Source organism: Lactuca sativa, chromosome 5 (assembly GCF_002870075.4).
Source record: "Lactuca sativa cultivar Salinas chromosome 5, Lsat_Salinas_v11, whole genome shotgun sequence".
Classification (NCBI taxonomy): domain Eukaryota; kingdom Viridiplantae; phylum Streptophyta; class Magnoliopsida; order Asterales; family Asteraceae; genus Lactuca; species Lactuca sativa.
The window spans coordinates 367,849,868-367,920,147 of record NC_056627.2 but is presented as its reverse complement, the minus strand read 5'-3'; the positions used below and the strand labels follow the sequence as shown (position 1 = coordinate 367,920,147).

Below are 70,280 nucleotides of genomic sequence, written 5' to 3'. Positions count from 1 at the left end.
AATGATAGGGATATGGCCATATTTATAAGCAAGCATGGAAAATCCTAATTTTGATGGATTAGGCCCATCCATAATTAGCCCATTTAGGGGATGCCCTAAATTTTAACCAATCACGGAGTGCCATGCAGACGCTTTTGAAACCTTCAACCTCATGAGCATCAACCAAACACATGGCGGAGCACCATGAGCCATAGCGGAGCATCATGAGCACCAATGGCCCAACATCAATCATGGTGGCATAACATAGTGTATTCCTTGAGCATCACCAACTTCTGAGCATACGTGACTCATCAGGGTTACCATAATGGCGCACCTTACACCAAGATGGTGCAACTTGCATGATGATGACCCATCTTGTACAAGGATGGCGCAACATCCTTTAGGCATGCCACAAGATCTTTTACTTTAGCATAGTATCTTCCACTTGACACAACGTCTATCACTTTGGCGCAACCTCTTCCATGAATGGCACAACATATATCATGAGTGGCATAACATGTATTTCGATGCCATACATGTTGCTCCATTCTACGCCCAAATGCTCCAAGTTGCTCCAAATGGCACAACTATGTATCAAGCTGTCCATTCCACTCCCAAGTGTTCCAAGTTGGTCAAGACTTCATACCCACAACAATCTCCCACTTGAAGGCTTGAACAACTTTATCTACTATTCACAATTTTGCATTCCTCAAAGTACTACATCTCTCTCCTGCCAAGCCTTTCTTTTCAAACTTCTGGAAGGACAGTTGAAGCCATGAAAAGCTTCAACTTCTTAATGGTAACCACCTTGGTAAAAATATCAGTTGGATTCTTCGTTCCAATTATTTTCTTCAAGTTTAATGTAACATCCAAAAAATTCAAGCCAAATTTAAACTTTTAAAAACATTTCAAAACTCATGATTATTACAAAACTTGTTTTCAAGATAGTATAACGTCAATGTATCCTAGAGACATAGTCATAAAATGTGAGAAGTTGTACGATCACGCCTTTGCCTTCCCGCGATCCTCTGAGGTACCTGAAACCAAAACAGAAACTGTAAGCCCGAAGATTAGTGAGTTCCCCCAATATACCGATACATAACAAACAATAAACATAATAACAGCATGTAATGGGTCCACGGCTCTACAGACTGTATTACCCCCTGGGCCCGTAGTGTGAGTCTAGCTTGCCTTCTAGGCCCACAACTCACATCTGGCTTGCCTCCGAGCCCACAGCATAAGTCTGGTTTGCTTTTGAGTCCATAGCTTATGACTAGCATTCCCCCTCTTCAGTCCTAAAATTGAAAAATAACTGATCTGCCCTCAGTACGAGTCTAGAATACCACTTGGTCCTCAGCTTGTATCTGATATGTTAATAAGTCCTCAGTATGAGTCTGGTATGCCTTCCCGGCCCTCAGCTCATATCTGGCATGCTAATGAGTCCTCAATATGAGTCTGGTATGCCTTCCCGGCCCACATCTCATATCTGGCATACTCCAGGGTTTGTTGGTCACTGCACGAGATAGTGCAACCTCAACCCTACCCACACAACATGTCTACATATACAACTAATTACACATACATATAATCAATCGGTAACACAGGTAGTCCTATAGATCTACCTAACTAGCATAGAAAACTAGCATGTATAATTATCTCATACTCAACACATCATTAACTATTGGGATATCAAATCCAATGGGCCGGCCGTGGTGCCTTAAACCCCTTAGTATAGTGAGGATAACTCACCTCGAAATGTCACTACTAGAAAAACAGCCTTTTACGACGTGCAAATAATGACACTCACTGATAGAAGACGCACATTTATGCGTGCCCTAAAAATTAATGCCAGACTTCTAAATTTTGAAGAATAGAGGACACGCATTTGTGCGTGCCCTAAAATTATTGTCCCACAAAAAAATTACAAACAAAGAGGGCGCTTTTTTTAAATGTGCATCCTCTGTGAATGTCGCTTTATAATTTTTCTCAAAATGCACGATCTCAAAAGGGGGAAATGAAATCCTCCTAAAATTCTAAAATTTTTAAATACACCACTTCATTCTCTTCTTCCTTTCTCTCTGCAAACCCTAATCACGATACCTCGCCTCCCCTTGTCGGACCTTAGGCTTACTTCTTCTATTGCTCAAATTTACAAGCCATATCTTATTAAGGTGAATTTTAACCTTAATAATGATAAAAGTCCAAAGCAGCCACACCCAAGTCCCAAAGTAGAGGTTCTACTTCTATCAACAACGGTGTTCTCCAACCCTCTCTTCTCATCACCACTCCCTCTGTCCCCACGCAGATCGAACCACGGCTAAAGTCCAATCCATTTTCCTTATCCATTTCAGGGTTCCTTGGCGCCATTAGTCGCAGCATCAGCTTAGATAACCATCTCCATCTCCATATACATCTGATTTCATCTGTTTCTTCGCTGAAAACCAAATTCACCATATTTTTTAGCCTAACAGGTGGTCAAACAGCTCTAGCACTATGTTTACTATTAGCCGCATTCTCTTCCAAGATTTCCTCAAACATCAATCGCCCTTTTGGTGACGAGGTATACAGTTTAGACAATAGATCGTTACAAGAACCATCTTCAAACTTTTCATGCTCTTAATTGAAAAGTTTTATGTTAGTTTCGCGTAGCAAGAAAAGCATCCAAAGAAATTAGGGCACAAGTGGTATTAGGAGATGGGGAAAAACATAGTTCGTCAAGAATCAAATTGGAAGTATTTGAACCACCCACGGTAGGGAATCCGATAAAATCTTTATGTTTAGCTTCTCAATTCTTAGTCAACATCTCTATTGTTGTGATCAGTGGATTGGAGGTACATGAATGTGGTGTGAGATAAAGTCAACGTCTCTATTGTTGTCATGTGACAACCATTACTACTGGCCAGTATTAGAAGGTATAATGTTTTTTTGTCAAATTTATCGTTTGATTAAGAAATCACGATTCCACGTAAAACTCTTATTAAACAAACACATAATCCTTTTTCTCTATATCTAACTAGTTACTTTATGAGATAAAAAATAGTAAACCAACTAAAGCTTGTTTTTAGCCTTTCAGATCGCATGCATGAGTTTAGAAAGTAGAAGATACTCGTGTACTCGTGCCCTGCTGTTGCTACTTCAGATGAGATCAATGTTTGGTCCTTTCTTAATATGATTGAATTACATATGAAATTGACAGATCAATCGAAAAGATTATTCCATCCAATAAGTTCTTAAAGGAATCAATTTGTACTTTTGATTTTCATAACAATTTTAGTCCCTGTCCTAGTCCCAAGTAAAATGACTTGATTGCCCTTCATATAGTCAGTCTGACTTTTACCTCTGAAGGGTCTCATTAGTGGTTTGGTCTAGGATTTCCATGTAATAGGTTCTTTTGGTCAATTTATCGCATTTTGGTAGTTTATGTGTTGTTTACGACTCGACAATGAGTTTACAGCCGTAAGCCTGTTTACGGCCGTAAACCCAAGGTCGGCCCAGGTCCAGTATATATAGAGGTGTGCTAGGTCTTTTGTCAATTGTTGATGCCTCAGAGTTCACGGCTGATGTAACCACAAGTTGTACCTGATGTTGTTCTTAATACAAAAGTGTGTGCAAGCTTGTTGATTCTATATTCTACTTGTTCTTTATTGCTAACCGATTGTATTTGTTGTTTGATCACTGGTAAGATCCGTTTCAGGACCTTACAATTGGTATCAGAGCAAAGCCAGCGTCAAAAACACTCTACAATGATTTTGGACTGTGTTCTTATCTGTTTGTGACTAAAATTGGTGTTTGCTGCAAAAGGGTTTCAAGTTTCGTTCGAAAAACTGCATTATTCTCAAGTTTCTGGGAGATTACGGCCTTAGCTTACGGCCGTAATCTTAGCTTACGGCTGCAAACTCTTCACTATTCTTGAACCGTGAACCTTGTTCTTGGGCCGTGAATATAGATTGTTCATCAACCGGAAACCTACAATCTTGGACCGTGAACCTTAATCGGAAACACCTTACGACCGTAAACTCCGGACCATGAACAGAGTTTACGGTCGCAAACTCCTCCCTGACCGTGAACTTAGTTTACGATCGTAAACCTAATTTGACTGTGTACTTGTGTTTGACCAGAAACTTAATTTATTTTAAAATAATTTAATTTATGTTTAAAATTAATTTAATATTAATGGATTCTCAAAGTCAAACACACCACCACGAGCTGGATTATGTTATGGGCATAACCACCCGAACGCCTAGACTCCTGGCTGCCGAAGGCTTCCCAGAATGGAAGTATAGGATTGAAAAGTACATCAAGATGAAGGACTTCAAAATATGGAGAAGCATAATAAAAGATCATGTCAGAATAACCACTACTGTTGCAGGGCAAGTGGTTGACAAGAAGATTGAAAACTACACAGATAAAGACTTCGAGAAGGTTGAAGAGCAAGAAAAGGATTTGGCTACCTTGACCAAGACTCTCTCTCCGGACATTGCTCGAGGTTTTAGGGAGTACACTTCTGATAAGGCTTTATGGGAAGCCCTAATCGAGGTTTATGAAGGGAATGAAGATATGAAGGAGAGTCGCCAAGATATGTTGCGACAACGATTTAATATGTTCAACTACGTTCCTGGAGAAACTCTTGAAGCACAACTGCATCGGTTCACATCTCTTAACAATGAAATGACTGTAGTCAGGATTTTTTACACCAAGTCTGAGATAAAAAAGAAGCTACTGAATGCTCTCCCAAAGTCTTGGGACATGAATGTAGTTGTTATAAAGAAGACTAGGGATCTTAGCCGACTCTCTCTTGCTGAAGTGATGGAGGTCATCAAGGCCTGTGATATTGATGACAAGCAGCAAGAGATCAACCATGTGAACTCATACTTAGTTGCGAACCTTGGAATCTCTTCTAACAATGCTCTTTCATCTCTCACTTTTTCTTCTGCAGGTCAATCATTTGCTACTCAGCAAGCGCAGGCTCAGTCCTTCCCCACTCCATCAGCTTCCTCTGCATCAGCCATGCCTCTCTCTCAGAACCAATCGTTCATGGCCGCTCAAGCTGCTTCCTCTTCTAATGCGGCTTCCTCTTCAAAAGGAAAGGAGGGTGATGAAAATCTCGCTCTTGCTACAGGGCTTGTCAACTGCTACAACGCACTCATAGCTGGAGATCTTCCACCCCAACTGTCATTTGCTGATCTCGATCAGATTCACTCTGAAGATGTTGAAGAGATGGATATCACATGGCAAATTGCCATGGCAGTTTTCAGGGCAAAAAAGTTTGCCAAGAAGACCGGAAAGAACAACTGGGGGATGAGTGCTGACAAGAAGGTTGGGTTCAACAAGGGAAAGCTACGGTGTTTCAATTACTACGAGCCAGGGCATTTTGCCCGTGATTGTCCACGGCCAGACAGAAGACTAAATAATGACAGGACAATGGTCGCAGTTGGAAATAGTCGCAGCAGTGCTCAGGTCAACAACGAGAAGGCCATGGTTGCACAATCATTTGACTGGGAGGATCAGATGCAGGCCCTGAACTTATCTACACCTGAAAATGCACACCTGGCACAGGTTAGTGATGATGCTCCGACAGAGATTGTTGCAGCTAAAGATTAAATGATGGAGCTACAGTTTGCGTTGATGGTATCTTCTTCTCATGAACCTAATAAAAACGAGGTAAGTCTACCCTCATGCTATCAAGCTTGTATTGATTATGTTAAAATTCTGCATGAGAAAATTGAGACGTTAGGTAGAGAAGTAGAGAACCTTAAAATTCTCCGTGAACTTAACGACTCACTCAAAAGGGAAGTAGAGGATCTTAGGTATGAAGGTTACCAACTGAGAAAAGGTAAAAAAAACCTCTTAAGGCCTAGTTAGAATCTGAAATAAAGGACTTTATGAGACTTCAGGAAGACTATAGTAATAAATGCGAAAATTATGACTATATAAAGAAACAGAACACTGAACTAGTGGCTGAAATTGAATCATTAAAGGGAAAATTTGAAACTGCTGATTTTGATTTTAGAAAATATGATGTATCAAGTGAGTTAGTTGCCAGTATGATAGACCACTGCATGCAATTTAAATGAAACCAGTTAAAGGGTCTAGGGTATAATCACGTGCCTCCTCCTTTCAATCATTCATATCAGTTTCAGCCCTTGTCCAAAGAAGAGATTGCCAATGAACCATTCACGGTTTATGGCAAGCCATCTGGTTTTGTTTCGGGAGGATTTATTAATGTTGAAAGTACTAACATTTCTATTTCTCCTGCAGATCGATCCTTGAATCATTCAAAGCACGAATTTGAAGGATCTGTTTCTGAAAATAAAACTGAGTCTGAACCTGAAGTTTTAGTTTTAAATAAAGACAATAATTTTTCTGATGTTTCAAGTGACAATGTTTTTTGTGATGTTTCTACTTCTTCTGATACTGTTTTGAATGGTTTTAAAGTGTCTGATACTGTTTTGAATAATGTGGTTGGCAATTCTAATGTTTGTGATGATAATATTGAAAAACCACCAGTTTCACAAGCTTCTTCATCTAATGTACCCTCACTTGTCTCACAGCCTAATTCTTGTTGTTCTTGTGAGAGAAGCAAGGGTGTTAGTATGGAAAACAAATCTGATCAATGTAGCACAAGTTATAACATTAACAAACAGATTCGTTTTAATATGGTATTGGTGGTCATATAGCTAGAAATTGTCAAAATCGTATGTTTGTATATTTTGAGTCTCCAAGAGGAGAGAACGAATTCAGAGGAAGGTCTTTAACTAGAAATTCCTCTAGAAATCGTTCTTGGAATGATGATTGGAAAAATGATCGGAGTAGAAAACGGGCTGTTTTTCAAAAACATAAAAAGGTCTTTCATAACAAAGTCCCAAGCAGTTTGCCAAAACCGAGCATGGCCAAGCCAAGGTCGGTTTCATCAAGAATCAACAGTGGGTCTTCAACTAATTCTAGTAGAAAACCCAAATGCTTCAAGCAAACTGATAAACATCCGATTTCAAAACTACCCAGGACTGTTAGAAAACCTAATTATCAATGGTTGCCCAAATTAGCTTCCAATTCATCATCGATGTTCTCTGAAAAGTTATTAGATGATAATAGATCTGAAAAGGCATCGGGACAATCCAGGAAAATAATGACCTGGGTTCCCAAGTTTAATTAAGCCTGCACATTTTGCAGGGACAGTTGCGGGGGAATGTCATCAGACCCTGGTCCGTCGACAGCGGCTGCTCCTAGCATATGACAGGAGATATCGCCCAGCTGCACGACATTCAATCCTTTAATTGGGGATACATCTCCTTTGCGGGTGGAGAAAGTGGCAAAATCACTCAAAGAGGAACTGTCACAAATGAGGTTTTGAGTTTCGAGAATGTCAACTTTGCTCCCGAATTGAAGCATAGTTTGTTGAGTGTGTCTCAGATTTGCGACAAAGGCTATTCTACACATTTTTACCAAAAAGGAATGTATGATTCTCAAGTCAGGCTTTGTCATCCCAGAAGAGTGGATTCTTGTGAAATCTAAAAGGGATGGGAATGCTTACATCATAGATATGAATAGCAATCTTCCAGAACAAGTTACGTGCCTCTTTTCAAAGATCTCCGAACAAAATGCAATGTTATGGCACCGAAGACTCAGTCATGCTAACGCCAAGAACTTGAATCGTCTTGCAAAGAATGAGATGGTCTGTGGTTTGCCTGTCAAGGACTTTATCACGTTTGAGAAGTGTGTGTCATGTGCCCAAGGTAAGCATTATAGAAAACCACACCTGCCAAAACAGGTCAACTCAATTAGTCAGGTGCTTCAATTGCTACATATGGATCTGTTCGGACTAGTAAACGTTCTCGGCATTAACAGATATTCCTATTGTTTGCTCGTGATTGATGATTTCTCACGTTTTACGTGGGTTTTCTTTCTATCCAATAAAGCTAGAGTTGCTGATCTGATTAAGAAATTCATTGTGTTAATTGAGAACCAAAGTAACAACAGGGTGAAGGCGCTTCGTACTGACAATGGAACAGAGTTTAAGAATTCTGTACTCAATCACTTCTGCACAGAAAAGGGTATTGTGCGTCAATACAGCTCCACTCACACACCCCAACAAAATGGTGTTGCTAAGAGGAGAAACGGAACTTTGAAAGACGTTGCAAGGACGATGCTGTGTGACTCCAAACTGCCAGTCTTCATTTGGGCTGAGGCGATAAACACTGCTTGCTACGTTCATAATAGCATGTTGATCAACAAAGATTAAATGAAGACTCCGTACGAGATTCTATATGGTCACAAGCCTTCAGTCAGTCATTTCCGTGTATTTGGCTGCCCTTGCACCCTTCTTTACTTAGAGTCCAACCCAAAGTTCAATGCCAAAGCCGATGATTGTTACTTCATAGGGTATGCTGCTCGCACCGCTTATAGGGTCTATAATAAGAAGACAAAGCAAGTTGTAGAATCTTATGACATGCGCTGGTTGGAAGAAAATGAGACGGATGCTCGAGTAGGTCCGGATTGGTTGTTTGATTACACATCTTTGCTCAAATCTTTAAATGTGTCTTCAGGTAGCTCATCTGGATGTATCTTCGGTTCAAAGAATGTTTCTGAAGACGAAGACAAAGAAGTTGTATACAAACCTCCAACGGTATCCTCTTCACAACCTGAGGGGGAGACTCCTGCTTCGCCTGAAGGGGAGTCCTTTGCTTCACCTGAGGGGGAGTCATCTATACATCCTGATAGTCTGAAATCTCCAGTTCAGAATGATACTCCTGATGCTGAAACAACACCACTCACTCCTATAGAAAGAGAGTTCATGTCCAAAGATACTTCTGCTGCTACTTCAACTTTTATGGAGCTACTCTTTCCTGAAGACTTTTCAAATGAGTTTTTGGCAGAGTCGTCTGGCGCGACTCAATTAACAAATGAGGGAGGTGTCAATATATAATTTCATTCATAACAATTTTTCAAACCAAGGCTCTGATACCAACTTGTAACAACGTAAATTTTCAAAACAATTTTTCATTTTAAACACATAATTTCATTCATAAAGAAATCCCAAAATCCAATGTTTCACATATTATCCGAATAAAACAAATTCCAAGATCTCAATACATAAAATCCCTCAGTGTGTACGACTCATGTCGGCGCCTTCCCGCGATCCTCGCTGGTACCTGAAACATATATCACATAACACGGTAAGCATAAATGCTTAGTGAGTTCCCCAAAATACCACATACAACACATACGCCACTCGAGGCTATATCTCGGTACGACCTTCCGGTCGATGTGTCTCAGCGGGACCCTCCAGTCCCGTAATTCATTGGACCCTCCGGTCCGGTCTATATCGTTGGACCCTCTAGTCTGGTCTATATTGTTGGACCCTTCGGTCCGGTCTATACAACACATAGCATACATATCACAATACAAAATCTCAAACATACACATACACATAAGACCCTCCGGTCTGCACATAGATACCACTCTAGGTAATGTATAGTGAGAAGACTCACATCGGGTAACTCGGATAATCTCGCTCTCGAAATACTGATCTAGCCTCCGCCTAACCACATAAATAAATCCCTCAAATAAACAACGGCTCTCAAAGGCTAGATTGAACCCTTCCTATAATCCCACAGAAGGGTAAAAGACCATTTTACCCCTCCCTGACTCAAAAGTCCACATGTTAACCAAAACCCTAAAAGTCAAGAAAGTCAACAGCAAGCAGTACGCAGGGCGTACTCCAGCTAACTAGAATCGTGGGACTCGGCCCCCTACACGGCGCGTACTGGGATTACGCCCAGTGTAAGTCCCAGTTTCATATTTCCTTCATTTTTAGTCTGAATCCATTAAGACCTAAGTTCATATTATAGATCTAAGCTCTGTAATGCCTCTTAAGCCATAAAGTTTAAACCTTTAAGCCTTTGCATGGTTGTAAAGGTCACCATTCACTTCAAACATATAACCTCTTTCCCCATTAAGCCCTAAACTCATGCATGACTTAATCTTAACGTCCAAGATTGGATTTTTATGAACCCACAACTCATATTACTCTGAAATATGGCAGATCTAAGCTTATGGAGACCATTTGTTCATAATGTCTCCACCTTTGGACCAAAAACTCTAAAAAATTGGTCCATGAAGCATAAATCAAAAATGATAAGGAAAACTTTGAGCTTTTTACCTCCAAGTGAAGCTCCACCCTTTGTAGAACTCAGATCCAAGCTTGTACTCCAACTTCTATCCTCCACAAGAACCTCCTCTTCTTCTTCACTATCACACAAAGGCACTTTCTAGCTCAAGAACACTCACACACAAGCTTTAGAACGATGATATTGCTCTCCTAGGGTTTCTCTCTGTGGGATGGTGGCTGGAGACAAGACCATATCATTCCTTTTATAGCCCTCAAGCCACAATTAGGGTTTTACATCTGGGCCAGCTGCGCCCAGCGTACCTAGGCGAGTCTGTCTCCAAAATAAGCACATGAGTACACGCAGCGTACTCTTCAGTACGCCCAGAGTACTCAATTGCCATACTTTTGCCTTTAGAGGCTAAAGTTGACAACTTGATAAAGAAGAAGGGTTTAAGAGATGCATCTGAATTTCGGACTGTTACAAATAAATAATTTCCTATTTAATTATAAGAGTTTAATGAATATTTATTAAAATCAATTTCTAATAAATAATCAATTATATCAAGTTGTTGTTAGTGTGACCCATTAGTATCATATGTTAATTAGCAATATCACTTTAATATGATTCTTGAGCATACTAGATCTTTCAAGTATGTCATCAACATATAATACTACAAAGGTTACTATACTCCCAATAGCTTTGACATACACACAGGACACATCTTCACTTCTAAAAAAACCAAACCCTTTGAACTTTTAATGAAAGCAAAGATTCCAGCTGCGAGACCGCTTGTTTTAATCCATAGATGGATTTATCAAGCTTACACACTCTATTAGGAAACTTTGAATCAACAAAACACTCTGGCGGACTTATGTAAACATCTTCAGTCAACTTCCCATTAAGGAAAGCGGTTTTGACATCCATCTGTCAAATTTCATAATCATGAAAGGCAGCTATGGCGAGCATTATCCTGATAGATTTAATCTTGGCCACTGATGAGAAGGTCTCATCATAGTCATTCCATGGGGTTTGAGTAAAGCCTTTCGCAACCAGTCGTGCCTCGAATATGTATCTTGATCCCTTTCAAGATATTATCCATATATGCATAAGGACATAAAACTTTTAACATTCATTTAATCTATCTCCATAGATTTTACATTCCAAAAATGTATCTTATCCTTCCTAAGTCTTTCATTTTAGAAACACAATCTGAGTCAATGTGAAAAGGTATGGCATGGTCAGAATGTAATTTCTCATGATTAAGTATTTCACATTCATACAAGATTAGGAATGTCACTTTGGTCACACTAGTTGTTAGTAAGCACATATGTTCTATTCATTTTGATATAAAAGCATACATTGTGGTTTTACATAAAAATTATGATTGAAACATTGAGATGTTTGCTTTATATCCAAAAGTGGATCTCAAGCTTGACACATTTTGTTAGGATAACATAGATTAAGAAAACCTCCAGACTAATCTATATAAATATGAAACAACCCAAAAATACCACCCAAAAATTTCGATTTTTATTATAACAAAAACCACGAGACTGAGTATCACATAATAAAACCATATGCTGCGTGTTTCAAAAACCGTAATAAAATACTGTGAGAAAAACTGCATCACAACTGTATCCAAACATATCAAGAAAACTAAATCAACTCCCAGGACAAAACTGAAGCTGTGGTGTGTGCGATGCCATCATCCCGAGCTCTTCCCTTTGCTTGCGGAAGTACCTGAAACCAAAACTGAAACTGTAAGCACGAAGCTTAGTGAGCTCCCCCAAACTACCACATACCATACAATACATATAAAGCACATACTGGGCCTTGCCCACTGCATCAGACCAAGGTCTGGAACTAGCTGCATCGGACCGCAGTCCGGAACTGACTGGGACCTTGTCCCCTGCATCGGACCGAAGTCCGGAACTGACTGCATCCGACCGAAGTCCGGAACTAGCTGCATCGGACCGAAGTCCGGAACTGACTGGGACCTTGTCCCCTGCATCGGACCGAAGTCCGGAACTGGCTGATCATGGCATAGCATAACACATATCAACTATTATAATCACATATACTGCATACTGCATCGGAACAGAGTCCGGAACACATAACACAAACATGCTTGAATCACAAAGACATCAAGCACTCTAACTACTGCATCGGACCAAAGTCCGGGACTACTGCTAACTAAACGGGCTGGCATTGTGGCCGTAGACCCGTTCCTACTGAAAGGAGACTCACCTCATGAACTGGCTGCTGTGTGAATGGCTCTGGAAGCTAACTGTTGCTGCTCCGGTATCTCCCCGGCTACAAGTGCATAAACACACTCAATCAAATGCTAAACACTGCACTGGGGTACAATAACTCTTTTACCCTTGGTCAAAGACAACTCTCTCGGTCAAAATCAACCCACAATTGACCTGACTCGCCGAGTTGGGCCGCCAACTCGCCAAGTCTCTAGTCTCACTTCTCAACCCTACTCGTGGCTACTCGTTGAGTATGGCATCGACTCGACGAGTACTCTCTCGATCCAAGAACTCAGACAATCTTCATCCGACTCGTCGAGTCATATGAACAACTCGACGAGTTGTTCTTGAGCTAAGAAGATTGCCTTGGACTCGCCGAGTTGTATGAACAACTCGTCGAGTCCCTCCATTACTGAGTCTGCTCTCCAACTCACTGAGTCCACTCTACTACTCACTGGCTTCCACTCGTCATCACTCAAAAAGGGGGAAAACGGGACTCGCGACTTGACTCGCCGAGTCGTTCTTCCGACTCGCCGAGTCATAGCCATGCAGCTACTCTAAACTCGATTCTGCTTGAATCCAGCGGCTGAAACTTATAGATCTGGGCTTCCTTAACTCGATTAGCACGTAAAGATTCTATCTTTACGTGCCCAAAAGCGACCAAGAAGATAATAAGGCTCAAAAAGCATAATAAAGGCTAGATCTAGGGTTCTTATGCAAGGCATCTCCAAAAAGGCAACAGATCCGGGCTCTACAACTCCTAAATGAACAGATCTAGGGATATCTCGTCCCATTAAGGCATCCATACAACTATAGGGCTTAGAAAATGCATCAAACTAGCCCTAGAAGAGTTCTAATGAAGATCTAAAGCATAAAACAGAAGGAATCCGAGAAATACCTCAATGAACTCTGATTTTTCCCTTAGATCTTTGCTCCACACCTCTTCTCTTTGCTCCTTTCTTCTTCTTCTTCTTCAAGCCTTCAAAATCCACACAAAAGCACTTAAAGCAAATAAGGGATGGATTAGGGTTTTCTCACAGCTCTCTGAGGGTGGAGGAGGCGGGTTTGGGGCACAAAGCATTGCTTAAATAGTGAGCAACCCGGGGATTTAGGGTTTCTTCCAGGCAGGCAGACTCGCCGAGTCCCGAATATGGACTCGCCGAGTCGCCAACTAACACGTGCACGAAAACTCGACCCTACTCGACGAGTCAGGCCATAGACTCGCCGAGTCCCTCAATAAAACTTCTAAATAAATGCCACGAAAGCAACATACCAGAGACGGGGCGTTACAAAATATCTTAAAGTAGATGTCTATTAAGAAAAGTGGTCTTTCTTGAAATCTATTTGCTATATTTCATATTGAGAATATGAATTTACAATATCCTTGTTGATCTAATCATAGCTACTTGTGAAAAAGGTTTGATCATAGTCAATGTCATGAGTATGACAAGGACCATAGTCAATGACATGAGTATGAGAAAATCTTTATATAACAAGTCTTGCTTTAAATGTGTATGATCATCCATGTAATGTGTTCTTTCTAGAAGAATTACTTACTCCTTATAGCCTTGCTACAGATAGGAAGTTCATTCAAGACCATACTTAATTATCATACATGGATTATATCTCATGTTCATGACTCTAAGTCATTAATCAGAATCGAGATCTGACATAGCATCTTGGGACATTTCATGATATTGTTTCACTCGCAAACATTTCTATGATATTTCAGGGATTTTTTGAGATGGGATCTTATTAAGATAAAAAGATTTATTCACTTGTCACTATAATACATTTTTCTTAAACCATCGAGAAAAAGAAATTATTTTTACATGTCTTATTTTGAAACATGGTATGGTGGGGTTCCATTAAGGTCATTGGGCAATATATTGTTGATGCATAGTACATAAACCTTAACATATGCCCCTTGTTTCTTTATGAGAATAATTATTTATAAAATTCAAAAAGATAGACAAGATAATGTTTGCAGATCAATCAAATCCAATCCAGTAAACATGTTTGATATTTTTTTCTTTAATGAAGAAGATATTATGAAAGAACTATGATATAATAGCGGTCACCAGCCGCTATTTGAAATCGCGGTTCTCACGGCGGTATGGCGGTGGTATAACATTTTTTATATTATGTAGAATTTATATATATTAGAGTATTAATTAGTAAAACATACTTCAGAGTTCAACCCAATCCAGTTAATTAGTTAATCAGTAAATCATACTTCAAATATCATATTTAGTTAACCATACTTCTCATATCATAATTAGTTGATCATACTTTACATACAGGTTACCTATGTCACAGCTAATCATACTTTAACACAATCAACAAGAAAATATAAACAATACTTATCATTTTATCATATTTGAACACAATCACGGTTAAAAAAATAAAATGATTTAAGGAATTTGATAGTTAATTGTAATGTAGTATTTCAAGCCTTCAACACAATTAGCAAGACAACACATACATGGTTTCAATGGAAGTCATGACAGTCACAAAATCACAATTTTATTCAATGGAATGGCACAAAGATTTTGGTTTGGGCTAAGAAAAAACAATTTTATTCAATGGAATTGCACCAAAAAAACATTTTTTATGTAAAATAGCCCAAAAATAGAATTTATTCAAATAGCGGTTATAGCGCTGCTATAGCGGTAGCCATAATCACGGTAAATAGTTGTAAATCACAGCGTTAATAGCGTCACCGTTGTTTTGAAATAACGTTTATTTACCTCTATTAATCGCTAGAACGCCACTATAGCACCGTTCTAACGTCGGGATTGACTACATAGGTGACAAGTTAAAATCGGAGTTTAAAAAGAAAGTAGACATGTAAAAGTTTAAAACCACTATTTCTTGTTATTAAGTATAGTAGCCATACCAATTTTCTAACTTGGATATGTATAAAAATTTAGTATGCATTGCCAATTTACCATTATAAAATTTACTTTTACACCAAATTTGTAACAGTATGTTCATGAATGAATGGTAATAAGCAAAAAGCAACCTAAATCAAAATTCTCATTGCTTAAGCAGTTTGAATTAGCAGAATTAGCTCTCCCCACTACACTAGTACACTAGTGACCTGTCCATCGGGCTTTTATTGGTCCAGATCATACAAGACTTTCTTTTGCTTTAGGATAAAACCGGTCCGGACTGCAGGCTTTGAACAATTCAAAATTTTATGCTAAGGACCTGGTTTTTTTTTTAGACCGAACTTGGGCCAGCTACAACACTAGGCTATAACCTAGGCAATTCAACTTCGGACCTGCCCGAACTGTGTTTTTATTTTGTTTTTTTATATTTTCATGTTTTTTCTATTAAATACTTAAATAACCTTTAGGTGGAGTGTTTTATTTATTTATTTATTTATTTATCTATGACAAAACCATTGGAATTTATAAAAATAGATATTTAAGTATCCGTTTTGAATTTCATATTAATAAATTAAAAAGATGCATTTTTTTAACTTTTTCTAATTTTATAATATATACAATCAAACAATGCATTTTTTTTGTAGTTTCTTGAAATTTATATGCATTAGTTAATAAGTAAGAATGTTAATAAAAACAAACGGTTTTTTTGGACCAAACGACCGGTCCGGTCCTTTTTGACCGGTGTGGCCAAAGTTTGACCAGACCATGCTTTTTCTAACCGCACTGTATGCACACCTAGGCCAACAAAATTGAAGGAATTAGAGAACCAATTTTTAATCTCCTAATTGAGGTAGCAGCTGTGTTTATATAAGCATCTTCACCCTACACAAACATGTGAAACCACAAATCCGTAGACCTCTTCCCACTTAAGTTGAGCACGAATTATATTTGGTAAACATGCAATATTTGAAACCATAACATACTTTGTTATTCTCATCATTAAGCATTGTGACACGGTTTAATTTCTTTATTGAATTTACGCATAAATAACTCTTGTTCCTACATAAATTATGTAGAAATTGTTAAGAAGATTGACCAATGACGATTGTGGCACATGTCAAAATATATTGAGCAAGAAGGATCGTGGTACAAATTAACAAATGTGAAAGCGTTATCCGCATTAATTCAACCTTTTGAGCACTAACTTTGTATATTATAAATTAATTGCAGATGAATCATGCATTGTGGTTTGTATACTTGTCTTAAGGTACAACTCATTGGCAGACACAAAATGATTTTTTTAATTACAAGCGGGGAGGCATGAGGAAGCATCAAAAAGTATACCATGAAAGAACAAAACATGTAAATACGCATATCCATAGTGGAGATCGATCATCCAAAGCAGTCATGGTTGTTGATGCTATTTTATTGATGGGAGTTGTTGAAGACATCTACTTAATTGAGGTTTGTCTTTTCAAAATAAAAGAAAAAAGAAAATGATAAACCGCACCATTTGAACGGCACACGTCAACCTGCCAACAGACTTGTCAAACTAAGTGACAACTGTTATTCTTATGTTTTGGTTTTCTTTTGCAACTATATATAAGACTGGTAGGTGTCATCTTACCACACACATATGCACCATATCATTTTCACCTCATCCTACAAAACTGATAGGAAATGATCTTACAACACCACTTCTCACTCCCATTACTCCCCTCATTTTTTAAAATTCAAATATATAAAAATAACATATCAATATTATAATTTATTTATAGGTAATTAAAAGTCATGGAATAGATATACCACACACCACACTGTCATGTCACTCCACTGCACCGTGCGGTGCACACCGATGAGTCTAAGAGAGTTTGTTAATCTTTGTAATTGTGGGTTCAAGAAGAGTTGTATTTGTATGTTGAAACAACTGTACGTCCTATTTTACGCAAGACATTTAGAGGGTGTTTGTAGAAATTCACTTATAGCTTATTAGCTTATAGCGGTGTGAGAAAGCAACTTTTGCAAAAGTATTGAGATTAGAAATAAGCTATAAGCTATAAGCAAGGGGGAAGCTTTTTAAAAGTAGCTAATTTTTAATGTTTCTTATCCAAACACTTAAACTTAGCTTATACAATAAGCTATAAGCTCTCTCTTTTTCCCCTATCCAAACACCCTCTTACTTTTAGTTTTACCTAACTAGTTGATTATGTGTCATTCTAACTTGCCATATATTCTAAGTGGTGAAAACACATTTGTAAGCAATATAAATTTACATTTCTCTTCATATATATACCACAAAACACAAAGAAAAATGGACAGAGTGGGTCTGCCCTATCTTATTTTCAAACATGGTATATATGGTGGGATCCCATTTAGGTTAATGTTTCAGTTGATGAATAATAATAATAATAATAATAATAATAATAATACACAAACCTTAAATTAGGGTCCTACCAGTTTCAGCTTTCTCTCTCTATCTCTTTATTTTCTTTTAATTTCTATATGAAGATCAGGATTCATGTATGTTGTCATAGGAACATTTATGCAGGCTGCAGCAAATACTACAACACAACATTCATTTTTAGTTTGACTAGTGAACATATATATATATATATATATATATATATATATATATATATATATATATATATATATATATATATATATATATATATATTATTGTTAATTGGATGAAATAGATGTAGAACTAAAATATATAGAATAATTATTTATGAAATTCAAAAAAGATAGACAAAGAAAAGTGCTTGACCCATACTAAAAAGTTACTTATTTTTACCCACTATCCAATTGGCACCTTTAGGTTGTGAAGAAGATTTAATGAAAGAATGATGATAGCATTCAGGACAAACTGAAAAATCAGAAAGAGAGTGATGTGCATATCTAAAAAGCACTAATCATTATTAATACCCTCGGGGGACTTTCTCTTTAATCTTTATCAAGGACAGTCGTGAGTGAAACCATGTTTTCTAACTTGGGTATTGGGTATGTAAATATGTACTACTATAAATAAAAATATATTACGTCATGTGTATGCATTACCATGATCATTTTTATTTTTACCACTAAATTTTTATAATGGTATCAGCAAAAAGCAACCTAACGCGTTTTAAATGCTATCTTTGAAATAAATATTTCATTGCTTAATTAAGCATTTTCAATTGGCAGAATTAGCATGCCACATTGCACCACTACACTAGTATATATACCACCAACAAAAATGAAGGATTAAAAAAAGATTAATTGGTGGGGTCAAACTTCATAGCATGATTATGAAAGGAAACGATTTTCTTACTTTTTAGTTTTTTCTGTGTCTCATGTTTAAACCACCATCCCCATAAACCTGCAATACAGGTGTAGGATAGTAATTTTAATTTTTAAGAGTAAATTACATTTTTGGTCCCCAATAGCCTTGTCTTGCAATTTTGGTGAATCTTGGTCCCTGAGTTTGTTCAAAGGTTGTATACTCAATAGTTTCCTTTTGAAATATCGGTGCCTATAGGGACCATAATCGTTGCAACAAATGAAAATAGCCACCAATATTGCAAGAGAAAACTATTCGGGACCAAAACTGAAATTTTTGAAAAAACCCAGGGACCAAAAAAGTAATATATTCGAATTTTAGATGTCTTACATAATAGTAACATTTTTATATTTATTTATCCATTTAAGCAAAGACATCAACTTTTACCTAACTCGTTAACTAGATGCCATTTTTAAGTGGCAAACACATAATATTTCTAAGAAATATATTTACCACCATCACAAATCTTTATCAAAAATACTTTTTCATTTCTACGTGCCAATAAGCACAAAGAAAGAAAAAATTCCAAAGCATGCCCCGATCTTATTTTGAAACATGGTGATGGTATGGTGGGATTCTATTTAGGTCAATATTCAGTTCATGAATGATACACAAACCTTAGATTAGGGTCCTACCAGTTTCAGCCTTCACTTAACATGTTTCCCTTTTTATTTATTTCATAAGAAAAGAAAAGAACAGGCTTAAGTAACTTACAAAAATCTTGTAGCTTGTTAATAGTAATACTACTTGTCTCCAACTTGTCAAAAGGAACATTAATCTCAGCCACGCCATATCTGCAACAATAATTACCAAAACATTCATTTTAGTTTCACTAGAGAAATAACTAAAATAGATATAAGTTAGAGCTAAAGGTGATACTATATATGTACCCTTTTTTTTCCTAAACAAGTAATTTAGGTTATGCCTTATATATATATATATATATATATATATATATATATATATATATATATATATATATATATATATATATATATATATATATATATATATATATATATATATATATATATATATATATATATATAAGGGATACGAGTGAAAAGGGTCAAACAGGTCGACAGTCTCCAAAGTCCCAAAGTCGATTCACACGCATACAATCTTCTATTTTGCTATATTTTTTTAAAATTCAAAAAGATATACAAAAAGGTGCTTGATCCATATTAAAAATTACTCATTAAAAAACGACTACCAATTGCTACTTGTAGGCGATGATCTCTCCAATGAAGAAGAAATTAGGAAAGAATGATGATAGCATTCAGGACAAGTTAAAAAAAAAAAAAAAAAAAAAAAAAAAAAAAAAAAAAAAAAAAAAATCATTCATGTTAAAAAAGAGAGTGCACGTGTAAAAAGGCCTAGTGTCTAATCCCCTCTGATTTTGACAGGACTTTCGTTTTATTATGTATAGTAGCCATCCCAAGTTTCTAATTTGGGTATGCAGTATACACTATCTCTGTAGAATTATCTAGATAATTAGGTTGTGTTTGGCACCCCAAAACTAGCTTATAAAGCTAGTTTTATTTTCGAGCTTTTTTAAATTGTCATCTTTGACAAACCAAAAAATAGTCTATAAGCTAGGTTATTAAAAAACTACTTAGACAAGCATTTCTGGAGCTTTATTAAAATATTTCAAATATACCCTTAATTAATTATAGAAAAATCATTATCCTAAATGTTTTTTTATATCATCCAGCTAGTTTTTACCAAACATAGCCTTAGTGTTGAATTATTTTATTATGTAAAGTGGACATCCCAAGTTTTCTCCACAAAGATCCAAGTTTTATTCTCACTTTTGTGGTTTTAACCAACAAGGTATCATCCACCTTGTTTTATGTGTTGATCATCCACCTAGAAATAACTTGTTCTCTCCACCTTATCCTAACTGCACCATTTCTCATCAATCGGTTACCCTATCGTATTCTAAAATTCCAAACCTTCTTTGGTAAAAACTAGCACGACATGCTAACCCTTGCATCACACATCTCTTCAATTTTCATCACCATCTTTCTTTCTCATGAAACCACCATCGTAAATCTATTTGTTATTTTGCACACGAGGCACTCAAAGCATCAAAAACTTCCAATAAAAAATCACCATAGTCTTGTCTTTATTCAAATCCTAAACCAAAAGCAATGTGAGGCATCCACAACAAAAACTTTGAAAAACCAAAATTAATTTGGGTGGGCTTCAAACACATAACATACATCGTATTAAACAGTAATGGGAATAAGATTGGGAAGAAAACAATTAAGAGACGAAGACAATTTCTTTCACGGATAGAGGCTGTAGGAGGCATCTAGTTGTTTGTTTTTTCTTATTTTAGTAGATTTATTAATTGTTATGTTTTATCTTTTTTTATTGATTTAATATGTTTAATTGCTGTGTATGTGAGATGAAGTTAATAATAATAGTATTGAATTGATTAATTACCATGTCTTATTTCATGTTTTTCTCTTGGTTCATGCTGTAATACTTATATTTTGAAATATAAAGTTTTATTGTAAGGGACCAAACAGTATATAGTGTAGTATCCGGTTGCATCTTGTATAAAAAGAGATACCTGGTAGTGGTCAGCAAGTTAATCCATTTTTCCCAAATGAGGCCTGATATCATATCAGGTTTGCTGCAGCAACTACCAAGCACATGAAATGACTCAAATCCTACCTCAAAAGAAATCCTGGGAGTGGTCTACTGTTTAGAAGATTGGGGAGGTTACTTAGAAAACATCAGATATTATACCTTCTTATAGTATACGGAAATCCCATCACCTTAAGAAGCAAGAAGCAGCCGCCAGTGTCAACTGTGGTGAAGCACAACTCAGAGCTATGTTCCAATAGGGATTTGTTTCAAAAAGTCAAAAATGTTCCAATACATCTCCTATCCTATGTGACAACATGGTGCCCATTGAGACTGCAAAAATCCACTTCATCACAACCGAAGAAAAAAAAAAAAAAAAACATGTGGAAATTCATAGTCTCGTTATCCTGGAAAAAGCCTTCATCCCAACTGATTTTGTTGAATCATATAATTTATCTTTAAAATATCATATCTTGAGACTTGAGAGATAAGGAATTAAGGATATAATTCAAATTATAATATAGGACCCCTTATCAATCTTTTAATTAACTTTTTGGACACATAGAATTGAAAACACTAACCGCCTTCTTTCCTATTCTTCATTCTTTAATCTCTAAAAGAAAGGTAATGGTTATGCTTTACCATCATAAATTTTATTTTTACACTATTAACTTTTTTATAGACATTATCAAAAAGCAGGCATTTTAAAATAAATATTTCAATTTCATTGCTTAGTTAAGCATTTTCAATTAGCAGAATTAGCATTCCTCACTTCACCACTAGCACACAAGTATGAAGAAGGATTACAGAAATATTAGTGGGGTCAAAGCATGACTATGAATTATGAAAGGTAGTGAGAGAAACAGGTTTGGCTTTTTCTTACTCTTGTTAATAATTTTCTAATGGGAGTAGTGGCCGTGTTTAAATCGCGTAGAGAGTTATTTGCATTAAACCTTTTTGACTATTACTATGATGCATGGTGCATGTCTCCATCTATGATGGGTACAGATTTCGGTACAACTGCATCATCATCATCATCATCATATATATATATATATATATATATATATATATATATATACATACATATACATATAAAGCCAAAAACGTGTGCTTACCTTTCAATTTGCTTTGTGATGCCACATTTAAACATCCGTCTTTGTAACCCTGCAATAGATCAGTGTCTAGTTTAGGATAATAATTTTATACCACAAAACATTTTGTGATATTTGTTATTTAGCAACATGACATCAATCTCAGCATCATATTATTATTGCTGCAGCATAGATATTTTAAGAGTCCATGAAGATTAGATTATACTTCATTGGTACAAATGTATCTGATAAAACTAAATGTAGTGTAATCAGGAGATAGCATGCATTTTGCATTCTAAACAAGCAAACTATTTATTTCATTGGGATTTCTGTAATTTTGCCATAACTCAAGATAAAGGAAAAGTGACAAGCATATGAAGGTTTTAAAAGAGAGCAAACGTGTAAAAACAGAAATCCTTAAAGCCCTTCCCACTTAAGCATAAATTATACTTATTTAGTAAACATTGTAATCTTTGAAATCATAAAATAAAATAGTTTATTGTTCTCATTACTTTCTTCATGTCCGAAACAAGAAGCTACCATGAAAGGTACGGAACGTGGTACTACAAACGTGTAAAAATTAAAAAATATAAAGCAAAATCCCCATTAATTAGCTTTTTGAGCACTAAATCTATACATGTCAGCAGCACTAGAGAACAGGATCATTATATTATATATTAATCTCAGATGACTCACTGTTGTTGGTAATCCTCATTAAGACAATATACTTGTCTTAAAATATAACTAATTGGTGGGCACAAAATGTTTTTCTAATTACAAAAAGGGAGGCGTGTGGATTGCATTAATTATCATACGACCTGATCAGAAAATATAGGAATCCTACAAAACTAGTCCTGAAATATCTCCTGAAAGTACCGAAAACAGACGTAAGCCTTTTTGCCTCTAATAGGGACACATAAGCCATAAGGTAATTAAACAAATGAAGTACTAAAACTGAACTAAAAGAATCTTAAAGACTGTTTTACCTTGACATCAAAATGAAAATTCAACTTCATGCACCTTTCAGACAGGAATGTGATGAGGCGACCATAATGCATTCTTGCATTTTAATGCACTGAAATGAAATGCTAAGCAACTTGGATTCCATTTGCTGCATTAAGTTAAGCAATTAAAAACAGGTCTCAATCAATTTTCACTACAGTATATTTACAAATTACTGAACCTTTACGTAAATTCAACATGCTGTATTGTAATATGATATTTTACCATAAGTGCTACACATGTTGGTAACCATGTACTAACATTCAGGAAAAAAAAAATCTATGTTACAGTACAGACTACAGACAACTGATAGTGGGAAAATTCTATATGCTGCACTATGGTTTATGTGGTGTCATTTTCTAAGAATTACAACATTGACCAGTCAAGAAATTGAAATGTTCATATTTGTCCTTTCTGAATCACTTGATAATATTATCTTTCTCCCTAATCAATATTTTTTCAAATCAAATTTAGGAAATTAGCATAGAACACTTGAGAAATAACAGGCATTGCACTAGTGTGTTATGAAAAGACCATTCCCCATAAGATGAAAGGATAAAAGGAGAAAGGACAAGCAAGTTCCACCAAGTTCACAAATAAATCCACTTAATAATATGCACCATATATTTTCATGAATTGTGATTGGACAAGCTGGGAGAATTGTCAAGAGAGACAGATGTCAAGTTTTAGCACTTACCCATGTTTCATATCTAATGGAAGGGCCTTGTATATAAGTTGCACTTGCATCCCCACAAATCAAATTACATGAAAAATAAAAGAGTTGGTAAAGAAACAACTAACCATGAGCACCACAATTGACATTTCCAACGAAAATGAAACTTCTCAAAACTACAAGAAACAAAAGAAATCCTCTTTCCTTGTTAAGCTATCTTCTCTTATAGAGAAACATGATGAACAACATATGCAAAAAGTCATTCATAGCATCAAGGTAGGAATTGCCTTGGTTTTGGTTTCACTTCTCTACCTCCTTGATCCACTTTTTAACCAAGTTGGGGAAAATGCCATGTGGGCCATCATGACTGTTGTGGTTGTCTTTGAGTTCTATGCAGGTTTGTCTTCAATTTTTGAAATTAAAAGTGCTCATATCTTATAGTTCTAAAGTGCTCAATCTTTCATCTCTAAAAACAAGTATTCCTGACAATTGATATATGTATGACAGGTGCCACATTAAGCAAAGGTTTGCTCCGTGGAGTTGGAACTATACTTGGAGGTGGATTAGGGTGCTTGGCAGCAATTATGGCAGATGATTTAGGAAAGATAGGAAATGCAGTGGTGGTTGGTGCTTCAGTCTTTATTTTTGGTAAGCAAATACATAAGATATATAGCAATATTATGATGATGTCATTAAGTATGTTTGTTAAGAATCAATTTTAAACATGTAGGTGCTGTGGCAACATACTGTAGATTGATTCCAAGTATAAAAAGGAGATATGATTATGGGGTGATGATCTTCATTCTCACCTTCAATCTGGTAGCAGTATCTGGTTTGCGTGCTGATAAAATTCTTGAATTAGCCCGTGAGCGTTTGTCAACAATTGGTATGGGTTTTGCTGTGTGTATATTCATCAGTTTACTCATTTTCCCAATGTGGGCTAGTGATGAACTTCATCGTGTCACATCCTCCAACTTTGACAAACTGGCTTGCTGCATTGAAGGTAATTAAAAAGTGGTGATAATGTTTTTTTTAGTATCATTATATGAAAACAGTTGAATGATGAATTGTAGATTGCATGAAAGCGTACTTCAGTGTAGTCAGTGAGAAAGAAAGCATGCCAAGCATTAATGTCAGTGGTTGCAAGTCAGTGTTGCACTCAAAATCAAGTGAAGAATCACTGGTAATATCTCTTACTAGTTAGTGGTCCATGTTCACATGCACTTGACCTAAGAATATTCAAAAACAAATTATGCTTACAGATACTAAACAATCCTGTCTATTTGTTTAATTCTATTACTAAATAAAAATAAAAAAGACTGGAAAATTAATTTGAAAGGATAAACTTCAAAGTTCAAAGCTAGCAATCATAAATGTCAACTAAAACTTGAAAGCAGATACAAATTGTACACAAATCAATCTGAACATAGATACAATTAGCTATATTTCTAAAAAAAAAAACATAAGTAAGTCATTTCTCAGAATTGTATCCATGTGTTTTGCTGGTCGAGTGATCTGCTTGTAAGTCTATGTTGCTGATTTGTATGTATGTATGTATGTATGTATGTATGTATGTATATATATATATATGCACACACACATACATACTACAAAATTAGCATCATGATTTATTGTATGACTTAACCAAAGAAAGTCAAGGTTTATACAGATCTAGATATCATATAAAACACCAATTTCTTTAACTGTGTAAAAACATCTTAAATTTTTTTTTCTGGCCTATGATTATACCTTGGTTGTAAAAAATGTCAACCTTCTAGAGCATTTACATATATTTTCCTTTTATAAGATGAAATGAATATGCTCTTTGACTTTTGTTGATCATAAATATATATCTATCCTAATACATGAAGATCATTTTGCCAAATGTCATCTTCTCATTAAATTTGCCACATGTAATTTTGTAAATTTTTTGATTAAATTTAAATCCACATGTCATTTTTTGGGTTTTTTGAATTAAATCAATTAATATGCCACATAATACTAGATTTATATATGTAAAGTATTAAATATATTTAATACGATAATAAATGCAAAGAATCTTAAAAAATACATAAGATATATTAAAATACATTGAATATGATAATAAATTTAATAAATATGACAAAACAATCATTGATATTATGGATGATCTTCTTAATAGTGATTCTATTTATTTATTAGTTGAATATGTTTATTTATTTCGAAATTTTATTTTAAAAAATTCTTAATATTTAAACTTTGATATATTTTTTTTATCAACCCGTGTAATACACGGGTTTCACACCTAGTATATATATATATATATATATATATATATATATATATATATATATATTCATATCCTGTTTGATTTTTAGGCAAATTTCGCAAGGTGGGAACCCTGGCATGGAAAATTTGGTTTCTATTATCCTTGGGAGAAATACTTACAGATAGGAGAGCTTATTAGGGAACTTGCTTCCATCATTCTGTCAATGAAAGAGTGTCTTGGATCACCATTACAGGTTTGTACACGTGTTCCTATCATAATACATTTCAGTTACTAAGTTAAGTGAGTAAGTAACTTAACATTGTTAATTTTTTGTACACAGCCCTCAACACCATTACAACATGCACTCAAGGAGCCATGCAAAAGTGTAGGGTTATCACTTGGATTAACCATGCGAGAGCTAGGAGAAAGTATCAGGAATATGAAAAGATGCCAAGCAAAAGTCCTAAAGTTGGAGTCCATTAAACTAGAGCTCAATCTACTTTCAACTTCACATAAACTACGAGGGATTGCAAATGTTGAATCTCTTGCCATAGCAAACTTCTTGTTTCTATTAATGGAAATAGTTGATAAGGTAGAAGTTTTGGCCAAAGAAGTGGAAGAACTTGGAGAGATCGCTGGTTTTCAATCTAAATAGCCCAACCTACCATACGGTTTTCAATGACAGAAGACTGTAAGCAAGCACAGCTTCAAAAAAAAACACTATGACTTATAATTTTACAAGGAGGATGTGGCACGTGTCTACATACATACTTGTAGCATGTATAAACAAAATGGACTTCTTAACTGTCAATATCCAAAACATTCTGGGTGGACAGGTGCTGTTTGGTGAATGTGAAGGAGTACCATTGAGATCAGAGCCATCTATTTACACTTTGGCTGGGTGGAAGTGTATTCAAAGAATAGTAATCATGGATCACATAGTGATGATGCAAACTGATCTAACATATATGTTAGTTTTTGGGGGTCTTTTTTTCCTTTTTGTATTATTATCAGTTATCATTATTTGGTAGATTTGTATTATCTTTTTAGTCTTTATAAATTATATATTTGGTATATATGTACTCCTGCTTTGGAATAAGATTAGTACGTAATAAATTTCTACAGCAATACAGACAAGAAATGGCATATAAATGGACGGCTTCATGAAATGTGGTAGTTTTTAATTTCATTACAAAATTATATCAATGATATTGGCTTTCTCCATAAAAGACAACAGTCTATTGTCCCACACGTACCAGATATTATATATAATAAAGGTGCAGTCAGCTTTACACTGAAGACAATCAGAGATGACAAAAAGGAGGCAAGAGGACATAATAGTCATAATTGGAGAAACCAATAGATATAGCACCCATATCCATATGGACTATTTCTAACCACAAAGAATTTAGGAGATAAATCAGAAGATAAAGTATGGTTTTACTCCCAATAAAGACGTTGATTATCACTGGATTGCTAATCAGATTGTTTGGTATATGCAAATTTGTACGAAGTGCTCCGAACACCAATGTCACCAGTGTTCTTTGTAATTCTGGCGTTTATACTGGAGGTGACCCATTCACCATAAGTCTGGCATATGTTCTTGATGAACTAAAAAGGGTTACACCTTCTCAAGAAGGTTATGACTACCGCGATATCTCTCCTTACCCTAACGCTTTTGCCTATGGTCATGCTTCTTGTAATCAAAACCTTAGAAGCATGGATTGCAAAACCTGCCTCGATGCAGCTGAAATCCAGATGTTAACTTCTTGCAACAATAGGATCGGTGCCAGAGCAGTGCTTAATGATTGTGCTACTAGGTATGAGCAATACCCATTTAAAGATTAATCCGTTAGCTTTCAACTAGTGGTTGTCACGTTTTCTGGATCTAATTCTATGTAATCCGTTTGATGTAACTGGTAATAATATTTGTAGTTTCTGCATATTGAGATCTAACTCCCGTATGTCTTTGGATTCAGTGAATGACATTATAGAATATGTTATAGAGAACAAATAGAAGATTTTCATTACTTACCTTTCTACCGATGTAAAATTTGCATCCATAACTGGCTCCCAGGGTCCTAAACCGTTCGTATTTCAAAAAAAAGGATCTGCAGTCAAACACAACCACAAGATCAACTCAAATTAAATTTTGAAGCGGAGTTTGAGGAAACAATCCGTTATTCAAAATCGGAAGGGATGGATTAATTAGGGCTTACCAAAACGTGGTACACTCTTAATCACATCACATTTTGAAATGCCTCTTCATTTTGACAAAACTGCAGTCGGTTGGATCGCTCAAATTGTCACTTTGGTCCAAAAAAAAAAAAAAAAAAAAAAAAAGTTTTGACTGCCACCACACCACAGGTCTAAAGTTTTATTTTGTTGCTTTGGTCCAGTTTTCTATAAACCTTTTCATAATGATTATTTTTCCCTTATATTTTTCTTTTTTTGTTTTTTTATTATTTAAATATTTATTTGGATTAAAAGAAAAAATAAAAAAGAAAATTTTCATTTTCTATTTTATTTTTATAAGTTTTTATAACAAAATAAAAAAATAAAAATAAAATCTCTCTGTCTCTCTCTCTCTCTCTTCCAACACCACACACTACCCTTATACCTCCTTCACTGGATCGAAAACCACTCCACCAACATACCTCAGACCTTCTCCACTCCCTTCCATCCTTTTTCTCGTCCATTTTCTTCAAAGATACACAAAGGAAAACATGGCAGCCACCACTCGTCACCGCACTGCCACCTTCTACCATCGTGTACCACCATTTCACAACCCATTATCCCTCCTTCTTCCGGTGACACAACAACCCCCAAGCAACCCTCCAACCTGCTACCTTACCTCTTCCTTCTTCCCCTCCGACAATCACTGTCGACATAAGCAAAAAGGAAGCAGTCGATAGACTGTCGGGCAGCCTCCTGCCACCGTAGATCTGCTCTTGGTCACCACCATCGACCACCTCTGTTATGCTTCTGCTGCTACTACGTAAGAATGACAATGAAAGGTTGAAGCAGCCGACAATATTAGGTTTAGGAGGAGAGTTACGTTACTCATGTCATCTGAATTTCGAGTTGCAGGTATGCTATCACTGTTGCTCCAATTGAGGGTTTTCGAGCCCTAATCACACCTAAATCAAAATTGTCGAGGCAAGCTTCAATATCTGGTAAAATCACACCGCAAAGAGAGGGTAATTCGAACCCTAGATGGATGAAGCAGGAAATGACGAGGGAGCTGTTTACGAATCGATACAGGAGGCAAAGCAGAAGATGCTCGACTACCTTTCTTCTCCGGTGAATAAAGAAACATAGCTGCTTGTGATCGGGACTGTTTCAGCGGAGATCGACCCTGATCAGAGGGTGTTTGGGTTCGCCAGTCGACACACGAGGGAGAGGCTGGATAGCTTGATCGGAGGCAGCAGCCTCCGGTCTCTGTTTTGGGTTTCTCGACGCGTGAAAGAAAAACGAGAGAGAGAGAGAGAGAGAGAAAGAGATTCTTTTTTATTTTTCTTTTAATAAGAAAAAACTTTTAAATAAATAAAAAATAGAAAAAGAAAATAACAAGGGTAAATCCGTCATTTAAAATATTTTTAAATCAAATTGGACCAAACTCGCAACAAAATGAAAACTTTGGACCTGTGGTGCTAGCCAAAACTTTTTTGGACCAAAGTGGCAATTTTGAGCAAACCACAGGGACCATTTGTGCAGTTTTGTCCTTCATTTTCTACGATTTAACATTCCAATTTTTTATTTTTTATTTTCTTTTTTTAATTACTTTATTTTAATATAAAAACATTTTATGCATAAATATTAAACAAATTTTATGTATACAAGCTTTTTTTTTGACAAATAAGTTTACTTTAACTTTTAAAAGCACATAATCAAAATGTCAAACTTTATTTTGCACAAACGAAAGAAATTAAATAACAAATTTATTAACATAAAACATATAAACTAACAATAAATGACAATAAAATAACTTACAACAAACGATAAATTACATATACAGTTAAATTAAATAACTCAATTACATATCATGTGTTTAAGGGCTAAAGTAATTCAACCCCAACAAGCCAGTAAAGGCCACCAAAGATATAAAGCATACCTAATCCCAATTCCTTTTGGGATATGTGGAAGGCAGCTGTCATTGAAGAACCAAACGAAGCAAGACATTTGTGTTTCTTCTCACTTTCTGTAATCAATGGTTTGCAAACGAAGACCAAATAACAAATTGTTGGATCACCAATCCGCCCCTGATGGTCGCAATATTGTCAAACCATTGACCACCAATCAGTTTCTCCATTTTCCTTCTCTCCCTCTAGCCATGGAAGTAACGAGTGCAGCCTAGCGAGCGCTAGGGGGCGGTGTTCTCCTTCCTTTAGCGAGCCTAGCGAGTGCTTTGACACCTCCCACTCCGTTCAGCCTTAACAACTTTTTGTCGAATACATCCGAAGCGAGTATGATGTGTGTTATTCTATTTTTTTCATCCCAGATTTTTGTTCAACCCAAATGATTATGGTTATAGCACAGCGCGATCAAATTTTGCATTATTAACGTTCTGCAACTAGTAACCAGAGAACAACATCGCAATCGAAAAACCAACCAATAGCTGGTGAATTTCGCCATATTTTTTACAAATGGTAAATTGAAAGGCAATCGAAGAACTACGTTTTTCATTTCATCCCATTTGCCACCACCAACCACCGGTGGAGCTCACGTACTAGACAACGACAACGATTTTTTGCGATCGCTTAGTAAAAACTTTTTTTTAAATGAACCGGCAATAAACTATTTGATTTTGTTTGTGGTGAATTTTGTTTACATCACATGTCATCCCACTTATCGAAGATACTAGACGAATCCCCACGCGTTGTGCGAGAATAGAATTATATAGTTAAAATAATAGCTTTTACCAATTTATTATTTAATATTTCTACTTTGAAACAAAATGTTAGTAGTAAAGCAAACATATATTTAACATATTAGTTTTATTAGACATTATAGTTTAAATTTTAATTTATTGTAATATATACAATTATTTGATAATTTTATAAACCGTTTAAAATTGTGTAAATTATATATCAAATGAATGATAATATAACGGGTAATTAAACGTATGAACAAAAATATGAACTGCAACTTCTAGTAACATAAAAATAGAAAAACATCTATTATAACATTTATATTATATATATATATATATATATATATATATATATATATACAACGAATAATAATTAAAAATATAAAAAATAAACACTATAACTTTTAATAACATAAAAACATTAAAACATCTATTATAACATTTATATTAACTCTTCATATTTAAATTACAAATATCTTCAAATACATTAATATTTTTAATGAGCAAAACTTTACAACCTTATAAAAGAAAGGAAAATAAAAAGTTATTAGTGATTACTAATTAATAATCATAAGTTAAAAACTATTGAGTTATAACTAATAAATATACATAAATTAGAAAATTCTTGAGTTGTATTGTGAGTTTCAAATGAATGCACTACTTGGAAATGTATTATTATTATTATTAGTATTATTTTTTTTTTATTATATTTTTCTAAATAATTGGTTTTGATCTATCATTTTAATCCCTTCAATTATTAAACATAAAGATATTTAATTATAAATTTACAACATACATAGGTGCATATACATGATAATTACATATCAAATGTTCAAAATTATGTTATCTTTTAAATATTGTCTTTTAAATATGTTGTGTAGGATAACCCAGCAAAAAAATAATAAAAAATAAACATAATCAAAATAGAAAAACTACAATCAAATAAATAAGAGCATTGGGTGGTTAAATATATAAATAAAAATGCTACATAAACATACATTTAAATCAAAAGAAAAAACTAACATTTGTCAACTTTGCTCAAACAAAAAACCTATATCCATTCTATGAATCTTCTTTCTTATTTAACACCATTCAACCACAAAAACTTGATGACAATTCTTTACTAACCTACAATCCAAATATTTTTCTTGAAAAGGAAGAAGCAAAAAGATATTTCAAGCAAAACATTGATGTTTGAAGAGTCACATTCAAGATTGAGTAATACACACAAATCACATATAAAGATCAAATGAGAAACTGAATAGAAAGAAAGAATAGAAAAGCTTCATTTGTTTTGGTTGAAAGAAAAAATCATATTACAACTACCATCGATGCGACATAATCCATTTCTTCAAATCATCATATTTGGATCATGAATGCTTCAACTATATGAAAACTTTTGAATCACAATATCTTCAAATCCTTTTTACATGTAAGATTTTATATAACACAAAAGACACAAAATATTGAATTTTTTATAGTAAATTTTTCACTAAATGCTAATTAAACATAATATAAGTTATAAAACTTTTAAGTGTTAAATCATAATTAGGAAAACTTTTGAGTTGCATTAGTTAAAAAAAAGGGGGTTTCAAATGAATGTGGTTTGAGAAAGTTAAAAAAGGGGGTTTCAAATGCATGAGATTCAAGAAAAAATATTAGCTTTATAAGTATGTATGATTTGTGTATTATCCCTTGCTACCATAAGATTGAGCATTTGGACCAAATCGACATTCGGATCAAACCGGTTTTTGGACCGAATCGGTTTTACAAAAATTGGTGGACCATAGACTGGACATGTTAAGGCTTACCAGGTCCAGGCTGGAGTCTGGTTCCCGGTTTTTGGACGTAAGGCTCTTGGACCAAACCGATTTTGCAAAAATTAGTGGACATTGGACCGGACATGTTGAGGCTTACCAGGTCCACTTTCAGGTCGGGTCCGGATGCTTAAATGCTCACTCCTATGCTATTGTAGGTAAAAGGGTAATATGTGAACATTTTCAACAAGTGGATGGTATATAGTGTAGAAAATGAAAATGACTAAATGTGAACAAAAAAAGAACCTTCCACACCACTAGGGATGTTATTCGGGTCGGAACCGGACCGAACCAACCCGAACCCGAATAACCCGAAAACCGAATAAGGGTAATTGCATGAACTAAAAACCGAACGGATTAACCAATACGGGTCCGGTTCAGTTCAGGTATTAATCGGTTCGGTTCATACCCGAATAACCCGAATAACATGTACAAGATGATTAAGAACCTAATATAACTAGAAAATAAAACGAATAAACCGTATTAAGATTTTATAACCCGAATAATAGAATAACAATGCGCTTTTATACATCAACATAAAATATTCAAAGGCTAACATAACACAATAACACATTGAAAGAATAACATTTACGTATTAGATTAACATAATGAGAATTAATTACTTACTTGAGTTTTTCGAGTTAGAGCTCAATTTTCCATGACTAGACAAAGTATAAATTCTTGATCCTTAGAGACAATAGGAATGGTTGATTTTTGAAAGTTTGAAACAAGAAGAAGGATCGACATAAGTGATTTTGAGTTTGGAAATAGATGAGAATATTGGTCGATTTTGTCACGATGAGGACGAGCGTAAGTTTTTTTTTTCTGTTATGAACGATGATGACAGAAGCGTGAATCGTGATTTTGATTTCTGTCGATCAGAGAAAGGGGATGAGGAATGGTTATTGGGGTCGGGTATTTAGAATCGAATAAGCTCTTATTTGGGTAACCCGAACCGAATAAACATAATATAGATACCCGAATCGAATTGCTTGTCCGGGCCTAATTCGGTTCGGTTCGGTTCGGGTTTTGGTTCGGATCAAGTTTTCGGGCCAAATTCTCATCCCTACATACCACCATCACCTCTGCCTCCGTCATCACCACTGTCACCAACACGACCTCCGTCACCGCCTCCACTACTACTACCACCTCCACAGTGTCGTTTAGAGTTTAAACTCAAAACTACAAAAAATGACAAGATTATATGAATGTGTTAACATTCAATGATTTCGGTCCAAATTCTCATCCCTACAAACTCTAAACTACACTCTAGAAAAAACCACTAAGTAGTAAGTAATTACAAAAAAATTCTGGTTTTTCCAGTTCTAAACCCACTTTATTCGGTTCCAACCTACCCACTTTGATGTTTTCGGGTTTTTCGGTTCTAGTTCCACTTTACCCGGTACCGTACCCGGAACCGGTTCCTATATACCGGTCCGGTTTCCGATTCTACAAAATCCCGTTAACCGGTTCCGGGTTTTCCGGCTCCGTGTCCATCCGGTCCGGGTTTGGACCCACTTTCATCCCTAGTAAGAGTGACTATGGTGGCCGAGTTTGGGTTGGTGGTACCATTGTAATGCTTTCAAAGTTTCACTTTTAACGCACTAAAAAAGATGTTAGAGTAAAACCGTATTTTTTTTAAATGAATGGACTTTTTGATTATATATTTTTTTCTAAAAGCATAAAAATATGTATTTATATTTCTAAAAAGCATATTAATATTTCGAAAATATATTTATACTTCTGAAAATACATATTTATATGTATAATATGAAAAAATAAATACAAAAAAAAAAAACTTATGTGAAAACGTAAAAAATATGTAAAGTTAAGGATTTTATTGCAAAAAAAAATTATGATAACTTGAAAACATATGATAGCAAGTAAAAAAAACAAAAAATAAAAAGAATTTTTTTTTGCCAAGTTTTATTTTTAACACACTAAAAAGTGATGTTAGAGTAAAACTGTATTTTTTTAAATAAAAAACTTAAAGGTTTTTTTCTTAATATTTTTTAAATTAATTTTATCTTATTTTATTTAATTTTGTTTTAGGGTCAATGACACATTTGGTTACTACCAAGTACATTGATAAGTGAAGCCGCTCTAAAAATGGCTTATGTGAAAAAAAATGAATAGTACCGAGACTCAATATTGAAGCATGTGATTCAAGCTTGACAATTTCATTTTGGAGTGTTTCATATCAAGTGATCACCACGAAACCAATCTCAACGGTGGTTGTTTAAGTGAAACACTATCTAATTTATCACATTGATTTTGAAAGAGAGACAATGGGTAGATGAATAGATTTAAATAGCAAATTTTAAAATTCATAATATATAAGTATAACCCCAAATACATAGAGGTACACGAAATACTTTTACAATTTGGAATTCAAGTTTATTGTACGATAGATGACTACACCATGTCTTTAGACCAAAAGAGAGCCTTCCATGACTGTGATGGCTTTACCTCGAATAAGTACTCTTTGATTCTTCTTATCTAGATGTATATCTAAAATGCCACTTCTAGGTGAAGCCTGATGAGTAGAAAATAAACAGACAAACAAGTGTAAGAGAATAGAATAGGTAGTCAATAGTCATGAAAAATAACAATTTATGGTCACATATCATTGAAGAGAGAGAAAGAGAGATACTTGATATGCAAGAAAATCAAATTTCCCCAACTTGTCGCTCCAATAGGCTGCTAGGGCACAATGTGCACTTCCGCAAACAGGATCCTAATAGAGAAATAAGTATACTCAAGATCAAACAATTATGCTACTACTAACAACATAAACATGATGAAAGAAAATACTAATTCAATATAATTACCTCATCAATTCCATATTTAGGGCAGAAAAAGCGACTATAAAAGTCAAAGCCTGATCCATTTGGTGCAAGTCCTGTAATTATTATCCCTCTGCCCGGTGCCTTTTTGATCTTATCAAGTTGCGGCTCAAAGTCCACAACTTCCTTCCCTGATGGAAGCACCACCTGCAGGAAAAGAACAATGAAAGATAACTTTTATCAACTTTATTCACATTCAATGAGTGAATATAAGAGAAATTTTAATACATACAAGGATGTCATTCGATGCTATCTTCTTTAGATCAACAATAGAAACACCATTCAGTATTTCAGAAATTGCTGAAACCTCAAGATCATTGAAATCTGAAACTGCCACAATAGGGAAGTTCAACTCGATCAATAAGTTGGATTGTATTTGTGCTTCACCATTTTCAGCGACTGATGAGTCCTTAATCCTTCGTTCAGGAACTTTTTTGGCAGTCAAAATTCCAGAAAGGGTTGAGAATTCAATTGTGTTATTAAATTTCACCAAACCATACTCAAAAAGGAAGTGCGAAGCTGCTAATGTTGCATGACCACAAAGTTGCACCTAACACCCGAATGGAACAAATCAAGATTAATACAACTAAATAAACGTGTAAAGGCGATTATATATAGAGATTCAAACTGATAATCACCTCAGTTACAGGAGTGAACCATCTGAGCTTGAATCTAGGGTTCTCCGAGCCGTGGTCGATGATCGGAGTCAAGAAACCAGTCTGGGATAAATTGAATTCAGTCGCAACTGACTGCAACCACTTATCATCTTTCTCTGTGCCTTCTAACCAACACACAGCCGCCGGATTGCCTTTAAACGCCGTCTCGGTAAATGCATCCACCTGTTTCTCAGAGAAAAACACTAGATTAACGACCAATCTAGCTCTCGATTCATAAAGCAATTTGCAGATCATATACAAATGTATCCTTATATACGTGTTTAATTGGCAAGTACGTGTGCGTGAAAAGTGCGGGAGAGATTAAAAGAAGAAACTTACCACGCAGTACTTAACAAGCTTCTTCGCCATTTTTACAGATAACTGTTCAGGTCAATGTCCGCCACTCTCTGCCGGAATCGACACCTTCGTTTTAATATCCGTCTGGTTTCCCCGATATATATATATATATATATATATATATATATATATATATATATATATATATATATATATATATATATATATATATATATATATATATATATATATATATATATATATAGAGAGAGAGAGAGAGAGAGGTGGGTTCAATTAAGAAAATAAAAAAGCTTGAGAATGGAGAATCATTCTTAGCCATTCATTTTATTCAAACATAAAAAGACACGGTGACAAACTTATAAATATGAGAACAACCTTCAATCTCAAATACGTATTTGTAGTTCAAACTCATTCATCGTTCATCATCCAAATTTCTTCTCCAACTTTCAACAATCATTCAGATTTCTTCAATTAAACAATCATCAACATCATCCAGTGCTAATCAATCATCGATCTTCGTCAATAATCAGCACGATTCAACAGTTAACAACAAAAATTCGTTTTTGGTTCTTTTAATTCAACCTTCAATTGTGCTTGAATACGATCAGATCTTCAACATCTATGATTAATTATACTCCCAGCGTTATTAGATCAACATCATCGATAATCAACAAAAATCCACTTCATATCATTCATTCAACATCGATTATCAAATAAAACTTGAAAATTGAGGTTAGAAAAATATCAAATCGTTTTTTTTTTTTTGAAAAATTTCATATAATTCTCTATCAATCTACTCTTTTGTAAGATTTAAATGGTCAAAATATCATGTTTTTAACATTTTTAAAAAAAGTTAAATTGTATGCACTCCAACTGTTTGATAAAATGCATAAACTAAATTATCACGTTATATTCTTCATATATGAATATGTTTTCTCAATATATGATTATTAAAACAAAAAAACAAATATGCAAGTCTGTATGTTATTCATATGTGAATAACATATAAAAATTACATATATTTGTGAAAATACCTTGTAATATTCATATGTGAATATACTGTGTAATATTCATAAATGAATATATCATCTAATATTCACAAATGAATATACTATGTAATATTCACATGTGATATACCATGTAATACTATGTAATATTCATATATGAAAATATTATCTAATATTCATAAGTGAATATACCATCTAATATTCACAAGTGAATATACTATTTAATATTCATAAGTGAATGCATCGTCTAATATTTAAATATGAATATAGTATGTTTATTATATGCTATATTCATATATGAATGATACTTAAATTGTAAAAAAAAAAAATTAATCATAGTTTTTATTCATAACTGAATAACAAATGTACTGTAGTAAAAACATGATTCATTTATTCACTTATGAATAACGATAGCTGAAAATATAAAAAAAATAAATTTTTTATTTTATCTTAAAACTATATCAATATGGATGTCTATTTGTAGAGAATAAAAAATCATGAATTTTGGTATATTTAAAATCATTTTTTGATAAAAATAGCTTATAAAAATTAAAAAAAAAAAAACGAAAAAAACTATGTTTTTGTATATATTAAGGTAATGATTAGCATAGTTTAAGGAAATATGTTATGAAAACACATGTGCATTCGTTTCCCATTTCCGCGGTACAATGGAGGATTTTGCGTCAAAAATAAATGATTGGCTGAAAATTATTCCCCCATTCTCAACCTTTTTTTTCTCAATTGAACTCTCCCATATATATATATATACTAGGTTATAACCCGTGGACACCACGGGTTGGAAATGTAAAATTAATATTAATTAAATTATAAGTGAATTATTGACAAATGGTAATAAAAAAAAATTAAATAATTTATAAGTATAGTTGTTTTGTCTGTAATTTGATAATGATATAATGATATGTTGAAACTACGAAATTATAATTGTTTGAATATCCCATCGAGAATATGTATTTGTAGATATGTTAGAAAATTATGATTTTGTATAATGCATTAAAATTATGAATATATAGTTTTAAAAAACAGAAATATTCATGCAATGACATTATATGAAATTTAAACTATATTGTAATATAAGAGAAATACATAGAAGAAAACAATTATGTATTCAAATGGAAATAGTGGTCATATACTAATAATAAATAAAAATATAAATATTAAAATTATAAAAAGTATTTATAAATCAAACTCTTTTATACACAAATATAATGATAAAAGTAATTACCTTTTCTTGAAAATAGTGATTTCATCATTGTCACTGTTAATAAACAACTTTAAAACTTTAAAATTGGTATTAACACTCAAACGTTGTATAAAATACTTCTATAAACATTATTTTTATTATTATTAAATAAAACTTAATAAGAAAACATCTCCAAACATATTAAGCTTTGGAAATTGGAGAATGACAATGATATGAAGATGTGCGGAAGTTGCAAACCATTAAAAAAATATTATTTAAATTAAATAAATTACATAATAGTCCACGTTTTAATAAAATTTATATGAAATGTTGATACTAATTCTATGTAAAATATGTTATAGAAATTAAAAAAAAAATGAAATATTGCTATTTCTGCCACACCCCCACGACCTTATACCCTTCCAATAACCATACCTTCTATTCTTTTTTCTTTTCCCTAAGAATCCAAATCGGTTATAAGAGGACCAAAATACCCTTGACCTTTACAGAATATCAATCTCCAGGAAAAAATAACCAAACCAATGCAATACCCAGAAAAATACATTTCTTTCTTTATTTTCCAGAATTGCCACAAATACCCTCAATCATCAAATCTCCCAATCATCTCCTGAAGAGGGCAATCCAATTATACTTGCAACTATTAAAGCAAGTTCATCCATACCATTCAATATAGGTGTGAATAAATGGAATATAAACGTGAAAGCCTTTAAAATTTGATTATGACCAAAATACCCATACATCCTTAAAGTAAAAATGCAGAATCAGTCTAAAGTTTTGCAAATAAACAACGTAATATTCTAACTTTTTCAGATTTGATGAATACTATTATTGAAAAGTCTATTCCAAATCAATATTGAGTTTACATTCCTCGTAATCCAATGTTGTATTTCAACTATTAAATTACATATCAAAATCTTCAATCCTGGCCACCATTTGGCCACCATTTGATGTTGCTTCCTACATCAGATCTTTTCTCACCTTCTCCTTTCCGCTTGCTTTCCTGAAACAAAAAAATATTCAAAACAAAAAATTAATAAATAATGATTAAAACAAATTTGAAACTTTATATAACAAGTTGTTTTTACGTTACCTTTATTATTTTTCGTCTTCACAAATAAATCTAACCATGCTTTGATTTCTGGGTCATCAACCGTTTTAGTTGGTTACAACTCTTAAAACTGTATGAGAGGTTATTCAATCGGATCCATTTGACATCAAAACAACCATTAATTTTATACGCACCGTAAAGTAACTGCACCATGGATAAAAATTGAACTCTTGTCCCACAAAAAAAGACATAAATGCCCTTATAATTGGGTTATTTATGGGGTAAAGTTTGATGAGTTGATTTACCAGGATTTTCATGAAGAATAGGGTATGGATGTAAAAGGTCATGGCAATTAGTAACCAAAGATGGTATGGAATGGAATATTGAATTCCAATTCCTTTGGAAGCAAAAAAATAAAAATAATAATAAAGAAAGAAAGAAAGAAAACCTTTGCCATCTACTGTGCCCTATGACTATATCAATTGCATAAACTTCATTCTCCTCGATCTCTGCATCATCCACTCTTATTTCGGGATTTGAAACACTTACTACTACTTTTTCCCGATCTATCCAACTCATTATCTATGTCCTCTCCAATCCATATACTTGTCAATTTAAACATACTTTAAAAAAGAAATAAACAAATAGTACTCAAGTATTAGAATTGTATAAAAGTAATGTATTCATTAAAAGAAAAGAAAGCTTGAAACTACCTTCATCAATAGCTTCAACATCATCAACTTGGAGACCAAAAAACATAATGTTACCTAATGGTGTCATCCAACCTGACATACAAATGTCAACCGACCTTATATAGTAAAATCCACTTACCAAATGACGTGACAATAGGTAATTGCCTGCAGAAATTGTTTTACCCGGTCTGAATAGCAGAAAATTAGATGAAACAGAGTTATATAATTTTAAAAAATAGGATGGGTTGCTAATGAAACAAAGATAAATAATATTGATGCCATCAAATGTTTTACCTTTTGCTTCACAAATCTGGATAAAGAATATGATTAACTGCATCAATATTGTACATTGACACACTGGATTTTAGTCATTTTTCTTTAGACATGATCTGCATCCGATTTTACACACAGATAACAACCTACAAATTCGATGATTAACTGCAAAATATAAAAAAATAAAAAAAATAATAAATAAATAAACTTAATACCGTAATCAAGTGACACATTCATCTTCAAGAGAGAGAGAGAGAGAGAGAGAAAGAGAGAGATTTAAATGGAATCACAAATATTTTTAAGCAATTTACTCGTAATCAACTGTTCAAGCAATAAAACACTTAATACCGTTACATAAAAGCCCCAGAATCTGATGTATCATTTCACTATTCCAAATCAACATTTCGTCAATAAAATCCCTGGAATACAATGGTGTCAACATTAATTTAAGATGGAGAACAGAGATGAATGTGAGAGAATGGGAACAACGGTGGTATTAGCCGATATTCAATTGATGATTTCTGAAAAAGAAACCATAAGCGACAATAATAGTGAAAAAAGGGCTATCTTATAATTGGAAAGTAAGATGAAAAAATTGACCCACCACAAATGAAATCATTTTCTGTAGAAGGCGATGAAGAAAATCAATTCAGTTGTAAAATTGTAGATAGAGAAGCTGTAAAGGAATCAATGAATATATCAAGCCGAGAAGATTTAAAATTGCATAAGATTTTCTCCTAATTTTATGAGATTTGGATCAACATCGATTTGAATATGCTTTTAGGATAAAAGGAAACCGAATGGGGAGAAAAATTAGGCAGATAAGCTGGTTAAATTCTTGAATGAACGGGAATAATAGGGACAAGTGACATTTTAAAGAGGTTTTTATTAGGAAGATATATATATATATATATATATATATATATATATATATATATATATATATATACACACACACACACACACTAGCCGTCTGCCCGCGCAAAGTGGCGGTGGCAAATAGTTTCAGTCGACAATTAGTTTGACTCGGAAACATATTATATTTCAAGGACACAAAACATATAATTATTGTTATTAGTTAGTTTTGCAGCAAAAATAGTTTCCTTTCGCCAAATAGTTTCTTTTGACAATTATATTCGTTTTAACGAGTAGTTTCTAGACAGAAACATGTCATCTTCCAATTAACATTCAATGTATAAGAATTTGATTGCATCTTACAAAGGTTGGACACACTGTTATGGCATGTTGTGTTTATCCTAAACTGTGACGTCACTGTAAAGTTCTTTAAGGGTGGAGGGGGCAGTTAAAATAGCTACAGTGTATGTATAATTTAGTATTTTAATTTTATTTGGATGTGTGTTTAAAATCTATTAATCAAAATGAAAAATGAAAAAGGATCTTATGTATGAATATTTCACATAATTAGGCTCTATAAAATGTTTTGTACTTTGTTGGCATTGCTATAATTAGATAGGTATTTTCAAAGAACAATGTTATATTAAAAAGAAATGAAGGTAGTGTAATATAAATGATAACAAAACATGTATAAGTACTTCTATTTTTTTCGGTAAAAATGAAATGTAGGTTGCTAAATTATGTAACACAAAAATATTAGTATTTTTTTATTACGGCTTAAAACAAAAGTAAATTCTTATTATACATACAAAAAGGTTAAAGTGGATTTTATATATTGGTAAAAATAGCATTTTGCATTTATATATAAAACTATCTAACTCAAAAAAACTCTTATATTTTGTTTCTATGTAGATAAATATTTATATTTAATGTTACATTTCATATTAACCCAAGTCAAATTAAAATAAATAAAATTCTTAAATATTTTTCTGAATAACATATTTTAAAATGTTTTTTATCCAAACATTAATTTTAATAATATATTTTTCTTTATTTATACATTAATTCTTTAATATTAAATGTTAGGTTTAATACGTTTTTCACAATAAACTAAAATTTAAAAGCAATTAAATATCTAGAACGGTGAGGAAGAATTACATACCATATAACCAAAAAAAATAAAACAGGAGGCAACTTGAGGGTACATCATTGTATTCTAAAAAAAAGGATGATATGAGAACAATTTTCATTTACTTTTACTTGAAAGCAAATTTCTTTAACTCGGGGCTTACAATTTCCATATAAAACTTCACATTTAAAATAAACTTTATTGAATTCAAAAAGTCAACCACAAATAAATATAATCAAGAGGATTCAAAAGTGATACAAACAACTTCATAAATGAAAGCTTTTAGGTGGTGTTTATAACATCAAAAGGGGGATATTAACATTACTTCAAAGATCAAAGCAATAATTATGAAAGCTTTTGCATTGATTAAGGCAAATGCAATTTTTTAACTATTAGAATAAGCTTCTCAACTTCGTATTCTGTAATATCGTAATGTAGCAAGCAGTAATATCGTAATGTAGTAAGCAGAAGTTGTCATCGCTGATGTTAAAGGAAGAACGCATAAAGGAAGCACGCATAAGAGTATTCAAAAAATCAATATAAAATATTTTCTTAAAATATGTGAAGCTTAGCTACGAAACAAATTTATGCCCAGTGCTATGTAGTATTGAGTGTCACTGTGTCAGGATGAAGCCTGCTTTGATAAGCTATAAGAGCATGGTTCTTTTTGTTGCATTATGCTTCCAAAACTTCAATATTCTGCAAAGCCCTATAAATGGACAACGATCAGTTGAGCATGTAAAGCTAATAGCACTATAAGGGTTATTAACCGGTCATTTTAAAAACTTGTCTTAGTCCGACCTATTGAGAGTAAGAGAATGAGAAAGGTTTGATGCGATAGAAACAAAAAAAAAAGTATAAATTTGTTATTACCCTGGTATTTGTTAGATGATTTGAGATGTAGGCCTTCACAACCTTTCATCCACACTGTTCTCACTAATGCATTGGAATAATACATGGGAACTCAATATTGCCAAAAAGTGAAACCATAAATCCAGAAAATACCAAAATATTAGAAAAACATACACACACAAACTTGATAAAGAAAAGAATATAACAACAATTCGCACTAAATGGCCATTACCTTGGGAGTTTTTCTATGTATGATTTATTGAACCTGATTCAAAATCAAGCGATGTAGGTCAATTTCTATGTGAGTGCCCCATCAATATTGATGGTTTTTACACATAGGGGGGACCGCTGAGGGAGGGAAAAGCATGTGCGGTGGTGTGGAACTGCGTTCGTACGGTGAATTGTGGTGGTAAAAGGCGGTGTGATTGCGGTGAGTAGTAGTCTGGCGGTGGTGAGTGATGTTTGAATCGAATATGATCTAATGTGAAAGAAAGAAAGACATCGATGCAAAGGAAGAAACAAAAAAAGTAAAAAAGAAGAAAGAGAAACATTGATGCCGAGAGGAAGAAACAGAAAAATTAAAAGAAGAAAAAAGAAAAAGAAGTGAGTTCTACCTTTGATTAGGTCTCAGATCCCAACCAAATTAGAAGAAACTACGTCTTCAACCCGTTTGTCGTCCATCTTACCTGCAACCCATCGAAACACCAAATCAAAATCATTAAAATGAAAGAAAATCAAAATTATGTTCTAGAAAAAAACTCATTGTCTTAGTCTAAGAGAGGGAAAAAATCAATTAGGGTTTATAAAGGGGGGAAATACTTCATGGCGGTGGGATTTATAGCAGGGGATGGAACAAAGACGCATCTGCGATGGGAGGGATATTCGAATCAGCATGCAACATTTAAGGATATTTGTTGAAGCGTATTATGATGAAAAGGTTTTTAAATTTTAAATGCCCTAGAATTGAGGAATTTGCTGAGAAATATAAGGAGTCAAAACGATAGGTTCAAATTTAATATTATTTTATTAGTGATTATTTGTACTATTAGCTTAATCGTTTTGACGTCTTAAAAAAATATTATTATTATATTCAATCTATTTTTAGAAATAGTAAGATTTCCTTTATAAGATAATAAAGATATATATATATATATATATATATATATATATATATATATATATATATATATATATATTTATATATATATATATATATATATATATATATATATATATATATATATATATATATATATATATATATATATATGTAACAACCCAAAAATACCACCCAAAAATTTCGATTTTTATTATAACAAAACCCACGAGACTGAGTATCACATAATAAAACCATATGTTGCGTGTTTCAAAAACCATAATAAAATACTGTGAGAAAAACTGTGTCACAACTGTATCCAAACATATCAAGAAAACTGAATCAACTCCCAGGACAAAACTGAAGCTGTGGTGTGTGCGATGCCATCATCCCGAGCTCTTTCCTTTGCTTGCGGAAGTACCTGAAACCAAAACTGAAACTGTAAGCACGAAGCTTAGTGAGCTCCCCCAAACTACCACATACCACACAATAACATATAAAGCACATAATGGGCCTTGCCCACTGCATCGGACCGAAGTCCGGGCTAACTGGGGCCTTGCCCCCTACATCGGACCGAAGTCCGAAGCTGACTGGGACCTCCGTCCCCTACATCGGACCGAAGTCCGAAGCTGACTGGGACCTTCGTCCCCTACATCGGACCGAAGTCCGAAGCTGACCGGGACCTCCGTCCCCTACATCGGACCGAAGTCCGAAGCTGACTGGGACCTCTGTCCCCTACATCGGATCGAAGTTCGAAGCTGACTGGGACCTTTGTCCCCTACATCGGACCGAAGTCCGAAGTTGACTGAACATAGCATAAACATATCAACTAGCATAAACACATAAATCCTATCTGAGCCACGGAGGCGTCAAACATACTAGCTACTGCATTAGACCGAAGTCCGGAAACTACGGCTAACTGAACGGGCCGGCATTGTGGCCTTAGACCCGTTCCTACTGGAAGGAAACTCACCTGAACTGCTGAGCTCTACTGATAAACCTCTGGCTGCTACTCGACAATCTCCTGAACCGTTGTTCCTCTAGCTCTCCGAGCTGTCAATATCCATATAACACTTAGTCCAACTGACCTCCAAAGGTCAACTAGGTCAACTCTGGTCAAGGTCAAAATCCTGGTCAAAGTCAACCTTCCAGGTCAACCGTACTCGCCGAGTCCTCATAATGACTCGCCGAGTTCATATGCTCAGGGTCTTTCTATTCGCGACTCGACTCGCCGAGTCAGTCTATGACTCGTTGAGTCCAACCAGTTCGAAGTCTTGTTCTGACCAGCTCGCTGAGTCACCACCCGACTCACTGATTCGAGTCTCAACTCGAAGGGTTTGGGGTTTCGCGACCTGACTCGCCGAGTCCACTAATAGACTCATCGAGTCCAAGGCAATCTTCAACCAACTCGTCGAGTTGTTCATCCAACTCGCCGAGTTCATGCCTAACTTCATCCGACTCGACGAGCTGTTCATCCCACTCGTCGAGTTCCTCCTCATCTTCAAGCTACTCGCCGAGTCCACTCGAAGGACTCGCCGAGTCTATCCAGTCCTTAACCCATGCAGTGGCTTTTCGAGCCAAACAGGGCTTCCAACTCATAGATCCATACTTCTAAGGCCTATCCCCCACGTAAAGTGGCAAACTTTACGTGTAGATCAAGAGATCTAGGCTCAAAACACATTCAAACTAGGGTTTATGGCAACATACTTCTTCAACATACCAAGGGCTGATACTTTAGGGGATTCTAGACCAAAACAAGCATGGATCTGAGGTAGCAACCTCAGATCTGGACCTCTAACTCGAAATGGTTACTTATCATGCCAAAAATGTCCAGAACTCACACATAAGAATAGATCTAGGCGCAAAGGGAGTCCAAGCAACAACTTATTACCTCCAATTGGTCTGAAATGTCTTCTCAATCCCGAATCTACAGTCCCTTCTTGCACCTCCAAGGCCTTTCTTCCTTCTCCAAGCTTTAGTGCACTCTTCAAGGCAAGATCTAGCTCAAAAACGGATATGGTGGCTAGGGTTTGGTGTTCTGGACTATAGGGCCGCAACTGAGCCCTAGGAAAGAGAATAAGATGCTTAAATAGGGTACCAAGTCCCGAAATTAGGGTTTCCAAACCCAGAACTGACTCGCCGAGTCCACTTGCCGACTCGCCGAGTCGGTCAATTGCTTTACACCCGGATCCCGCTCCGACTCGCCGAGTTCCTCCCTGGACTCGACGAGTCAACCCTCTTCAACTTAGGGTTTTTCCTTTCTTTTCTTGACCTTTCTAATCTCGGGTGTTACAACTCTCCCCCACTTAAACTAAACTTCGTCCTCGAAGTTTGCTATGGCCAACTGTCCTGCGAATTGCCTCCAACTTTCTATCTGGGAAAACTAACACCCTTTTGTCCATCACTCCAGCCACTCACAGTGCCGGTCAGTACTGAAACGAAGCTGCTGGAACTAGCTTGCTTATATCCCATCTGATTACTCAACTCCTAGTAACTCGAGCCTTCCATCCTGAAAGAAAAGCTACCTGCCTAGCTATCCTTACAGATCACTTATACTTGGCAGAAGGCTCGACTGATCCTGCTGAGAGGGACTTACCATTTCCAAATCAACCAACTATACTGCCAGCACTTGCCTTCCAACACAAATACTAATACTGTCCAAAACTCTGAAACTTTCCAAACACTGAACTGCCTGCAATACTGAACATGTCTGAAACGCTGAACCGACTGAAACGCTGAACGGCCTGAAACACTGAACTGACTGAAACACTGAGCTGCCTGAAACACTGAACTGACCGAAACACTAAGCTGCCTGAAACACTGAACTGACTGAAACACTGAGCTGCTTGAAACACTGAACTGGCTGAAACACTGAGCTGCCTGAAACACTGAACTGGCTGAAACACTGAGCTGCCTGAAACACTGAACTGGCTAAAACACTGAGCTGCCTGAAACACTGAACTGGCTGAAACACTGAGCTGCCTGAAACACTGAGTTCCACTCACCCGTGGAGTCAAAGGACTCCTTACTTAGTCACTCCCACGACTTCTGTTCGAAATCTTTCTCTGGAACTAGTTTCCACTAGTTATCCTGTCACTGTGGCTCAAGCAACCTTCCGATCCAACCGATCGGGTCCATTCGTCACATCCTGACATCATCGATTTCATGACTAACAACATGATGGCTCCCAAACTGACGGTAGCCCTTAACATACCCGAACCCCAACGGTCCACTACTACTCTGATCTCATAACTGAGGCAACGATCTACTGACAAATCGCCGACTTAACCATAACTGAACCATTTGGGAAATCCAGAATCTAACTCGTGGATTCCCATATCCTCACTATTGCACCCGAACTGGTGGGTACTACTGCTTTCCCGCGTCCAACAACGCGCTCATGCTACCTACCAATCTGATAAAGGCTGCGACTACGCTCGCGGACTTACAACTTTCTAATACTATCCGGCTGCTAGTGAATGCTACGGCTACCCCCGCAAACTTACAACACCACTACTACTACTATCTGACTGCTAGTGAATGCTACGGCTACCCCCGCAGACTTACAACACTACTACTATCTGACTGCTAGTAAATGCTACGGCTACCCCCGCAGACTTACAACACTACTACTATCTGACTGCTAGTGAATGCTATGGCTACCCCCGCAGACTTACAACACCACTACTACTACTACTACTATCTGACTGCTAGTGAATGTTACGGCTACCCCCACAGACTTACAACACTACTACTACTATCCTGAGGACATCCTGACTATCCCTAGTCCCGCTAGTGATTCCTCATCCTGATTTCTCAAAAACAGCCCTCAGTCTTTGAATATTGCATCATCCTCGACATCTTATATCCTTGATATACTTAGCGCTTCGTCGAGGAACTCTTCGGCTTGGTTCCCAAACCAACCGTCTACTAATCTGGATACAAGAAGCTATTGTTGGGAAGTTTCCAAACTCCCAACTCCTGAATCTACGCAATCCTGTATGCTGACTCTGCCACTGGCTACTAATACGAAGACATCTCTTGCTAACCGTTCTCAGGATCCTCATTCCGACTCACTTGAGCCTCTACAGGTGGTCCTCCAATCCTGGATTCTCAACCAGCTTCTAACCATCTCGATTACATGAACTAACTGTTGGAAAGGTCCTCGAACTCCCAAATCTGAACTCCTCAATCCATCGATCACTGTGCTACAATCATTTCAGAGGCCGCGCAATCATTCTGAGTCTACGTGGCTCTTATTCTTGTATACTTGGAAGGGTTCTCCCCCACTTGGATTCGACTAGATCCTTACTGTCCACTGGTCGAAAGGATTTCCAACCTTCCTTTCATTAAAAGGGCGATATGCTGTCCGCCGACGTTTATCCTTGCCAGCGCTCCAACTAACTCTTACCAGATCCGCACCCTTCCTGCTATCTGACTGAGCACCCTTCGATCCTTAACTGTAATTGCTTTAGGGACTACATCCCGAGAATCTGCGTTTGGGGTGCACCTCCCCAACCCACTTTCTTACTGACCGCTAGCTACTCCACTAAAAACTCTGAACTATCACAACTGAGAATATAACTGATCATTACTCGACTAACGCCCTCCGCAAGTAGTAAAGCACTACTACATCTTACACATACATGGTACAGTTACTGTATCCGAAGTAACCTGATCTAGAGGGAACGACCTCCATTTCACCATTCGAATTCCAAGGTATGAAGATGGCATAAAACTCGACCACAAGCAGGTAATATAATACCTCCACACTCAAGTTTATTGATAACAATGCAGCAACATAACAATAATATCATAATAATAGATGACAGAAAAGCAAAAGATACATACCTCCATCACTCAGTGCTGCTCGAATCCCTGCTGAAATCTACCGGAAAACTCGGCTCCGAGTCGTAGGCGCCCTTGCCCGGCCCTGATGTCTACTGGTAGCTTTCGAAGTCCCAGGGGCAGGAGCTGGCACCTACCCTGCTGTATACAAACTCGGACAGTGGGCCTTCTTGTGGCCTCTCTGATCGCAATGGAAACATATCGGGTCAAGTCCCTGGGCAATGGTAGTACAATCCCTGCTGATATGACCCATTCGACCGCATCTGAAACAGCCCAAATCATCACCATTTCTACGCCTGCACACACCCATGTGCGTCCTTCCGCACTTCCCGCATCGACTGCGGTTCTGATAGTTCATCGTCCTCAAATCCGAACCCTTGGGCCTTTTACCCGAACCTGAGGCTACCTGAGTCTCATCCGCTTTCCTCTTCCTTTCCAAATCCCTGCCCGCCGACTGAACAACAGCTGTCTGATCCCGGAGCCTCTCGATCAATCTATCAGTGATCCTCACGACCATGTCGGGCAGATCCTCGCGAATGGCTCGCGAAACTTCCTCAACTATCCAATCATACAGAGGTCTCTCTTGGAGACAGGGTTCCCCACTCACTCCTGTCCCCTGATGGCAGAAACTAGAAATGGGATCTCCCTCCCTGATGGATCCCTGAACTCCATAAGATTTGGGACCTAGACGAGTCCCAATCTGTCCTGAAACTATCCCGGCCTTAAAGGCCTCAAGATGACGGTCCATGAGCTCCACAATGGCCTCTCTAACCGAACCGAAAATCACTGGAGTCTGATCAATAATGTTGCGCATGATCTCTGCAGAAATGAAATCCCTCATCTGATCATCAAGCTGCCCGGCTCTAAAGCCCGAGCCAGATCCCTCCTCGACGCCTGAACTGCTAACTGGTAGCTCGCGCAATGTCACCATGCTGAAAATATAACAATTCCCGATCAATTTACACACTACCGCTGAGGGATTTCTCACTCACTCCACCATTCCCTTGTTTCGTCTTGGCCCCTCTTGAATCGAGTACGGATCCTCTGCTTTCAGTAGTATGGGCCCTTACTACCTTCCACATCTATCCGTACTTTCCTCAAGAGTTACCTCAACTCCACCAAATCACTTCTACTAATACTGATCTCTGCTACTCTCATCCTAGGCTTGCCCTAAGGAACTTCCGACTCCACCTAAAACCAGTCCTCAGCTGCTGAAGGTCTCCTTGGGATGCCAATTAGCCACTACCTGAATACCATCACATGTAATGAGGCTCGGATAATCCTTCGAGTAAAAGTCTCGTCCCTACAACGGTTGGACTCAGACAAGAGCTGCGCCGTAGGGCCAAATCCAACACTCTGAGATTATTCAACCCTGATCACATGTGATGTGACGTATTCACCTAATGGCTAACTCCCATCACTCAGAGTCCCACAAAGCACAAAGCAAGCAACATTCGGATAAAGGAAACATACTCAGACAAAACTATTCTCATAACAAGAAACTGCACTAGCATACAATGCTAAGCTCACACTATCAGGCATAACCTACGCAGGCTATCCTACTACTGTCTAGTCAATACTAGCATGCAATTCTCATCAAGCTGGAACACATAAAGCAGGCACATAAGGCATCATCCTAGATCCTTAGTCCTATTCTAGCATGTTGTTCTACTGAAGCTGGAACTGACACTAAAACTGAAACTGATACTGATAATCATAACATAACTTGTATGGGTAAATTGGGAGTACTTACTTGAGCTCGGCTGATTGCATGCACCACACCCTTTTCTCTTTTCAAAACTCTTTTTGCTTTTTCTAAAACTCTTTTCTTTACACTTTTCTAAAATTGTTTTCTTTTTCTCAAAATCCTTTTGTAACCATGATTTTTCTTTTGAAAACTCTATACCACTTCCTTAGTTTGAGTTCAGACACACTCGGGAGTGTGCCAGAATCCCTCAAACTAAGGCTCTAATACCAACTTGTAACGACCCAAAAATCACGACTAAAAATTTCTTTTAAAACATTACTAAAATCATATTTATAAAAATCGCATCATAAGTCATAACATAATTCCTAGAGTATTAAATCAAAACATAACATCATTATCAGAGTCAAACGTTCCCAGGCTAACTGACTATGGTGTGTGCACTGCAATCTTCCCGAGCTCCTCTTTTGAAAACCGGGTACCTGAAACCAAAACTGAAAACCATAAGCATGAAGCTTAGTGAGCTCCCCTAATCTACCACATACCACACAATAACGTATAAAGCACATACTGGGCCTTGCCCACTGCATCGGACCGAAGTCCAGACTAACTGGGGCCTTGCCCCCTACATCGGACCGAAGTCCGAAGCTGACTGGGACCTTGTCCCCTACATCAGACCGAAGTCCGAAGCTGACTGGGACCTTGTCCCCTACATCAGACCGAAGTCCGAAGTTGACTGGGACCTTGTCCCCTACATCGGACCGAGTCCGAAGCTAACTGGGACCTTGTCCCCTACATCGGACCGAAGTCCGAAGCTGACTGGGACCTTGTCCCCTACATCGGACCGAAGTCCGAAGCTGACTAGATATAGCATAACATATCCACTAGCATGAACACACATATACTACATCGGGCCGTAGCCCGGCTCACATAACACATAAATCATGTCTGAACCACGAAGGCATCAAACATGCTAACTACTGCATCGGACCGAAGTCCGGAAACTACGGCTAACTGAACGGGCCGGCATTGTGGCCTTAGACCCGTTCCTACTGGAAGGAAACTCACCTGAACTGCTGAGCTCTACTGATAAACCTCTGGCTGCTACTCGACAATCTCCTGAACCGTTGTTCCTCTAGCTCTCCGAGCTGTCAATATCCATATAACACTTAGTCCAACTGACCTCCAAAGGTCAACTAGGTCAACTCTGGTCAAGGTCAAAATCCTGGTCAAAGTCAACCTTCCAGGTCAACCGTACTCGCCGAGTCCTCATAATGACTCGCCGAGTTCATATGCTCAGGGTCTTTCTATTCGCGACTCGACTCGCCGAGTCAGTCTATGACTCGCCGAGTCCAACCAGTTCCAAGTCCTGTTCTGACCAGCTCGCTGAGTCACCACCCGACTCACTGATTCGAGTCTCAACTCGAAGGGTTTGGGGTTTCGCGACCTGACTCGCCGAGTCCACTAATAGACTCACCGAGTCCAAGGCAATCTTCAACCAACTCGTCGAGTTGTTCATCCAACTCACCGAGTTCATGCCTAACTTCATCCGACTCGACGAGCTGTTCATCCCACTCGTCGAGTTCCTCCTCATCTTCAAGCTACTCGCCGAGTCCACTCGAAGGACTCGCCGAGTCGGTCAATTGCTTTACACCCGGATCCCGCTCCGACTCGCCAAGTTCCTCCCTGGACTCGACGAGTCAACCCTCTTCAACTTAGGGTTTTTCCTTTCTTTTCTTGACCTTTCTGATCTCGGGTGTTACACGACCCTACTCGACGAGTCAGGCCATAGACTCGCCGAGTCCCTCAATAAAACTTCTAAATAAATGTCACGGAAGCAACATACCAGAGACGGGGCGTTACAATATATATATATATATATATATATATATATATATATATATATATATATCCTTACTTCCAATTTATTCGATTTTGAAGAATCATGGGATTTTTTTTGACAAATTAGTCCGTTCTTGTGCTACAAGTAATTAAAGTCGTAAATCACATCCCCTAGAAAACGACGTGTTTCTAAGATATGATTATTTTACGAGAATTTTTAATATTAGATGTTTACTTGTATATGTTCGAAACTAGTTGTGAGACCGATGTGATACATGGGTTTATTCAAAAAAAATAAACACGTATGAAAATCTAAAAGTTTAGAAAATTTGAATTTATAAAAAAAGATTATTTAATTATTAAAGTTGAAGTATTTATTTATCATTTAAATTTATAAAAATAATTTAAATAAATAAACAATTAAAATAATTGGATTCAATTTAGAAGTATAGAAATTATAAGGAAAGTTGTATTAATAAATTGGATATGCATTTATTATACATTTATTACATTTAATTTAAATATTATGTGAAATTTTATAAAATGAAAAAAAACCACAAAATGACATGTAGATATTATTTAATCTACAAAATGACATGTGTCAAATTCAATAAGAAGTTGACATTTGACAAAATTATCTTTATTTATTAGGGTAGATTACCAAACACATTGTACACCAAAGTAAAATAATTATATAACTGAAGTACCAAACTGACTTATTGTATTTTTAGTTAATTATTACTTTAGAAACTTAATTTCAATAGTAAATTACACGGATGGTACCTATGGTTTGAAGTAATTTGCAAGTTTAGTCCATAACTTATTATTTTAACTCGTAAGGTTCCTACTGCTTTTTTTTTGCGCACTTGGTCCCTGTCTTACCTAAAAAGACTATTTTGTCCTTGATTTTTTAATTTATTTAATGAACAAATTAGTGAAATCGTCCCTATGGTTTAGTTAAAATTACACGTTTGGTCCCTAACTTTTGTTTTGCACTCAGACCGTCCGTCCTTACTGTTTGATTTGGTTGTGTTGTTAGTCCCTCATAAACATAAAAAGACTATAATGCCTTTTATGTTTTCTTTTTCATTTTCTTTATTTTTTATTTATTATTTATTAATTTAAAGGTGTATTACTATATAATAGGTTCCACCATTACCACCACATGTTGATGTCAACCACCAACTACTACCATCAGAAACCCACCGGCCACCGGAAACTACCACCGGTGACCGCTGGCCACCACTTGCCCACTCCTTACTTATCACCTCCGGTAACAACCATTCCTCTTTACTGACAACATTTATAGACATATAAACCCATTCCTATCATTACAACCAAGCAACAGTCATCACCATCACCACCCACTAATTCTTACACCACCACCATTCACCTATTACGGCAACACCACTCGCCTATTTAGGTCGCCCACATCATCGATTTCATCAAGTTACACCCCCATTTACCTCCAACAACCTTTATGTCCATTCACCTCCTACAACAACCATCATTTACCTCCTGCAACTACAATCAATCATCATCGGGACCAAAATCAAAATCAAATCAAAGCCAAAATCAAATCCCAGAAATCAAAACCAGACAAAGATCAAATCCCAAAATTAAAACCTATCCAAAGTCAAATCCTTAAAATTAAAACATAAAACATAAAACCTAACCTCAAATCGATGATGTCGTCAAATAAAACACAATGGGATTTCTCCATTTTTCTAAATGATGAAAACAATAAAAGATGATTTTTCCAACGGAGTTTCAGTTAGATAGGAACCTGCGAAGGCGGTGAAGAAAAACGGAGGTGCAGGTTTCCCAAGACTTTATAATTGCATATTTTTGCAGGTGTTACAATTATAGGCTTCCAGTGGTGGTGTTCACATGATAGTCGATGGTGACGACGAGTTTAGAATTTGCAGATTGTGGGAGGAGGCGGCTCTGACAGGGAGTTGAGGTGAAGATCAGAGCTTTAGGGTTGAGTTTAGGGGGAAAGAGTTATGGCTTGAACTACGATGGTCGATGGCTTTTAGTTGTAGAAGGGAAGGAGTCAACTAGGGTGGGACCCAACTTTTTTAATAATATCTAAAATAGTTTTATGAAATAATCTTTAATATCCTTTTAAATATAAATAAGATATGGTACGGATATAATAGTCTTTTTATGTCTACTAGTGACCAAATGCATAATTTTAAATAAACCACAGGGACGAAAATCATTTAAAAAAAAAAAAAAGAAACTATAGGGATGGTCCAAGTGCAAAACAAAAGTTAGGGACCAAATACGGAACTTTAACTAAACCATAGGGACGATTACAATAATTTGTTCTTATTTAAATAAACACACCCACAACCCCACTTCCACCCCACTTTACATTACATTACCTACCCACCTTATTTAAATAAACTCTGATTTTGAAAATCAGCTTAAAACTTTTAAGTTCCCTAGTTTGAGTCTGGATTCACACGAATGTTCATCCAATTCTCTCAAACTAAGGTTGTGATACCAACTTGTAACACTCCAAAAATCAAGAAAGTTTAAAATTTTCAAAACCAACCATTAACCAACATTGTTTACTGATGATATATGGTCTATTAGCATGACCTAGACAGCTCTGGCGTGCCGACCTTGCCTAGCGATCCCTTGCCATCCTTGTTGGGGACTCTTTTGACGGCCCAGTCTGGCGCTCCCTTTTCCGCCTTTCCTGGTGTGATCCCGTCACCCTTCCTAGGGCGCGCCCGCTAGCCTTGCACGGCGCCTCCGAGCGGCCTTGCCCAACTCCTTGCTAGTTGGGCCTGAATTGGGTTGGCCCAATGCCTGACCTAATTCTCTTTGACCTGATTTTCCACTATAAATAGAGTAGTGTCTCCTCCATAAAGGGTACTTTTTCTCCAAATGGCTCAGCCGCCACTACACCGCTCCTCTTGGCTCCGTCGCCACACTATACTCCGGTCGGGTGGCTCAGCCGCCACCCGCCGCCGTCAACCACCATACACCACCACGAGCAACAAGATGGTTCTCTCCATCTAATGAGAACCATCTCAAATCTACCATTTGATCTAACTTGATCGTCTGAGTCCGCTCCCGGGGCACAGTCCCTGGGCGGCTCTAACACATCTCTATGAATGTGATCAACATATCTCTCCGCCATAGCTGCCATCAAGAGAAAAGAAGACCAGAAGAATCATTGGAGGTCTATGTCATATCATTTACAAAAAGAGTCATTATTTTAGAATAATTATTCAAAATCAAAGTTTTCCCCAAGACCCGGTGACATAAAACAGGAAAATGTGCACGATCACACCTTTGCTTTCCCACGATCCTCAGAAGTACCTGTGAAATAATAAACTAAAAATGTAAGCCAAAGCTTAGTGAGTTTCCCAAAAGTACCAACACACATACATATAACCGTGTATATTGGGTCCACAACTAAAAGCCTGGATTGCCCCTGAGCCCTCAGTACGTGTGACATCCCCATTTTTAAGACCAGAAAAAGACCGATTTTGTTTATGCTTTATAAAAATCAGAGTATCTTTTTTAATAAAAACGTTGTGGAATTTGTTCCAGTAAAACATGTTAAATACGTTATCAAAACATTTCCGAAGAAAAGTATTTTTATTCATTTTTAAACAATTGGGATGTCATTGTCAATACAGAAACATAAGCATAAACAAAACTTACATTCATTGTCACTAGTGATCTACATCTCTTTTAAATCTCTCAGTGTAATGTAACTTCATATCGACACTTGTGATATAAATAAACTGAGTGGGTCAGGTTGGGAAACCTGGTGAGTACATAGGGGTTTCAACCCACAATAATATAATTATTATGTTTAATCATCAAACAGTTAACCCAATTACCCATCCCGATTATCTTCTTTATTCTTAAGGATCTACCCTAAGAATCAGCTATTTCTCGTTCATTCATTCCTAATGATCATCCTAAGGAATTGGCACGAAGTCCACCGTTGCCATGGTTTACACAACGGGCACTAAGTCTGCATAGTCGCCAGGGTTTAGGCATCAAGTCTGCATGATCACCAAGGTTTAGGCATCAAGTCTGCATGATCACCAAGGTTTAGGCATCAAGTCTGCATGATCACCAGGGTTTAGGCATCAAGTATGCATGATCACCAAGGTTTAGAGTACACCGGGTGAACACATCGTTCACAACACCTACAGGTTGCGAGCTTGCTAGTGTTCCACTAGACTGTCTAGAATAGTCTGTGGTTGTCATCCATACTCTGCTGAATGACGGGGCCATCGTTTAGGAAAAGGCTTCTCACATCGTCCACCTCTCACCCTCACCTCGTGGTCTATAACACCTCTCAACTCATCATCCAACTGATATCCCATCTATTACATCTACCCATGTTTTACCCCAACATTATTGTATATATAAAATACATATCCAGTTTAAATCATTTAAAACATGTATAAAATCGTTCATTCAGCATAGACAACAAGTATTCAGATAATATGCACACATAGCACGTAATTTATATAAAATACTTCATATCTATGTGTAAGACGAAAGTAACTATGCACTCACCTGATACGGTGGTGACTGGGTACTCGGACAACACTTCGTTACTCTTAAAATAAATTTCCTCGACAAAACCTAGTATAAATACCACTAGGGTTTAGTCTAACGTTAACCATGACTAATTAATAGTCTAGCTATTATTATTATTATATAAGCGTTAAACAACACTCTATATAACTCATAATAGTAGTCCAAATAATTATTTTAAGGACCTAATAACATTACTATAATTAATTAGAAGCTATATTAAAAATTGTATAAGCGTAGCTCACTTACAACGAGTTTTAAAGAAAATCGGGCTTTGCTCGGATCAGCGTTTCGAAATCGAAAGACCCTTTTTATCGAGACTCCGGGAGCCTCGGGGTTTCCCTCGGGTGCTAGGGGGTTTACCTAGGGTTTAGGGGTGGTTTGGGGAGCTAGAGAGAGAAAGAAACTAGAGATAGTGAATTTTGGAGTGAAGAATGAGGCTGCCCTCAGCCTCTTTTTATAGCCGCGAGGGCTCGTACTACGTTGGGCGTACACCGAAGACACACGTCCGAAGTCTCTTGGTGCGACGTGGCTGCTTGTGGACCGAGGAAGGCTAGAACGCGAAGCGTAAGGCCTTCGTACGCGAGGTGTACTCATACGCAGGGTGCCGGATGCAAACGTTGGACGTATGCAAAGGGCTACGTGTCATCCATCCGAAGCGAGGCGTGATCAGCAAGCGACGGTCTAGATCATGCCACGTCATCAATCGAGCAGCAAGTTTCGCAAATTCGAGTCTAAGCTTTAAAAATTTGTATCTTTCGCATACGAGCTCCGTTTTCGACGTTCTTTATATTCACGCGAAGGCGGGAACATACACTACAACTTTCGTTTAGACTTTGTCGACTAATTTTGACTTTATTTTAAAAGTTATATTATTTAACAGGCCGGGACAAGATTGGTCCGTTAAAATCTCATAACATTTTCATCCGACGTCTCTTTTCGTCTGTCTTTCGGGCTGTACACTGCTAAGCCGAAACTTCGAAAAATCATAACTTTCTCATACGAAGTCAGATTTGGGCATTCTTTTTATGGACGCTCTCGGTTTAACATATTCTATGACTTTTGTTTGGGTCACTAAGGCTAAAAGTCGCTCTATCGTAAATTCACTATTAACGTCTCCCGGTGCCGTGCCAGTTTCGTCTCGAAACTTCGACGGGTCATAACTTCGACTCATATGCTTATTCTACTACTTGTTGAATCACACACAAAAGTACGTTTTATAACATCGAGTTTCCAATGTGGTTTTCGTACGATCAATGCATAACCAACTCATAGGCAACAAGTCATATCTCTAGGTTTTAAGACTTATATGATATTACCGTCTCACGATCACTCGAGATAAATTCCATGAAGTGATACCAGTGAGCGTGGGTTGAGTCCAATGCTCAGAACTTATGAGCACTCATGAGTGTTGTAGCCATGTCCAACAACTTAGACCTCTGCAACCACTCATGACAGTCTTGATTCATACCTACTTCCAACATATGACCGACTGTGGAGGTTCGAATAATATGATATACCAAACATAATTATTCTGGAAGTCAAAACATGCAAAAGAAATATAGTAAACGATTGACAAAAGATAACAACACTTTACTCATAAATAAGCACAACTTTTATTCATCATCAAATGTCAATTACACTTTACAAATTTCAAATTATCTACCTACTAAAACTAATATCATCCTTCATCCCTATGCTCTAAGCATGCTGGAGACGCTTAACCCTACTCAGTTCCTTCGTGAGGGGATTTGCTGGGTTCTCATCTGATGATACCCTCTTTGCCACGAGGAGTCATTCTTCTATTCGATGTCTGATGAAATGGTATTTTCTGTCGATGTGTCTGGATCTCCCATGATCCTTTGGTTCCTTAACTAAGGCAACTGCACTTTCACTATCACAAAAAATTTCCATTGGCTCCTTTATAGATGGTACAACTCCAAGGTCTACAATGAAGTTCTTCAGCCATATCGCCTCCTTTGCTGCCTCGCTTGCTGCTATATACTATGATTCGCAAGTTGAATCGGCCACTGTCTCTTGCTTGGAACTCTTCTAAGTAATTGATCCTCCGTTTAAGGTAAAGACACAGCCTGGCTGAGAATGGAAATTATCCTTGTCAGTCTGAAAGCTAGCATCAATATACCCTACAACTCTCAAGTCATCACTCCCACCGAGGGTAAGGACCCAGTCCTTAGTCCTCCGTAGGTACTTGAGGATATTCTTTACCGCAGTCTAGTGAGCCTTGCCAGGGTTCCCCTGATATCTGCTAACCATGCTCAGAGCAAAGGCTACATCAGGTCGAGTGTAGGTCATAGAATACATGATCAATCCTACTGCAGAAGCATAAGGTACTCGACTCATTTATGCTATCTCGGCCTCAGTATTCGGGCTCTGAGTTTTACTCAGTCTGGCGTTACTCTGGATGGGTAACTCACATTTCTTGAAGTCCTGCATGCTGAACCTCTTCAACACCTTATCCAAGTAGGTACTCTGACTGAGTGCAATCAGTCTTTTACTCCGGTTTCTCAGAATCCTTATCCCCATAATATAGGCAGCTTCTCCTAGGTCTTTCATAGAGAAACACTTCCCAAGCCAGGACTTCACCTCATACAAGGTTGGGATGTCATTTCCTATGAGTAGTATGTCATCCATATACAGTACCAAAAAGCTGACTATACTCCCACTAGCTTTGACATAGACACAAGATTTATCTTCACTTCTAGAAAAGCCAAATTCTTTGACTTTCTCATCGAAGCAATGATTCCATCTGCAAGGTGCCTGTTTCAATCCATAAATGGATTTCTCAAGCTTACACACTCTATTAGGGTATTCTGCACTGACAAAACCCTCTGGCTGACTCATGTAAACATCTTCAGCCAAACTTCCATTAAGGAATGTGGTTTTGACATCCATTAGCCATATTTCATAATCATGAAATGCAGCGATGGCTAATAGTACCCTAATGGACTTAATCTTGGCCACTGGAGAAAAGGTCTCATCATAATCAACTTCTGGAGTTTGAGAAAAGCCCTTTGCAACCAGTCGCGCCTTATAAGTATGTACATTACCATCCATGTCGGTCTTCTTCTTGAAGACCCATTTGCACCCAACTGTCTTACGACCCGGTACATTGTCAACCAAGTTCCAAACTTGATTGTCATAAATGGATTGTATCTCGTTATCTCTCGCCTCTTTCCATTTGGCAAATTCGGGGCCTGCCATGGCTTCCGCGTAACTGTTAGGTTCATCCAGACTTACCAATGTCCCATCACTGATAAGTGTCTCACCTTCTGCAGTAATATGGAAACCATAATAATGCTCAGGTGCATTCCTAACCCTTCCGGAACGCCTCAGAGGTTCAAACTTGTCAATTGGCAACAGGAGTTTCCTCCTCAGGTTGAGTGCTAGGGTTTGAAGTTCCTTCGCCACTTGACTCTTGAATTTCTTCAAGGTCAATTTGCCTCCCACTGTTTCCTTGGCTTATGAACCCTCTCTCTCTCTCTCTCTCTCTCAAGACACCCCTCCTTGCTACAAAGACCACATTGTCACTAGGTCTATAGAAGAGGTAACCAAAGGATTTTTGTGGGTAACCAATGAAAATACACCTCTTACTTCGAGATTCAAGCTTATCGTGAGTCTCACATCTCACGAAAGCCTTGCAACCCCAAATCTTGATGTGGTCTAGTTTGGGTACTTTACCAGTCCACATCTCATGAGGAGTTTTTGATGGGTTTTAGCCATAAGAACATCCTATGTGCTCATGCAAACCCAAATGCTTGGATCTAGGTTTCTCTATTGTACATGCAATGTATCCAAGACTTACAATCTTAGATCTAACATATTATAAACTGAAATTAGGGTTTAGAGAATTACCTTTGATTGTTATGTAGCAATAACAATCTCAATTCCTCCTTACAATGACTTTAGAAAGCTTAGAGTCACCATTGTCACTCCTCTAATGGCTCACAAACACCAATAGCAAGAGGATGAAGAACAAGGAGAGTGGAGGCTGCCCAAAACATCTAGAAACCCTAAAGGAACTCTTAGCCACGTTTTTGGGGCTTAAGGGTGCCATATATACATGTAGGCTATTAGGGTTTTCAACTAGGAAACCCTAATCTGACTGCTTAAGCCTTAAGCAGCCCATGGACCCTTTTAGTATAACCTTGGACGATTTCTAATGGGTTTCCCCATGGAATTCGTCCAACCTATTATTCCAAGGTGATCCATAGCCCAAATGTAATTATCTTATAATTACAGTTCCAGTCCCTTAAGTTTAATTAACCTCTTTTAGCCACAAAATTAATTATCATGATCAATTAATTCTTGACTAATATTAATTAACCAATATGATTTATCCTTTAATATATTATTCTCATAATATATTAATAAATCATAATTAATCCCTTCTCTCCATAATTCATCCTATCAAGTTGCTTTGGTGAAGGCAACCCAAAAGGACCATGCACAATCGGGTCAAGTACATACCAAAATAGTTATGGACTTAGACACTAATCCAACAGTCTCCTACTTGGATAAGTCTAATAACTATTATGCGTATGACTTCAGATCCTGATATGCAATCGTAGCTTTCCAAAGCCGCTGTCAACTCTGATCTTATCAGATACACGTGTCCTTTAGATAAGGGATCATATATTCCTCCATTCTAGATATCGTATAGATATGAGACATGAACTTAATCATTCTCTCTATACTATCTTTGTCACTCTTGTGGTGGACTTGATCAACACACAACTTTGTGTACTCGATCTCCTAGTCCTTCACTTGACACTTTGTCAACGAATTAGTCCAAATTCCAAATATGAAATTTCTCATTCATCATGCAATCAACTCGCATGATTCCAAGTTTCTGTCCAATTGAAACTTGGGCAATGAGAAACTCTCCCTATTTGGTAAATTCTTGACATTTCCACATATAACATAATTAAGAATCAAATCCATTATTGCTAATAATAGAAACATCCAATCATCAATTTTTCATACACGTCATTGCAAGGATAAATAAATAATATAAAATCAAAATTTATTTTATTTCGGAAAAATTTGTCCTTACAATGCAATTCATTGAAAAACCATGCTAATACATATTTCTTAGTAATCTTATTCTAACTCCAAGTAGTAGCTCAAGAATCTAATCTTCAAGTAATGCGATCAAAATCCATTTCTTCACGATTAGATTTCGCTCACTTCTTCCCTTAAGCTTCCTCTCTTTTCTTCGATCCTACAAAACATCAATTGTAATCTTATCACATTATGTATTAAGAATCTAGAAAAGGAACTTAAAAGAGTTAGTTAATGGATTTTACCTAAAGCAGAGCCATACGTTTTGACTATCCCGTCTCTTAGATCTCTTAGGTAAATAGGGAAGCTTCGTCTCCAATGCCCCTTCTCTTGGCAATAAAAGCAAATTGACTCTTTTGGAACAGCACACGGAGCTACTTCTGACTTTGCCTTTCTCTTATGATCAAACTTTTCGATCATGGTATGCCTTTCGTTGCCATTGCCTATATCCATAGAGGTCTGGAAGGTCGATCCACCAATCAACTTTGCGTTTCCAGTGCGTCAAATCATCGCTGATTCAGCAGCAATAAACATGTAGGTGAGATCTATAAGGGTCACGTTGTGGTTCATCACACAGTACTCTCTTACGAACTCACTATATGAGTTAGGAAGTGACCGAAGAACCCAGTCAACAGCCAACTCCTCACAGACAACAGATCCCAACATTCTTAACCTATCAATGTGTGACTTCATCTCTAGGATGTGTGCACACACCGACTTTCCTTCTTCATGTTTACTTGCCAAAAGGGCTTGAGTGAGCTTGAACATTTCAAACCTTCGAACTTGTGGGTTAGGGATAATAATTGGAGGAGGTGGAGGAAGTGATCTCTTGTTCCTCGATCGAATCGTGGAATATCATCTTCATGTGGAAAGCTTGTTCCACGGGATTTGGGAAGACTATAGTTGTCGTACTTTGACATCTACAAAATGAGAGAAAAATAAATTCAAGTTAGTTGATTGATTGATTCCTTAATAAATCACCCAAATGAGATACTAAGGCTAGGACCCAACACAATATTCCACAACTTGGGAGAGGGATGCCGTAACCCAAATTGAAGAACATTTGAAGGTAAGTGAATGACGATTCACTAATTTTCCACCATGAAAAACGAAAAACAAATTAAGTTTTAAATGCTTTGAAAACTCCTAGATCCTTTGAGATTCATTGAACTTTTCAATGGCATGTTTAAATCTCGAAATGCCCCTCGATTTGTGACTGGGATGCCGAGGATCACAAAACAGGGTGTGAATAACCATGCAAACTTGCATGGTGCCCCCACATGTTACAATCACCTATTCGATGTGCCGGTTAACCACAAACGCTCCACCGAACTATGACAAACATTGAGTCACCCTTTGCTACCTTTGCTTAGACCCATTTAGTGTGCCGGTTAACCACACACACTCCACTAACGTCTTCGCAAGGGTATAAAGTGTAATTTCATGGAATTGCATCAATTCACTTTTGCCTAGAGTAACTAAGATTGGGAATTTGTAAAAAAAACATTTAGTTACTTTTGTACTTCATTATACTTATAATGGAAGGTTTCTGTTCTATCCTACCCATTCGGCTAACGACCCTCCACTAGTCAAGAGTGCGGTGGGTAAGAGTGGATACCCATTCAATCGCCATTTTATAGGCAATTTCCTTAAACACCCCTTATAGACCAGCTTTCTGAATGAGGCCTACTAACGGTAAGACTGACTGTTTACTCATACATACATATATATATATATATATATATATATATATATATATATATATATATATATATATATATATAATATTAGACTTTTAATGTTATGTATAGTATAGGGTGTATTTTACACTTTTAAAATATTAGGTGGTCAAATTTAACAATTATACTTTTAATTTAATTAAATTGTGAACCAGAACTTTATGGATTTATTAAACCTCCTTTAATTATACACTTTAATTAATTAATAAAACTATAAGGGTGTGATTTGAACTTTTCAAAACAATAATAGGGTCTTAGAATTTAACATTTCTAAATTAAACTTTTAATCAACTTTTAAATCCCAAAACTTGAGGATAAGTTTTGAAACATTTCAAAAAATTAGGGTTTTAACTATTTAAAATTCAAAACCAAAACTTTTAAGTTCTAATTTAAACTATAAAACTTACATGGGCACAATTGAAACTTTTTCACAACACAAGGATCAAATAACAAATAATAGAAATCAAACAATTAATTTTTTTTTGTCATTATCTATATTTGACCTAATCCCATAAGATAATTACCAAATAATTTAAATAATCCATATTTATCATATAAGGAAACTATTATTCAAAAGATTTGAAATTATCTTTTGTTTTATGAAGGATAATCATCAAATATAATAAAAATCGGATTTTATCATAAAAATACGTTTTTGGTATTAATCCTTCAGCAAAACAGCAAGAAATCCTGATATTCCCTCTGTCCGACCCTTGGACTCGCCGAGTTCATCCACTAACTAGCCGAGTCAGGTCGGGCAGGCCAAAAAATCGATTTTCAGTTAATAATTCAACATAGCATCACATACAACAAAAACCAATCAAGGCTCTGATACCACTGATGGGTTTTAGCCATAAGAACATCCTATGTGCTCATGCAAACCCTAATGCTTGGATCTAGGTTTCTCTATTATACATGCAATGTATCCAAGACTTACAATCTTAGATCTAACATATTATAAACTGAAATTAGGGTTTAGAGAATTACCTTTGATTGTTATGTAGCAATAACAATCTCAATTCCTCCTTACAATGACTTTAGAAAGCTTAGAGTCACAATTGTCACTCCTCTAATGGCTCACAAACACCAATAGCAAGAGGATGAAGAACAAGGAGAGTGGAGGCTGCCCAAAACATCTAGAAACCCTAAAGGAACTCTTAGCCACGTTTTTGGGGCTTAAGGGTGCCATATATACATGTAGGCTATTAGGGTTTTCAACTAGGAAACCCTAATCTGACTGCTTAAGCCTTAAGCAGCCCATGGACCCTTTTAGTATAACCCTTGGACGATTTCTAATGGGTTTCCCCATGTAATTCGTCCAACCTATTATTCCAAGGTGATCCATAGCCCAAATGTAGTTATCTTATAATTACAGTTCCAGTCCCTTAAGTTTAATTAATCTCTTTTAGCCACAAAATTAATTATCAATTAATTATTGACTAATATTAATTAACCAGTATGATTTCTCTTTTAATATATTATTCTCATAATATATTAATAAATCATAATTAATCATTTCTCTCCATAATTCATCCTGTCAAGTTGCTTTGGTGAAGGCAACCCCAAAGGACCATGCACCATCGGGTCAAGTACATACCAAAATAGTTATGGACTTAGACACTAATCCAACAGTTTTGGCAACTTTCTTTATAGGGACCAGATTAAGGATATGGGCAGCGGTCTCTAAGGCATACCCCCAAAATGAGATTGGTAGCGAAGCTCGACTCATCATGGAACGAACCATATCCAACAAGGTTCGATTACGCCTCTCAACCACACCATTCAACTGTGGTGTCCTGGGAGGTGTCAATTGTGAGATGATCCCACATTCCTTGAGATAGTCGAGGAACTTTGTACTAAGATACTCACCACCACGATCGGATCGAAGCACCTTAATGTTCCTACACAATTGATTCTCGACTTCCTGTTTAAACTCTTTAAACCTCTCGAAAGTCTCTGACTTATGCTTGATTAAATAGACATATCCATATCTAGTATAATCATCAATAAAAGTCAAATAATAACGATTAGCATCCCTTGTGGCAGTTTTGAAGGGTCCACACACATCCGTGTGTACGAGATCCAACAAACCTTCACCCCTTTCACAAGAACCAGTGAAGGGTGACTTTGTCATTTTTCCAAGTAAGCATGATTCACAACTATCATCTGACTTTAGGTCAAATGACTCCAAGACTCCATCCTTTTGGAGTTGGCCTATGCGTTTCTTGCTCACATGTCCAAGACGACAATGCCATAATGATGCTCTATCCAAGTTATTATTACTCGAAGAATCAATACGCATTACATTTTTTCCTAGATTATCTACAACAGATACAACTTCATACACACCATCACAAGGTAATGCTTTAAAATAAAAAACATTATTATAGAAAGCATTTATTCCACCATTTTCATTATCAGAAGAAAAGGTAAACCCTTGTTTGTACAAAGCATGTAAGGAAATAATATTTCTTGCCATTTCTGGCGAATAAACATTTATTCAAATCTAAAATAAACCCACTACTTAGCAACAAAGAATAAACTCCAATCTTGGTGACAGGTGAAGCTTTCCTATTCCCCATGATCAAGTTTATCTTTCCATGCTCCACATTCTTACTTCTTCTTAGTCCCTGCAAATCAGAACATATATGAGTACCACAACCGGTATCAGGGACCCAAGAGTTAGAATAGGGTGAGTTATTAGATAGAATAGTGTAAATACCTGCATGGTTGGGTTTAACTTTCCCATCCTTCACATCTTGTTGGTACTTTAGGCAGTTCCGCTTCCAATGTGACTTTTCATGACAATAGAAGCATTCAGCCTCTTTTAGGTAAGAAGAAGGAGTGACGAAACCTTTCTTGGTTCCACTTGAAGAAGAGCCATCAAGGGTCCTAGCCTTGGTACCCTTCAAAGAGCTCTTCTTCTTCTTCCCTCTACCTTTGCCGATTGCCAAGACAGGGGCAACGTTTAGAGTAGGAGTAGGAGTGTTAACAACCGACTTACCCTTAAGACCACTTTTGGCAGTCTTCAAGAGTCCTTGAAGTTTGTTGAGTGTGACTTCTTCCTTATTCATGTGGTATGTCATGCGGAATTGATCATAACACGAGGGTAAGGAGTGCAAAGTAATATCTATTGCAAGCTCCTTGGGGAAGTTCTCCGTCCTTCATCTTGGTTGTTTTCATGGAGGAGATTATTTCATACCGCTCTTGACGAGCACTCTGATGGTATCTTTCCATCATATCTTGGTGCATCTCAAAAGGGTAGTAGTCCTCATAGGACTTCTGGAGTTCAGTTGTCATGGTGGCCATCATGATGCATGCCACTTTGGTGGCATCTCTTTCATGAGTCTGGAAGTCAGCGATCTCCTGAGAAGTAGCAGTGGACTCATCGATCTCCTTCAGCTCCTTATCGAGGACATATTCCATGTCCTCGTAGCGAGTCACCATCCCGATGTTTCAGATCCAATCCATAAAGTTGGAACCATCGAAGATGACCCTCCCACATAGGTTCATGAGGGAAAAGGAGTCGGTAGGGTTTGAGCCAGAAGTAGTGTTGTTGGAAGACATCTGAAAATAAGAGAACAAGTTAGTTTAGATATAAAGATAATCCTTAATAAAACACCCAAATGTAATATTAAGGCTATGATCCAATCACAATATATTATAACTTAGAAGAGGTATGCCATAATCTAAGTTATACCATATTTGAAAGGTAGGTGAATGACGCTTCACCAATTTCCACCAAAAAACGAAATATAAACTATTAGATTTTTTTAATTGGTTTAGAAATTCCTAGATTCTTTTGAGATTCAGTGAACTTTTCAAAGGCATGTTTCAATCTCGAGTGTGCCCTCCAAGTTTTGTGACTGGGATACCGAGGATCACAAAACAAGGTGTGAAGTAACCATGCAGATCACTTGGTACCCTTAATGTTTATCACTCAATCGATGTGTTGGTTAACCACACGTGCTCCACCGATACTATGATAAACTTTAAGTCACTCTTTACCTACCTTGTTAAGTCTAGGTTAGTGTGCCGGTTAACCACACACGCTCCACTAACGACTTAATCAAAGTGTGAAGTGTAATTTCATGGATTAACACCTTATTCACATTTTTCCTAGAGTAACTAAGATTGGGGATTTAATAAAAAATTTAGTTACTTTATACTTTTCTTCATACTTTTAATAAGAATTTATAAGTTCTTGTCCTACCCGTTCGGCTAACGACCCTCCACTGATCAAGGAAGCGGTGGGTGAGAGTGGACACCCATTAAGTCACCATTTTATAGGCAACAACCTTATAGCCCCTTATAGATCGGCTTCGTGAATGAGGCCTACTTGCGGTAAAACGACTTGATCTTATACATACATATATATATATATATATATATATATATATATATATATATATATATATATATATATATATATATATTAAACTTATAATATTATATGTATAAGGGTTGAATTTTAACTTTTATAATTCTGAGGGTTGGAACTAAAGTTTTAATATGACTTTACTTGTTCCAAAACTTGAGGGCAAGTTTTGTAAACTTTCAAAACTTTACATTTCTCATAACTTATGAGTTAATTGAGGATTAAAATGAAGACTTTCATTTTTATAACTCATGTGTTATAATAATGGTTTTTAATTAAAGTGTGACATTTGGTTTTCCATAACTTAAGGACAAGTTATTGACTCCATTAAAACACATTATGATCATGAATTAAACTACCAAGGAGGTTACAAACAATTCATATGATCATCTAATCTCATAAGTTCAAGAACATTATTATCAGTAATTCCAAGAATCATAAATAGCTAATATAAAACTTGTAATTTTTGATAATAGCCATTGTAAATGGATTAGCACGAACATTACACTATCTAAAACAAGTTTTATAACACCAAAACAATTTAGGGTAATGTTTCTAGTCCATTTCCAACAGCAAAACTCAAAAATTTGGACACTGTAGCCTCTACTCATCGAGTGCATGAACAGACTCGACGAGTAGCATGCATTTCTTCATGGACTCGTCGAGCCCCCCATGGACTCGGCGAGTTCAGACGTGTAGTGAACAAAAAATTCGATTTTTCAAGCTATTTTGCATCAAGTATTCACAAACAAGCCTAGGCTCTGATACCACTGATGGGTTTTGAGCATTCTAACACCCCTTAAGTGTACATGCAACCCTAGAAAACCTTGGATCTATGTTTGTCTAAAATACATGCAAAATATGATTTCCAAGGTTCATAATCCTATCTAGCATACATGGGGAACTTTTAATCTAAAAGATGGCTAGAATTACATACCTTGTAGTTGATTTGATTCCTTGAAAACCTTGAGAGCCTAGCACCCCAAGTGTGATGCCTCAAATGCTTCACACAACACCAAATGTTTTGGAATGACTTTGAGATAATGTGTAACACTCTAAAAATAGGCCTAGCCCTCTAGTAACTTAGTGTAGCCAATTTTGGTAGAGAACATGTTGCTTATATAGCATGTCACATCTAGGGTTACACCATGTAAACCCTAATGTGACATGACTTTTCATTTCCATGACCCATGGGTTTGTAACTCCCATGGAGCATCCTATGGGTTCAACCCAACTTGATAATCCATGGA

General features: G+C 36.4%; 4 protein-coding genes across 9 annotated transcripts; 2 read left to right on the top strand and 2 right to left on the bottom strand.

Moving 5' to 3' along the window:
* Positions 1 to 17,538: 17,538 nt before the first annotated feature.
* Positions 17,539 to 28,532, bottom strand: LOC111892298 (uncharacterized). 6 transcript variants are annotated; one of them, XM_023888388.3, is made up of 9 exons: positions 28,391 to 28,532; positions 28,207 to 28,282; positions 23,235 to 23,359; positions 22,273 to 22,321; positions 21,317 to 21,377; positions 21,138 to 21,254; positions 19,271 to 19,350; positions 18,548 to 18,595; positions 17,539 to 17,795 (listed from the first exon to the last, which is right to left on the bottom strand). In XM_023888388.3, exons 3-9 carry the CDS (start codon positions 23,304 to 23,306, stop codon positions 17,716 to 17,718), a joined length of 507 nt encoding a protein of 168 aa, XP_023744156.1. In that variant the 5' UTR covers positions 23,307 to 23,359; positions 28,207 to 28,282; positions 28,391 to 28,532; the 3' UTR covers positions 17,539 to 17,715. The 6 variants fall into 6 exon arrangements, with proteins under 6 accessions (XP_023744156.1, XP_052619830.1, XP_023744144.1 ...); XM_052763870.1 differs by lacking the exon at positions 28,391 to 28,532 and having other exon boundaries at positions 28,207 to 28,390; XM_023888376.3 differs by lacking the exons at positions 28,207 to 28,282; positions 28,391 to 28,532 and adding an exon at positions 24,733 to 24,870.
* On the top strand, positions 24,039 to 27,310 carry LOC111892287 (aluminum-activated malate transporter 14). Its single transcript, XM_023888365.3, has 6 exons — positions 24,039 to 24,320; positions 24,431 to 24,571; positions 24,654 to 24,926; positions 24,997 to 25,106; positions 26,281 to 26,424; positions 26,512 to 27,310. The coding sequence occupies exons 1-6, from the start codon at positions 24,053 to 24,055 to the stop codon at positions 26,824 to 26,826; spliced, it is 1,251 nt and encodes a 416-aa protein (XP_023744133.1). The 5' UTR covers positions 24,039 to 24,052; the 3' UTR covers positions 26,827 to 27,310.
* On the top strand, positions 27,606 to 28,188 carry LOC111892903 (antifungal protein ginkbilobin-like protein). The gene is made up of 2 exons (XM_023888984.2): positions 27,606 to 27,991; positions 28,107 to 28,188. The coding sequence occupies exons 1-2, from the start codon at positions 27,606 to 27,608 to the stop codon at positions 28,186 to 28,188; spliced, it is 468 nt and encodes a 155-aa protein (XP_023744752.2).
* Positions 28,533 to 35,154: 6,622 nt separating the features above from the next.
* LOC111893043 (uncharacterized) lies at positions 35,155 to 36,818 on the bottom strand. Its single transcript, XM_023889118.3, has 6 exons — positions 36,703 to 36,818; positions 36,346 to 36,546; positions 35,940 to 36,257; positions 35,693 to 35,854; positions 35,515 to 35,598; positions 35,155 to 35,397 (listed from the first exon to the last, which is right to left on the bottom strand). The coding sequence occupies exons 1-6, from the start codon at positions 36,730 to 36,732 to the stop codon at positions 35,290 to 35,292; spliced, it is 903 nt and encodes a 300-aa protein (XP_023744886.1). The 5' UTR covers positions 36,733 to 36,818; the 3' UTR covers positions 35,155 to 35,289.
* Between the last annotated feature and the right edge of the window lie 33,462 nt (positions 36,819 to 70,280).

Coding starts and splice junctions, on each gene's coding strand:
- LOC111892903 (XM_023888984.2), top strand. CDS start 27,606: ATGGTTTTACTCCCAATAAAGACGTTGATTATCACTGGATTGCTAATC. Junction 27,992..28,106: donor CTTAATGATTGTGCTACTAG/GTATGAGCAATA, acceptor TAATATTTGTAG/TTTCTGCATATTGAGATCTA.
- LOC111892298 (XM_023888388.3), bottom strand. CDS start 23,306: ATGCATTATGGTCGCCTCATCACATTCCTGTCTGAAAGGTGCATGAAG. Junction 22,322..23,234: donor ATTTTCATTTTGATGTCAAG/GTAAAACAGTCT, acceptor GATCTATTGCAG/GGTTACAAAGACGGATGTTT. Junction 21,378..22,272: donor ATCACAAAGCAAATTGAAAG/GTAAGCACACGT, acceptor GCTTCACCACAG/TTGACACTGGCGGCTGCTTC.
- LOC111893043 (XM_023889118.3), bottom strand. CDS start 36,732: ATGGCGAAGAAGCTTGTTAAGTACTGCGTG. Junction 36,547..36,702: donor AGCTTGTTAAGTACTGCGTG/GTAAGTTTCTTC, acceptor TCTGAGAAACAG/GTGGATGCATTTACCGAGAC. Junction 35,855..35,939: donor TAGCATCGAATGACATCCTT/GTATGTATTAAA, acceptor CTTTTCCTGCAG/GTGGTGCTTCCATCAGGGAA.
- LOC111892287 (XM_023888365.3), top strand. CDS start 24,053: ATGAGCACCACAATTGACATTTCCAACGAAAATGAAACTTCTCAAAAC. Junction 24,321..24,430: donor TGTCTTTGAGTTCTATGCAG/GTTTGTCTTCAA, acceptor TATGTATGACAG/GTGCCACATTAAGCAAAGGT. Junction 24,927..24,996: donor ACTGGCTTGCTGCATTGAAG/GTAATTAAAAAG, acceptor GATGAATTGTAG/ATTGCATGAAAGCGTACTTC.